Here is a 61,038-nt window from a genome sequence, read left to right as displayed (position 1 = left end):
TGTAGATTTGTGAAATTTCTAAAATGATCTATGGAAGGCAATATGCTTATGTCCCGTGGAGCATACACCCCCCCCCCCCCTTTTTTTTAGGTACTTGTCTTTCTACCCTGGACTAAATATTTTTAGCAACACATTAGCAGATTAGCACCTTGTAATTCTATCTAATGATTTACCCTTGAGCTTGAATTCTCTTGAAGGCAAATCTGTCTATATAATCTACCTAGTCTATGTGTGTATGTCACTCTGTACCGTAACTCAGAAAGCATCTGACCGCTCAGTCTCAAACTTGGCATGTGTGTCTCATCAATATGACCCCAAGGTGTGCAGTGCGTCAGAGGAGAACACACACATTCTCAGTACGCTTGGGAGACTTCCGAAGCATTGGCTTCCCTGATAGGCCAACCCAAACTGTCGGTTTAGAAGGAATTAAGACATCTTTATCAGATTCAAAGAAAAGTGGTAGAGGACAGAAGCTACAGAATGTGATGTAGGAGAGAGTAGGTCATCATAACATGTATGATGACCATGTACTGTATAGGGTCCCGACTTGGATCGTTCACATTGCATGGCCTGAGTAGGCCTACATATAACTAGTTATATTATAATAACTAGTTATATATAGGTCCAATATTGTACCCCAGGAGGTCTTTTATGTTGCCTCTGTGGAAACTGAGATCACTACAACACCATTCTGCCAAACCATCGTTGCTTTGAATAACAAATAGGCTATACGGTTTACTTTGACAAAGATGGGATAATTACCAGTTAATGAAAGCAAACAATTCATCTGGCTGAAAAGACGGAAAAAGAGAGAGAAAGAGATTTTGTAGAAAAATGGGATGGGATTTGATCTAGGGTCCATTAGAATGCATGGGGACTTAATGCACCACTCTGTGGTGAAAGTCAGGCTTCATTATGTCTGTGATTTACATTTAAAATTCAATTTCCGCTCTTTGAGGACAGCTTTCAATTCTTTCACAACTCTTGTTCCACTCATAAATAATTCCAAGTTTAGTTGCACAGACGGCAGTATAATGACATGCAAACAAGTCCATCTGATTAGAAGGGGAAAAAAACATGATGAGGAGCAGGGGAAAAGGCAATTTCACCCTGCCACCACACTACAGATGATTTGAGGGACTGATGAGTTTATTTTGCTCCGATCGATGGAGACGAATATAGCCTGAACCAATATGGCCTGCTGCGACTCAGGAAGACAACATCAGACTAACCAGAAATCCACTTCAAATGGTCAGCTCCAGCCCAGATGGCCATGGTCTGGAGCACGTGTTCCTCACAACATATTGAGTGGATGGCCTGTCCATGCACAGCCATTACATTAACAGCTATGGTCTAGGAAAAGTCAAATGTGCACACACTGCACGCACAAAACAAGCCTGCACAGATGTGCACATGCAAATATACAAAAGAACAGAACAGAGAGCATTGGATTAACATGCTCACAAACACTCCAGGCTACACGTTAAGAGCAGGAACTACTGTAATAGACAATAGATCAATATGCACATTGATCGACCATCACTCTGTGTCATATGAGACCAATTTCACCCCAGGCTCACGCTCAGGTTACGAGGTGAGGGACTTTCCCCCTTATAAACACATGGCCCTCTCAGCGCTCACACTGGTCGTTTAATACAGTCAGAAAAGCAGACTGGATTGGATGTTCAGGCCAGGTTTGCTTCGTGTTTGCACTTTACATTTGTGTCTGTCATAACGTTGCTTGTAAAGATATGTGCTATACAAATAAAGCTTATATATTATAATTGTTATTATTTAGAGACCTGTGCAATTCTATATTCAAATTGGCTTAAGGGAGGGCCGGCAGCCGGGCGGGCGAACCTCTGACGACACGCTCATGTCACCATGACTCAGCCATATAAGGATTTCCCAATGCAGCTACGCACAAATATGGAGTGTGTTGTCTGACCTCAACGTGTCGTCATTGCATCAGGCGCAAACAAATCAGTCAGCTCCATATATGGGCACAAAAGGGGGCATGCCCATATATGGGCATATACTGATGACATCAGGGATCTCCATATATGGGCATAAAAGGGACAAGGACTGACAGATACAGAGATCTCCATATAGACGAATCCACAGAGCCGCTGACTGTAGCTGCGGTGTCATGGTGCGGAGCGGCACCCGCTTGACACCGCAGTTATGATTGCCGTTCTGTGGATTCGTCTATATGGGCATACAGTATGAGTCGTAGGTGCGGCGTAGGTGTGAGGGCTGGGTAGCCCGAACTCGAAAAAACATTTCCATCATGTGTAAAGCTCTGGACTCAGGGCCCTGCTAACTATTATGAACAACACATGCAGGAACATCATGTGCCCTTCACATTACTAAAGGAACAGCTACCCAACCTCTCTGCCTTTCGTCACATCACCGCTGGGCCCTAGTTAAACTGGCCAGAGGCTTCACCATATGTTTATCCAATCATATTCCTTCACCACGACCACTTCCTCACGGTGCCCAGCTTGATTTTTTTCCATGGGGGTTTGGTGGTGAAAGCTCTTGGGGTGCAGAAGTGTCATGGAGTTAAGATGTCCTGCCTGGCTGATGGGCCAGCCACTGGGGTGGATCCTTCAACTGAATGCTGGGAATTTGCAATGGTAACCCTGTTATTATGGGCCTCTGGCTTGCTGGTTACAGCACTGGTGCTGTATTAGACATAGGCGAGGTATACGATGCGGTCTGACACGCACCTCATCCACCTCATCTTTGGCAGGGCTCACTCACTCAGCACGCTTTTTTCCGGCCCCGTCCTGGACCTCCCTTTCTACCACCGGCAGAGAGGATGGTTCTGCCACTTGACCAATTACAGGAAAAGATGAGCAGTTCAGGGCTCAGGGTTATGGACTGTGCCCTGCAAGCGTACCAACTGAGGTCTTTCACTGGGAGGAAGCTTAAAGACGAGCTCATACCGAAGGGAATGAGTCACCCACTCATGCACTATTGCAGTGGGCTGTCTATGGACAGAGGGGCTCTCTGAATCAGCCTAGCAGGCACACATGCATCTACGAACACACACATGCATCCACGCTCGTACACATATTGATAATAAATAAATGATTGCATGCAACAATCAAACATAACTAACAGTAATAGAAGGCACACACATGCTAACTAGGGCTGCAAATATATATATATATTTTTTACTATTATTATTAGAAGCGTGATTTCAACTAATCTGGGAACCCGTTCGTGAATTATTCTTTTTTTTGTGTAGAAACAGGAACTTGGTTTGGCTCCTCCCCTTTCTTAGTCCACTTCCGCCCGGGTTTCTCTGTGTTTATTCCTAACAACTACACTATATGTTGAATCTGTCGTGAGAGATCATATATCAACAAACCTAACTGATTTTTTATAATCGACTAAATCAATTAGTCTGATTAACCACTTAAGCCAGTCCTGTTTTATACTTTGTCGTACAAGCTCATGCTTGATTGAGTATTTTATTAAAATTGAAATCACTTGAGTAGGCACGTACTCACTCACCTAGGCACACACACAATATTATTTTTTTTTAAACCATGGTATATCATGCACAGTATACATCTGCTGCTATGCTCACACACCTTTATATCTTATCTCAGGTAATATGTGTAAATATGTAGATAATTTGTTTTCTTTTTCCCTTGCCCCCCCCTCCCCCTTCTTCCTCTTCCCTTTCTTTTTCTAGCAAATAACTATACAATAGAACTTGCACGAAAGCGAATTTCACCCACTTTTTTACTTCTGTAAATCTGCGATGTGACAATAAAACTGATTCTGGAATACATGCACATGTATGAATGTACACTACAGTATGCATGAATGATTTCTGTCAATCAGTCAGTCATTTCTAAAGTAATTTACTCATTCACCTTACAGGTATGTATGACTAACAGTAACCACTCAAGCACACGGGCCCTCATCTGCGTAGCGTCTGAGTCCGAGCCTCCACACCGGCCTTTAAGCCCAGTGACCCTGGGATCAGGCCTGCATGCCTTCCCCTTGAGCTCAGCCCAGATCAAGAGAATACCCAGCATTCTGGAGGCTTTGAGGTAGGGCACTCTGCTAAACATATCAGATGGTACCGGGGGTTGGATGGGAGGGAGTTTCATGACTTGGAACGCCTCTGTCTCAGCACACACAAAAAAAATCATTTTCCAATACAGTTTGAGCCCCCTCTGTGTTCTAGCTCTGTCTAAACTGGCCCACTGTGCCAGAAGGTTTCTGTGAGATTCTAATACTCTCTGAGGGAGAGTGGGGCTCAGACTGTGAAAGACTATAGTAGGCCTAGTCCTTTATGTTTGATCCCATTATGTTATACACTGTTGGCTGAAGGATCCGCTGGTATTTTGAGCTGCTTGCTCACGGCCGTGGTGAAAGACAGGGGGGTCTTTAAGTGATAATGCAGGCACCATTTTGGGGGTCCCAGAGGTACAGAATGATGAGGGCAGATGGAAGGAACAGTCGTTTCTGCCATGGGTCCCCACTTCCTCATTTCAAATCAAACCAGTCAACTGAGACCCATCAGGCAACTGATGCATAAAGACCCAAACAGCACCAAAACCCATAAAAGAAATGCAAGAACACCAGAAATAAGGGTAAGCTAGAAATCTGTTGAAATCCAATCTTTCTTGTTTCTATGTTTTTGGTCCTGTCCGTCTGTCCCCTGGACAGTATTTCGCCGCTGTTATTTTCTCTTTTTTTTGCAAGGCTTTTGGTCCCCCGGGCTGCAGACCCTAAAGCCGGATTGGCGGTGTGACTTATAGGTGAGGGCCAAACAAGATTTTCCACCATTTTGCATTTTCGCATTTTTGCAGATGAGACAAAACGCTCTTGGAAATTTTTATTCCATTCTGACGGAGGTTTTCCAGCCCCGGGTAAGCAACCCGGCCTGGTGGAGACCTGCGCTCAGAGGAGTGCACTTTTCTAATTAGAAATGTTTTACTTTCTTAAAAGATTAAAGCCCCATTATGTGATATGCAGTTCCTATCAATCTGGGAACCCATTCGGTAAAGAAAAATGAAAAAAAGATTACCCCCTTTGTTTTTACCTCTGGGGCACCACCTCCTTTTTGTTGTGTGTCAAAACAAGCCAGCTTTCCGCCTCCCCTTCAAATGCACCCAACACGCAACACACCACAGCAAGCAAAGTCAGTCAAACGGAATACTATCGGTTATATTGCACTGGATAATCCAGCATAGTGAGAAGAAAGGATATGAGCATATTATATACTGTAGATTGCTAATAGTATGTCACAATAAAACCTTCATACAGCATGCATTATTTTCAGGCATCGTGTCTATCATTACTATTGCATAATGCAGCTTCAAGGGAAGAGATAGAAAAAAACAACTGTGCCATTACAGTCATGGACTACAGGGCCGGTTGTAGAGAGGGGCAGGGGTGGGCTCAGCCCAACATTACAGAACAACAGCTCACGAAAGCAATCTGGGGGCAGGCAGTGGGTTGTAATCTTGAAGGGCGGGCTATTGTGGTTGCCCCCAACCAATCACAACAGTAGTAATACAGTAGAATCATTATATTATTTGTGCTATTTTTCCATTGGCTAAATGTAATGACAAGTTGTACACACTCACTGCCATCATCAATGGTCTTCACACATTCTCTCCAGGCCGAAGTCAGCCGTCCATCCCAGATCCTTCTTGGCCAGGCGAGGGTCAGCATAGGAGGCTGTGACGTCCCCATCTCAAATGTCTCCCAGGGGCTCTCCTTCCCTGAGGCCTTATATCAATAGCTTTGACCATCTGCAACACAGAATAGGCATTACATTACATTACATTACATTACATTACAGTCATTTAGCAGACGCTTTTATCCAAAGCGACTTACAATGTCGTGCATTCAACATAGGTAGGGAACAAAAATACTAATCACCAGAAGTCTTAAGTTAAGTGCATTCTCTTCTAAAGCAAGCAGCTAAGAGTATACTTAGCGCCAAGGTAAAAGTGCAAAATATCAGCTACCTACTTTCTTAAACAGATGAGACAAATAGGAAAGTCAAATGAGCAAGAGCTAAAACAAATAAGTGTATCGAATAAACAAGATCCAATACAACCATAAAACAAGAGTTTGTACAACTAGTTAACAACAAGTAGGCAAGGCGAAGAGGAAGGGTAGCGTTTCCTGAAGAGGTGGGTTTTCAGCCTGCGGCGAAAGATGGGCAGTGACTCTGCTGTCCTGACATCAGTGGGGAGTTCATTCCACCACTGTGGGGCCAGAACAGAAAACAGCCGTGACCGTGTAGATCGGCCAGAAGGACCACTGAGCGATGAGGCAACCAGTCGCCCCGTGGCGGTAGACCGAAGTGGTCGGGCAGGGGTGTAAGCATCGACCATAGCCCGGAGGTAAGAAGGAGCTGTTCCTTTCACTGCCCTATAGGCTAGCACCAGGGTTTTAAACTGGATGAGAGCCGCTACGGGGAACTTGGGGGCAGTTGAACACCAGACGAGCCGCAGCTTTCTGAACAAGCTCCAGAGGTCTGATGGCAGACGCCGGGGCACCAGCAAGGAGGGAGTTGCAGTAGTCCAGGCGGGAGATGACAAGAGCCTGGATGAGCGCCTGGGCTGCCTTCTCCGTGAGGAAGGGGCAAATCCTCCTGATGTTGTAGAGGAGGAATCTGCAGAACCGTGTCACTGATGCAATGTTTGCCGAGAACGACAGTTGGTCGTCCAGGGTCACACCCAGATTCCTCGCAGTCCGAGTTGACGTCACCACAGCATTATCAATGGTGATGGCCATGTCTCGGTGCGGACAGCCCTTCCCCGGGAGGTACATCAACTCTGTCTTGTCCAGGTTGAGCTTCAGGTGGTGCGTCGACATCTACTCCGAGATGTCAGCCAGACAAGCAGCAATGCGTGCCTCCACTTGTGTGTCAGTGGGCAATTCCTGTTCCTAAATTGTACACTGTGCAGGCGTGCACGGACAGTTGTCCTTTAACTTTTTGAGTCCTTTAACGTGTGTAATTTCTAACACATCACATCAATTGTGATGTAATCATTCCCAAATACATTGAGGTGCTTTCGTTTCCCAATGGCAACCTGGGCAACATTTGGCAGGAGGTTACTGGGGATACCGTGTGGGTCCTATCCTATTTGGCCTGAGACATGACCAACGGGGTTGAAATAGCATGGCATTCCAGTCCTCAGTCGGACAGTGCCCGAGTTATGCCCGGGACACACAATCTCACACAGGTTCCATGAATTACACAGGTTTCGTGAATTAATAGATAATATTATATAATATATAGATTCACTTAAATGTTATAATGGAAGTCAATGGCAGTCTGATTGGGCTGAAACCTTGCCTAAATATGGATATGGAGTCATACATCATACAAGACTGACATCATAGACTCGCCACATGAAGCCGGGGCTACACATGAATCCATGCCGTTATTAGACCCCATCTTGTTTCTTTTCCTCCATGCAGTTTGTCTACGTGAGTGCATAGTGTTGGTGAAGCCCTATAATTTTCAGCTATGCTGCAGCTGCACGGTGGCTGGCAGACTGGCACCACTCTGTGTCCCTGACGTCAGCTCTCTGGGTATGCTTTACAAAACCAGGGAACAATAGTGTTTACCCAACATTCTCTCATTTAACTCGACACAACACACAAACAGATCACACAGGAAAAGAAAAGTTACGTCAACAGGTAGTTGAGTGTTTCTTTAATGGGTTAGAAACAGCAAATCCGAAATGCATTCCCTCCGCTTCTCCTGTGAATGTTTGTGCAAGCTCTGGGCACTTTCCAGTGTGAGTTGTGTTATGCAATAAAGCTCATATGGCAACCTTATATGGAGGTAACTCAGTGGATGAGGTGCCTTTCTAGTTAGTACATGCCTGTTCAATGCTTCTTCTTAACAGAAAAAGAGGAACCTGGTAATGCCAAAGTCTGAGATCCTGGCATGCTGTTTTCTGCGAATGAAAGCAATATTGTTCAGGTACAGCAGTCTTTGTTTGGACCTTAAAATAAGGTTCCCTCCTCAGTAATAGGAGGGAAATCAGATTTCCAGATACAATATACCAGCGAGGATAACATTACTTTTCCTGTTGAGAAGTTTCCAAATTCTCCCTTTCAGTCTCATTTGTCTTCTCCAGATGAATGGTAGTTTTACATGGAGTTCTGCACTGTAAACATACATCATGTTATGGTCAGTGGTAGACTGAGCAGTCCGCTTTCTTACAGGATGGATGAGTTAGCTGCTCAAGCATGGTAAAGTACTTAGGGCATAGGTAATAAAACAGCATATATTATCTTCTGTTTACTCAAATAATACCACAATATAAGTGTATATAATCATATCCACAATGAATCGGCAAAACAATCTCTTTATTCATGACAATTATGTTTAAGTAATAATTAATGGAGTGACTATTTGAGTTTCCTGCGTATCCCCTCATTGTCTGAACAAAGCTTTTTGTCTCACCTGAGGTGAAAGCCTACACCTGCCACTGACTTCCTGTGTGATTAAACTGGCGAGGCATGAAACGAAAGCTGATCAGAGTTCCGCAAAGTGTAAAGGAAATTAAATCATTCTGTGTTTGTCACCACTATTACTCCTGCCGCGCACGTGTCTAAACAGCACTAAAACTCCATTGAAAAAGGGATGTGTGTTGTTTTGAAGCATACACAAGTGTAGTGTAGTCCTTGCCAAAGAACAGCTGGGTGGTAGTGTTATTGTGTGACTGAGGCGTGCTACAAATGGGTCGTTGAGTTCATACTGTATATGCGCAAGGGCAAAGGGTGGTCTTTGTCAGGTGACTGGGTGCAGCCATGGCTGATATGGTCACGCATGGAAGGGTGTTTTGGAAAATGAATGGGACAGAGCATGTGAAAAGAGAGACGGCGAGAGACTGGAAAATACAGGTCTATGCAGATGACATCAGGATACCTAAGGGCTGCAGATGCTTTGTTTAGTCTGACCGTTGCTGACCTCACAGATGAATCATTCATGGTTTTATGTGCGCATGTATTCAGATGAAAGCTTACAGCATCACTACATGTAAATATTTACATCAAGTCATGTATTATAGTCTATATGTGTTTATGGCTTTATGTATTACCCACATCACGTATACTGTACATACAATGCAGACAGGACATTTTATGTTTTTATTCTGAGGGGAATCTTACTCTCAGATCTTATCAGTGAGGATCAGAGAGCCACAGAGAGAAACACAACCTTGAGACTGAGAGAAGAGCAGGATGGCCTGAGGCTGGACTGATTGCAGTAGCACCTCACTGCACATTGACTACTGTCCAAGTTCAGTCTTTTTAGATGTCTAATAATACAGATATAATACTTAGCAGGGAACTCACACACAGGAAAACTGAAGATTGAAAGTTGCTTGTGTGATATACTGTATAAGGTCATTGTATAAAAAAATACAAAAACGTGCTAATTGTGGTGCAGCAAAGGTTTGATCGGCCAACCACTCTCTATGAAGCATTTTTAAATCAAACATTAGAAGGTTTTCTTTCTGTTCATGTTGCTGCATAAGCATACAATGCCTTTATACTAAATGTTGACAGATAACTTCAGAGGAGGCCAATATGCTGTTTAAAGTGCTGAAACTATTCTTATGTTGGAAGGTGGGGGGATAGAAGACCAGAACCTTCACAGGCCCCTGCTCACAACAGACCCTTGTACCCCATTACTTGGTGGTGGACAGTAACAAAGTGCAATTACTTACTGCAATTGTTGAGTACTGTACTGAAGTACATTATTTGAGTATTTGTACTTTACTTGACTATTTATTTTGTTTGTTTGTTTTGTTTGTTTTTTACTTATGACTTTATGTATTAACCACTTAAAGCAGCACTATGTAACTTTTTTTAATGAATAAAATGTTTTTTTTTCCTAATCTGTATGGTATACAGATAGCCTGGCTCCAGCCCGTGAATCGCTAGCCACGCCCATTAAAAAAATATGTTCAGGCGATTCTGGTCTGGTGACGCTCTCATAGGAGGTCTCAGCCTCGGTTGGAAATCTGTACGACGAATCGGGATAATCCAGTATGAACCAATCGCCAAAGAGTCTTTGAAAAAAAAAACTTTGGCCACGCCCCCATCTCAGCAATCGACTGCATTGAGAGGGCTTTCAGACTGAATAATGGAGTGAAACGAAATGAAAATTCAGGCTGAGTGTCAGGCTAGCATACAGATGCTCTTATACTGAAATATTTAGATTGTGTCAAAGGTCATGTCTCACCTACTGTAGACACAGGATCTGACATGAATTTTGACCTGATGGTCAAGATGTGAAGTTGTAGATAAGCTATTATCACTATTGTTTTTGAAGATTTTAGATTTTCTTTTAAGGAGGGATTTATACATTTCAAAACATCAATGCATTGATATTAAAAAGAAAATGTACTTTGTGCTTTTAAATAGCACAAACTCCAGTGCTTTTACTCTAGTACAAATTTGACTGAGCTACTCTGACTTGTAGTTGAGTAATATTTTACCATATATATATCTGTTGTATATTGTACTGCAGTATGTATACTTTGTCCACCACTGCTTGCCCCCAAGAGTGGTCTTTGTCTAGTGTTCAACTGTTATGGTATTTTGGCATCTATGTCACACCTTCCTGTAGGAGGCAGTCAGCCTTTAAGTAAACATGAGGGCTCTTATCTCAGTGGAGGTCTTTGCTTAGTAATACAAGAGCGGAAACCATAAATATCCGAAACACTTTGTTAAAGGTGCATTGAGTGTCAATGGTGTTAAAAACTCAGCCCACCATTTCGCAGGACCTTAATGCCTTTTGTAGCTTACATACCTGACCTCCCTTATTTTTGTTGAGCGATACCATACAAAAGGTGTAAACCATACAGCTTTATTATATGGCTTAATGTGTACCCATTCTAGATCTCTATCTAAGGCAAAGGGATCCTAGACACTGATAGGCTTGTCGGGACTTGATGATTTTGGCTGCTTACAGGAACATTGACTAAAAATGTGCCGGAATCTTTTCTGTTTCTGGGAATTTCACGGTTTTAGCTTGCTTTCATTACTGACATACCTTTGCTGACAATGCTTTAGATTTTGTCTGGCAAGTTTCAGTGACCCAAGCTCAGATGTGGGCATCTAAAATATCTAATATAATACAGGCTATACAGTATATGATATAAAGTTAAATAATAAAAATGCCATACTGTTCAATGTGATGCTTTATTTGTGTCAGAGTAATTGGGATGTTATTACATTCATCAAAGTACATTGGCATTAATAAAGAGATTATATTGCCTGTAAATTATAGTGCTACCAGCTATGATTAACTTGTTCATTTGACATTGATCAACACTGACATTTGAGGTAACGTTGCTTAGAAAAACCATGCCCTCAGGGGCCGTTTCCTAAATGAAAGATCAGATCCACTCACATGCAGGGACATGAATCAGACCATCCCCTCCGTGCCGTGATGAGTAAACCTGTACTATAATCTCAGGCCTTAGCAAAGCACTTATAGCCGTTAAGTAAGGTTTGGATACTATTCATTGGAAGTAGTTACAACCCTAGGCTGGACCTTTGGGCTGGTTTTGGACCCATAACATTGTTTTTTATGTTAACTTAAAAAAAAACACAGAAGTACTTCAAAATTATCTGCCAAGCACTGTCGCTGAATCCAAATTCCTTGTAGACCAAAATAAAACTGAAACAGTGTCATGGTAAGTAAATGATGTCAACTATTTTGAAATAATGACAACACTCAACACTGCAGAGATTCTGTATACTGTGGTTGGGAGTCAGCATAGGAGACAGATAAAAGACAGCTATGTGCTTGATCAAGACAAGTGGATCCTGGGGGCAGATTTTGTCAGGTGCAGGTGTGGGGACAGACTGTGGTCAACCACTGGTCTTTCAGGTGCACGTATTTTCATACAAAGCCAAAGAGAGATAAAGTCTGACTCGCTCCCACTGCAATAGCTTGTCCTACATCAAACAATGTTGTTCTTTAATCTGTGAACTACTGAGAGGGACTTCAACAGACACCTGCCTTTAGAAAGCCATCAAAAGGTGAGCTACTGGAACTCCTTGTTTGTACTGCATACAGTAAGGAGCCGTGCCAGCCCTGGTGACCTATGTATGACTTGTTACATTGTTTCCCACACAAACATAATATAATAATAATAGCAACAACAACAAAAAAATATTATTTACTCTCACCAGGTAAAATACTTTCTTTCAATCTAATATATTTAGTTTAATTTCCTGGATACAAATATCTAAGCTTTCAAAACAGAATGAAAACAGCTGTGAGAGGGATTGCATGCCTTGGCCTAATAGTAAGCAATAGTGTCTTGACTCATCTCACAGCCGGTTGGTTCCAGTTAATGTATTTACTCTGACAGGGATGTTAGCCAGATGAGGGGCTTCTGTTGATGATGAGTCACCTGTGTGAAGGCCATCTGCCCAGAGGCAAAATGAGGGACAAAGGAGAGAGAGAGTGAAGAGAGAGAATATGGCCAGCAGACCACAGCACCCGAACTATGAATAGGTTCAAGGGAGTGAAAACATTTTGGGCGATATCTCACCTTGCAGATTCAGTTACACTGAGAAGCAGAAAACACAATGGAGTCAATATGAGAGATCAAAAAGCTACAGATAATAGGTCCAAAATGCTGCAGGTCTATACAGACCCTCTGACTTTGCGAGCGAACACAATGCCAAGAAGAATCTGTCCGGGATACAGTGACTTCTCATGTTGCCACCCCAAAAAATCCCCGTTTCAGAATTCAGACAACTCATCGCATGAGAAAGGGAATTCACGCTACTTTGCAGCTTATTCTGAGTTAAAATGATAGATGAACAAAGTAATTAATTGGAATATATATGTTTTAAGTGTGTAATTGCTGTTCATTATACATCACAAAAAAAACTTTAAAAGAACATTCCATGGCCATATTAATGTTATAAAAGCTTTCATCTACTGTAACCTCCACTTCAACCTTTCCTTTTTGTAGACAGTTGAGTATGACCATGTCTGCAACAAAAGCCAAGCCAATGTCGCTATGGAAAACTACAGGCTGGGAAATGTTGGAATGTTGAAAATGGTGGAATGAGTCCACCTACTGGACAGTAGAGGGATATGTCAAATCCAGGAAACGAGTTTACTAAACATGAATAATTACTTCAAAGAGGAAATAAGTGACATTTTAATCTGTCAGTTGCCCTATTCAGCAGGGCTGATTAATTATGCTTCTGACCTATTTCTTTCATGACCTTAATTTAACATTCAGCCTGTGGTTCATTAAATCCAAAGGACACGGTCTGACAGCATTTGATATGTTAATAATGTGTTTATTTTGCACTTACTGTTTTTATCCCACATTTCATAAAACACATGAATTCCTTTGATGAAAATCAAAGGAATGATTACATTAGATTGGATTACGTCCCATACAATGATCTCACAAAGCCTGTATTTCATAGTTGTACTAAAATTGGCAGCCCGAAGGCTGCATGAACTACATTCTGTTGTTCTCAAATGCAGATTTCGTCATTTGAAGGTTAACAGAGGTACAGAGCACTCAAGATAGTTCAGATCCATTCAAAGGTGCAGCAGGCTGTGTGAAGAATATTTTTCGTCCCTGGCCTGACTATAATGTGTGTGTTCCATCATCTTCCCCACTTACACCATCCTTCATCCTTCTCACCTCATTTCCTTTCACCCTGCAGGATACTACCTCCATCTCATGAGGGACCAAAGAAAAACCTCTCTCATATTATAACAGTACAAATGCTTCACTAGCTTTTACTTGGGCCAAATACATCAAACTCTATTTTGCCGATGGCATAATGAAAAAAGGTTTAACACAAATCCTCTGAGATGCAACTTTGCAACAAAAAATAATTTAAAAGCCTTCGATTGGCCTCATAACAGATGGTAACTAGACCAGTGAATGTGGACATAATACCAGGATTCAATCAAAATGACAATGTTAAGACTTTAAATTTTACTCTATTCGAACCTTATATCAATATTTAGTATTTTTATTTAAAAAAACTTTTAATTTTGCATGAGCTCTGGTAGAAGTGTTGTTTTTTCTTTAAAAAGTAAATAAATACATAAACTGGAAAGGTGCACAGAGCGCACATTTCTGCCAGGCTGGGTAGCCTACCCATGGCTTTTTAAGTCGTAGGTTGCAGCTACGAGGAAGCTGTGGGGGAAATAGCATTTCTATAATATACAGTTCAGCTTTAGCATTTGGGGTGACCCCTAGTGAAGTGAAAGCGCTTTTAAAGGTGTAGTAGTAGCAAAAAGGGTTTGGAAGTTTTGAAGAAAATACAAAATGTCAGAAAGTCTACAGTATTTAGGCAAAAATGGGCATGGCCTATATGAGAAGTTGCATCATGATTGTTGCACAATATTGACTATACAATCTACACTTCAAGAGTTATAGGCCAAAACGTAAAGCAGGCTGGTATAGCACCATTATGAGGCTGATTTGAAACATTTGGGATTGAGTGGTTTACTTGGCCTACTGGCTGTTTACACCAAAGGTGTGATGCTGATTGGTCCAGCAATTTGCGGGATTATCTATGGACAGATGGACACACAGACAGAGACCCAGGGGCAAAACGATAATCTCTGTCCCCGCCGACCTGGTGGAGAAAATTAAGCATAATAGCAGAGCACCTGTCAGAGGACTATACAGAGTCAGACTCAAGCTGTGCTTATGTAGTGATTCTCTGCTGGAGTATTATTAACTTATATCTGGGCCAGTTCCAAAACTTGTTATCACAAAACAAAAAACAAAACAGAAAACAACCTTAGTGATCATCCCAAGGTAGGACATTGATGACAAGTAGTGATGAGTATGTAGTGCAGGTGGAGACTCCAATTGCATCTCTCCACCATGGAGAGAGACAGAGCTTCAAAGAATGCCAGCTGCAATACAAGCTGTTGGTGCACATGCTGTGTTCATTGAAGTAATATTTGGCATCAACAACAGGTGTATAAATAGAAAACACTGACGCTGTCTAAAACATTGTAAGCACGTTTTCACCTTTGCCTGAAAATAATGCTTGTTTGGTCAAGTCGTTCTCTATGAGCCCCTATTTATCTTTGGTATTATTTGCAACCTTTAGATCCATAGAAGGTTCTGAACACCCTGAAGATGTCAAATGTCAGATGTTTTCTCACTTTCATACCTTTGAACTGGGACATGGCTTAAAATACTACACCCCTTGGAGAATTGTTCTAGAACATTCAGAATTCACAAAACGACTCTCGCCCTTCTCAACCTTTGAAATAAAAAGAATCAGACAGAAGTTGAAACACAGGTTAAGTAGCCTAGTACTTCACACTACCCTAAATCTGTATTAGACAGTAGCCTACACAAGGGGGGGGGGGGGGGGGGGTCAAAGATCACAGGGGGGCATGTGGCTTTGTTTTGTTTGGAGGTAGTCCAAAATGATGTTGCACAAAATAATTATTTACTTTCATCCACTGTCTCTGTTCTCAATGTGATACAAGTCTATTATCCTGTAAACCCAACATCCAAACTCCATATAATTGTGAAGCACACTAATTACATCAAATTTCAACCTGGGATCCCTATTCTGGCATGTCAATATCATATTGTCAAAAATAGTGAACATTTTACCAAGATTTTAAATAATGGCTCTACAAGCACACGTGTTGTTTTTTCCCCTTTTTTGTCGATTGGTTGCATCCTGACACGTTGTGGTTTGCGTCGTCAATTTTCGCTATTTTCAAAAGTAGGCTGTGTGTGTGTGTGTGTGTGTGTGTGTGTGTGTGTGTGTGTGTGTGTGTGTGTGTGTGTGTGTGTGTGTGTGTGTGTGTGTGTGTGTGTGTGTGCGCGCGCGCGCGCGCGCGCGCGTGCGTAGGTGTGGGGGCTGACGGGTCGCCAAGGAAAAAAGGTTCGGAACCACGTGCTCTGGGCTAACTAAGCTAGACCAATGGGGCAGTATAACTTAATCGGTCACCTGTGGCTCGCTCCTAGTCCAAATATGACAGTAGTCTTACTAGTCTATTATATTCAAACCTGATAATCTTGGAGAAGTTGAGCAAAATCAGCAACATAATCCGAAGTGAATTCAAAATTATTGGTTGTCATTGGCCTTTGACTTTCCTCTGTGACCCAGACAGGCATTTAACAGAGCATGCATATTTCAAGCGTCAGGCGTTTTGGGGTGACGCGACCAGAGCGAATCAGCACCGTGGACAGCTCCTGCATCGATCCAACGTCACAGACAACGCCCTGATAGTAGGCTATAACCCACAATTATGAATGTAATTTCAACGGTTTTATGCTCACAAAATCTTGCTTGCCCAAACAGACATGTGCTGGTTAGTCATAATGCTATCATATCATAATGATACGGCAATCAGCTGGCATCTTGTAATGTATGCTGCTGCTTAACAATTTGCAGACAAGACATTTCCAAACGTATCGCCTGATCTTTTGTTTTCCACTCACGAGTGGCTTCAATATTCTGAGGATAAACTCATGGCTTTACTGCCTGTAACCTTCTTTTAAAAGAGGGCATCGGGCCCTTTAAGGGTTCTGAAGCGAGACTAGCCGATGTAGGACGAGTGTGTGCGCTGCTGCTCTCGCTGCCAGCCATCCTCCTCATCATCATGGCCTCCACAGAGCCGCGGCTGCGACCGAGAATGATCAGACCAGCCGCCGGTGTCTCTTCCCTCCTTCCCCGAGCGGAGACCGACGTCAAACCGAAGCAGAGGCACCGGTAAAGGAGGAGAGACGCGCCGGGGGTAGAGCCGCCTCATGCCACCCCGGTCTCCTCCATGTCTGCGTCTAATAAAGCCACGATACAGCCATTCGACAACGAGGGGTGCGAACCCGGGCGGCGGCGTTGAGCGGCGGCAGAAACATGAGGGATTATTCTGTTAATCTGTCGGTGCAGCAAGTGCTGAGCCTCTGGGTGCAAGGCAGGACGCTGCAACACTTCACAGGTATGCAGGATAATAAGCTGCTTCCGATGTCTACTGTTTGCAGCATTTCATGTGTTCAGATGTGTGCGGTTCACCCGGTCTTGCACACACAACTCATAATCTAGGCTACTAAACCACTACTAAGGACATAATGTAGGATATGGTCACCTTTGCAGGTCCCTTTCAGAAGAGGGAAAAAAACGGAATACACAATGCACAAGAAGCCTGTCAAATAGAACACAATATTGAAAGAATACATAACTCTTAAGACCAGGAAAGGACAGGCTCAGTCCGTTGAGGAGCATATAGCTACATTAGCCCCCCCAGTGGTGAATTGGTCTATGTGAGAGAGTAAAAATTCCACTCCACTGTCCATGCGTGTGGAGTCAGGGGATGGAATGAGTATCATAACAAAATGCGGCTAATTAATCTTTCTGCCGCGTGAATGCGCTTGGCTCAGAAGTAGCCTAAACGAAGTGCTGTCATCTCCGTTTCAGTCACGGCCATCGTTTCCCTTTGTCTTTCAGTGTAGTAATTGAGAGTAATTAGAGCCCTTTCCTATAAATCATATCATAGACATGCCTTCTGTCTAGTCAGGTCTAGACTCTAGAAATATTGATTTGGACGATAATATTAAGGTTCCACCACGACTTGATTGTGGTGTTTGTATTATGGGACCTACTATGTCTTTGGCTTAAGTTCCTGTAGGATATATCTATAATAGTAATTTATTATGTGCCAGTGTAGGTTTAATTGGCGTGTAGGCCTACCTACTGTAACAACCTTGCTTGTAAGGATTAATAACGCATTTAGTAATGTGTCACTGTCAATATATGTGATAGGGTAGGGTGCCTCCTCTAGAGTCCACACAGAGTTTTTTTTAATCATGGACATGACTCAACAAGATTGCTAACCACCATCCACACCTGGCTGTGTTACTTACAATCATTGCCACCACATGACAACTTCTAAATGGTTGGAAATGTTGCATGGTAAACTCACGGACTGAACATTTAAAACAGATGCACTGTCGAAAGGAACAACAGGAATCAGTTTGTCATAAAAACTAGAGATGAGCTTATTCCTCTCATGCTTGGAATTCCCTGCTATTGAACCAAGAAGACCAAAGTGAAGATGGGCATATATGGTCATGGCTGGTATACAGCAAAGAGCCTTTTCATGAGTCTGAGATGACATCCTCCTGAGCTGAGAAACACGGACGTTAAATGATGTTGATTCAGCAGGAAGCATATGTTTGCGGAAGCAGAGTTGCGGCAAGGAAGACCTCTGAAGAGTTGACATCCACATTTAGTGAAGGCCTCAACCTCATAGTTCACCAGTCAGGCGAAAGACTACCCAACAAGGTGTTCAGATGAGGTCAATCGAGGATATGAGAACTATCCTGACCTGAATAACATGACAACCTTCTTTTTCAGGACCCATATTGCTGAAATGAAGGGCTTTTCTTTCCTGTTTATGCATTTTTTGTCTCATTTCCTCAACGTTTCCTCAAGTTCTGAAAAAGTTTAGTTTTTCCCCGACAGTCTACAGATATGAGAACATTTCCTTACTTTCCTTCAAATCAGCCACTTGAGCCCTTTATATACAAAGTAGCCCATCTAGTGTACGCCTGTGGTTCAGTGAAAACTTCTTATCAGGGAATGGTAATATAATCTGTTCTTTTTTGTATAGCATGTCAACACAAGTGGGGGATTAGTACTGTAGATATTAATGCCGCCCTCTGACTGGTGTACGTGCCCACAGTGGGGAACTATCCTTGAGCTTTCCAGTTACAGGCACCTATCACCTCCCCACATCATCTTTACGGACAGCAATGACTTACCATCACACACACATACACATTTTTACACTGTCCTGTAAAATGCACCATAGGACATATGGTGTGGTCACGTGGTGTGGTTGAGATGGGGTTTGTGGGACATGTCCCCATGTGCCCCTACTGGTTCCCATGTAGAGGATTCTGTAAATCCGTCCGGGCTTAGTTGTGTGGCAGATGACCAGCCTGTTTCAACCCAGCACCTGTGTGGAATCTACTGGAGTCTGCTGGCAAGATGCCCACTCTCTCACTTCTATCTTTATACAGTATTTCACCTCTTGTCTCGTCTATACAATCTATTTCGTTCTAACCATCATGTGCCAGTCCATCGTTGTTTCTCTGTATCTGTTGTGAATTACGTTGACCTAAGAGCGTGATCCTAAGAGCTATGGTCATTCAGTTGAATTATACATTTGCAGAGACAACATACATGTGGCCAGAAGATATGGGTCATGACAGATAAGAGCCAAGCCAGACAAGGCAGTACAGGAACAGATTATATTCTGGGAATAAGGTTGTGTGATGAAGAGAAAGATACTGTACCTACTATGCAAGCACATTATCTACAGTGTAAGATAACACAATTTAAGGATGATCAAGTATCGTTATAAGATTATGTCAGAAGAATTGTACTTAAACAACCTGCACCTGTAGTCTCCTGATAAAGTAGCTCATTGTGTCACAAACATTCTAATATCCATATATTTATATCATACATATCATATACATATCCATCCATTATGCCTACGCAGATGAGAGTGAATCAATATACTATACTGAGGTGTGTCAAACCTCAAATATATTATAACAATACTACACCCATCTCTTTTTTTTATAACTTCTCTATCCGTCTTCTCTCTCTCGCTTGTAATTTTAGTATCCTTTTATTATTTATTATATCTACTAAATCATCCCATCTCCTGTCTGATCTCGGACATCTCTCTCCTCCCTGGCGAGATTAGTGATGGTGATAGGAAGATGGTGGTGGCAGATAAGATAAGGAGCTTCCATTGTGTCCCGTCTCAGTAGTTTGAGCTCACTCTGGGCTGCAGCCAATCAGGCGGAACAAAGAGACGTGTGTGTGTGTGTGTGTGTGTGTGTGTGTGTGTGTGTGTGTGTGTGTGTGTGTGTGTGTGTGTGTGTAAGAGTGTGTGTGTGTGTGTGTGTGTGTGTGTGTGTGTGTGTGTGTGTGTGTGTGTGTGTGTGTGTGTGTGTGTGTGTGTGTGTGTGTGTGTGTGTGTGTGTGTGTGTGTGTGTGTGTGTGTGTGTGTGTGTGTGAGAGACAGATGCTGCCACATCTCTCTCTGCCTCGCTTGACAGCTGATGGCTGGATCAATACTGGAGGTAGGCACTCACTGGATTATGGAACAAGTTTAAATGGCTATGCTAACACGCTCCCTCCCTGCTAGGCCTGTATTGAAATGTGCTTTGGAGAATAGGGCTTATTGATTTACAGTGATATAGCAGATGTTTCCATCATGCAACAAACCAAGTCAAGCATCATCAGTCTAATACCAGTACATGACATTCCACTGCTTTTGAACAGTTACTGTTCATCCAATTCAACCTCAAAACCTTGGTCCATGTCTTGAATAATGTTCTCATAGCCAGCTGGCATTTCCCTGCTGTGGCAGCATGAGTGGTGCCAAGCAGGGCCTCTCACTGACCATGACTCTTTATGCAAAGTCTGTCTGTAAGGGCCTGTGGCCCACACGAAGCAAGGAGGGAAAGAGAGGTGATGAGGATGAGGAAGAGGATGAGGAGGACAGAGAGAATGTGAATACACATTCTAAAACTGGTCCTGCCGAGCGAGCTCCACTTGGGCCTAGCCTAGTTTCTTTCTATAATTCTGTATGCTGGTAATTCTTTTACTCAGTAATCAATTGCTGAGAAAGCCATTTGAGAAAAAGAGGCGAGAAGATGGGCAGGCGGACAGCTGCACAGGCCCGTTTGATATGTGCTTTCAGAGATAATGGGTGCGTTTACTGGGACTGTCATTGCTTAATTTTTCTATTGAATTGTAAAAGTTCACCGTTTTAGTTTTTGGGTTAATCAAAAAAGGAGTGCAGGGCTGTGGTTAAAAGTACATTAATGTGTATCCTTTGACGTCAGATATTCCAATTCTGTTCTGTAGCTTGTCTGTTTTCCCTAGACTACAATCTCATTCTTTCTGAGCAGTTAAACACAGTTCCCCTTACCCTTGCTCTACTTCCCCTTTTCACAAGTGGTCAGTTAAAGTTGTTGCCATTTTGATTGAAATCCTCCTCGCTTCACTGATGACTGAGCACCATCTCTGCCTTCTTTTCTGAAACTGCTGTGTAGTTTCAAGAGGGTTTTATTTGTCACTCACTCATACAGGTACAAGCAGCGAAGTGTTTGTGTGGCATGTTCTGCAAGACTATGCCAACAACAATACAATATAAAAACATGATAATAATGATAATACTAGATTTAAGAAAAATAAGAAAAATGTAAAGAGAATAAAGATTTTTTTACAGGTAAAAAAAAAACACTTTAGCAGATAAAAAGTTAATTTGGCAGTACAGGTAAAAAATGCTATAGCAGCAATGGGAAATGTGTGGGTCTATCTATGTGTGTCTGCGTCAACTGAAGTTTGTAGAAAATAGCAATGTACGATATGCCGGTAGACCTGGTCCAAGCATGCTGGCGGTGGACGGCACAAATCATGGTTCTGGTTGATGCCAAAATTGCAGTGGGCTGCTGATTTGCAAACGACACATACCCACTGCACCTCTCCTACCACAACGGCACATGGCAAGTAGGGCTGGGCGAATAATCTGATTTTATTTTCAGCTACAATTTTGGATTCTGAATACGAAAACAAGAAAATCGACACTAAAATCCAATTCGGAATCGATGGTCTTAAATACATAAATACATATTATCTATGTATGCTATCTCCGCCAGGTCGAAATGACCAGAGACGGGAGATACAGAAAATCGTACTTAAAAGTGTCAGTCTCGTCCCCAAGAATATTCCAAGTCTCATTTCTGATCAACAACATTTCCATTTATTTCTTGCACATATTAAAATGCATTTGGCGGAATGCTGTGAAACATGTCGAGCACATTGATGCTCCCCAGAGGATGGACCCTACTGATTTTGGTGACCCCCATGGCTTTTCCTATAGTGCCACCCCTTAGACCAAATTGTGTCTAATTGAGCTGTGTCTAATTTGTCTGTGCTGTGTTGTTTTTTTTCCTCTCCTGTTCAGAGATGTGGTATTGGGTGTTTCTGTGGTGTCTCTTCTCCTCGCTCTTCGTCCACGGGGCCATGGGGCTGCTCATGTTGGTCATGCTACAGCGCCATAAGCGGGGCCGCCTCATCACCTTGGTGCTGGTCAGTGTGGGCTTCCTGGCCTCCCTCTCTGGAGGGGTCATCACCAGTAAGTACTGCCTCACCCTGTTTTTAGTCTTGACATCACAAGTGCTTAGAACCACACAACAAAAAAGGAAGATACACAATAAAATCCAATTTACAGTGACTTTACTGGAAGTGTAAAAATGGACCCTCAGGATTTTGCCGTGTATGAGTTATTACAGCGAGTGAGATTAAAGGAGTAGTTCACCCCAAAAATGACTTATTTTCTATCAATTACACACCCCATGAATTCAAGGCTTTATGGGCCGTGTAATTGATAGAAAATAAGTAATTTCCTGGGTGAGCTACTCCTTTAAGAGGGTGGTCTAATCATGATAGGCGTGAGGCGTGCAACGAATGGGCTGCAGGCGAAGTAGCATGTTTTGTGTGTGTGTTACACAACTATTTTTGGTATTTTGGGGATTTGCATTAGGGCTTCTCAATAATGGTATAAAACATGCTATGGCTGTAGCATAAATGTTTCATTGTTTATTATAACTATTACAATTAGGACACTTTTTCGCCTCAGGCAGCACCTTCCGATACTATGGGTCCTCAAAACGTAAATTCCATTGTTGGCACGTGTGCACAGTTGATCAGAAATTGGACATAGAATACAATATTCTTGGGTCCTCCCCAAGAGGTTGAGGTTGACACTTGGGCAATGTTGTTGCGCAGTTATTATAAGGAAATGCGTGTATTTAATTCAGTCTGACCAGAAGCAGGGATCAAACATATCCCCGCCGGTAATACAAATGAATGACCAGAGAGGGAGATATCAAAATCAGAGGCATGGATTCACCCCACAATCCCACCCCACCACCCCAGCATATCAAACCCTGCCTAAATCTACCCTTTTATGACCGACGACTAATCAGGCTATCGTGACACACTGACTTATGCTGCCTGTGTCTACACTGATTGTTAAGGTCTGAGGAAGAGCCTGGTGGCTCGAAATGTTACCGGCAACATCTGATCTGGCTGTACTAATGTATACCTCCATTTGCCTAATCCTTTCAATTCTTTCCATAAAAGGACCATACCGGTGGTGTGACATGTTTAGGTTATTGACTTACTGTATACTTGACATTACTGCCATTGTCAACCATTTTCCAAGGCATTTTTGAGGAAGCCATTGGACATCAGTATGGTATCAAAGTCAACTTGCAGAGACGTAATGCTTGATAAGCACTAAATAATACTAAATGTAATTGAGTGGTTATCTTCTGTCAAAATTACATATCGTTGTGCTTTAATGCTGAAAAGTCTGAAAAGTCAAGCCAAAAAAAAAAGGTCTATGTTTATATATGGAATGGTCCTTTAAGGTTGCCATTGTCCGTTGTTGCTGTACAGTGACAGTCGCTGTAACACAGTTTGGTGTGTGTAACAGACCTAAATCTATCTGACCACAGGACAGGAGCTCTCGAGGGCACAGCTGTATGAATGACTTTCAATCACAGAGCCGGTCCATGAATAGAAAGAGGCTTTATTATTAATGTGCCGCAAGAGGGAGAGAAGACTACTGACTGTCTGTACAGTATGTAAATATGATGTCCGACTGGCCCAAATGCACTGTGTGACAGATAGTGATGGAATAATTACTCAGATTTTTAAGTAGTAGTAATACCTACTTAAAAAATTTATCAAATAAAAGGCCTGTATTCAAAATGTTACTTGAGGGAAAGTGCAAAAGCATCGGCATCAAAATATACTTACAGTACAAAAAATAAAAAGTACTCACATGAAAATGTGTCAAGACTTTTTCGAAAATAGAATATCTGCAAGCTTCAACTCATTGTTGTGGAGTAAAAAGTACAACATTTGCCTCTGAGACGCAGGCTAGTGAAGTAGAAGTAAAAGTCTAAAATAATAAATACACAAGTAAATAAAAAATACGTAAGCACAGTACTTGAGTAAATGTACTTCGAATCGCTACTTTCCACCACATGGCAACAGTTCAGTAAGGCAACAGTGAGGTGAAGAAAAGGTTTGGTTGTGCTAGAAAGCTGACGCAACAATTTCATTTGTAATGAATTCTATCTCTGATAGATGGAAACAATTTCCATTTCTGATAACGGTATTTTTTATTTGCACATCAACATAATGCCTGAGAGTGGAAAGGTCATGGCTTCACTCAAATGGTTAGGGTTCAACCACTAAGAAGCTTTCTTGCTCAGCAATTTCTATGGCAATCCAGCCATTATATTCTGAGATATCTTGTGTGCAAGTGGAAATTTTGGCATAAGGGTGGCACTAAAGAAAAGGCCATGGGGTCACCAAAATCATTAGGGTTCATTGTAATTTGCACAATAAATTAAAGAATTCAGCCAGTAGTTTCTGAGATAGTCCTGACCCGTGATTTATTGTTCAACACTACACCGTTTCAAAGTGCAGACATTTCCTCCTGTGTGTAGGCTAGGCAAACACCAGCTGTCTTTCCATCAACGTGTAAATGTCATCTGCACATAATCATACACCATAATATCCGTTCTGCATGTGAAGCACTTTTTATTTGTAGGGTATATTTCACACAATAGAAACATACAATTATAGAGTGTAACTCATTGTTGCTTCATCTGTCGATGAGGTTTCTGTCTTTTGACTCTGAAATAAAGGAAAAGGCTTCTTGGGGGGGTTCTCTGGCTGTCCATTTCATGATGTTATCCAAATGGCATATTGTGTGTTAGGGCGTGACTAACACTTGGAGGAAGAGTGGCGAGTCAACACAGCGTGTGGGCAGACACTCAATCACACCCCCAACTGGCTGTGTGGAGCAGCAGATGAATACTTTAAATGGTGCTCCTTTTTAAATATTCACACGCAGAACACCATGGCTTTTGTGATGTAGAGACGGATAGGAAGCAGTTTTAGCCTCTTAGTGCATTTCATCTGTGGTCATGGCGATTAGTCTTGAGCGACAAGCAGTTGTGTGCGAATGCCGCTCTGTTTACTCAATGTGTGTTCATGCTCATGATGCAGCTCTTTTCGTCCTCAGGCGCGGCTGTGGCGGGGGTCTACCGCGTGGCGGGGAAGGACATGGCCCCCCTGCAGGCTCTGGTATTCGGCGTTGGACAGACTACCTTCTCCGTCATAATCTCCTTCTCGCGCGTCATGGCCACTATGTGAAGCAAGCACTCCACTTCAAGGGCACTGGAAGGACCCATACACTGGAGAGGTGAGCAGAGGTGGTGGATTAAGCCACGGATCAAGTCAGTGAGAGACTTATGGTTGCTCACTCGTATGAGCATCGAAAGGGCATGGCCTGATTTGCATGTGCAAAGAGAAGGTGGGAATGCTCTGGAAGTTGGGGCTCAATGCAGGAGAGAGAGAGACCCCTGGTGTCTCTGTTCTATCACTGCTACAATCATCAGCACTCCTCCAGTGCTGTTTAAAAGGGAACTCAGTGCAGGCCTCTCCTCTCCATGGGACGGCACAGCCCTTGCTGGACAAGAGGGCAAGATCCACAGCCACTCTGTAGCGATGCCACATCCCAGACTGAAAGCCATGTTTCAGGTGTCTCCAGAGTTCTCTCAGTGCTCTATCATTGTGCCAACAGCCCTGTCTGGGACATCCAGATGCCTTTGTGGTAATCTCCACTGACTCTTGAAGGCTTTCTGTTGCACTTGTGGGGGAAAATCTCTATTTCTTTCTCTTTTTTTGTACCAATTTAAGGGAAGCAAGAAGGATGACCTGTAATTATTTGCGATGATTTCATGGTACCATGTCACAATGCACTTTAGGTGCCGCTGTGAGAACAACATTTTGAGCAGAGAAGGTTCACAAGAGTGAACTAACAACAGTGTTCATCAGCAAAACCGCCTTTCAGTATTAACGTATCAACTAGATAGGTTTTCACACCTAAAATAACAGATTATCGAGGCCATTACTTTCTGTTCAGTGGTTTAACGACTTCTGCAGAGTTATACTCCAGTACTAACATACTCCAGAGATGTGGCTTTGAATTTGCACTCTTCTAAATGTTGGAAATCCCTTGCCCGAGAGGTCATATGACACCTCAGTTGAAAGTCACAAAGGATATCATATTACCAGCATCCCTGCAGCATTCTCAGTTTGTATTTTTGAAATACCGTTTCATTGCGTGCCAATTATGTGACAGGTGGGGTCTAAGACAGGGGGGAAAAATCCCATCATATTCAAAATACTGAGTGTATGTGCACTTGGTTGAATTTACCTTTTGCAGTCTATATCAGGGCTGGTCAGCATTAGATCAGCATTAACATAATCATATGCAGACTGAAGGAGAGGGATTGGTCTCAACTGAAGTGAAAAGGTTTGCTTGCATTGCTGCTTGAATTAAAATTGCTGTGATTTTCAGATAATTGATTTACTGTCTGTGAGTCCTAAATGCTAATTTGCACTTGGTCGCACAATCGCTCAACTGAAAAACGTATTTTTGAAAATCTGTTAATTGCGTTGAGCAATGCGGCCATGCAATGAAGTATAAATGAAGCATTAGAATCCATCGCTCCATGGCCCACCATAGTGTTAATAACATGGTCTGCAGTGCCATAAATTCCTCAAGCTTTTATATATATATATATATATATATATATATATATATATATATATATATATATATATATATATATATATATATATACATACATATATATATATATATAAATATATATATATATATATATATATATATATATATATATATATATATATATATATATATATATATATATATATATATACATACATACATATATATATATAAATATATATATATATATATATATATATATATATATATATATATATATATATATATATATATTAACTTTATAACTTTTATATATGTTGTACGACGATCTTCGCGCAAACTCAGAACTGCGACGTGTTGTGAGCTTGTAGATCAGCCATTTTCTTTATGACCAGTTTTGAAAAATGTCCCCTATAATGACATTATGAAAGGAGGTAAGGGATTTACTTTATTAATGCAACAACGTTTCGATCTCACAGGATCTTCATCAGGTCAGTATATAATGACCTATGATGACATTCCCAAAAGAGGGAAGCCAGGTTGAAAGTGGTTAAAGCCATAGTTCCCTGGAGAAGATCAAATACAATTTGCTGCTGTCACAGCCATTTTATGGCTCCTTAGTTTTTGCCAGACCAGTATTTATTTATTTTAACCCATGTTCCTTAAGTTTAACTTCGTCTATTGCACTGAAAATTATCTGCCTTCTTTTAGAACAGTGTGTGATACTGTTCCAGCGTGGCCCATATTAAGCCAGTATTACATAGATAGCATACCCAATAACCACAGTTGAAGTCGATTTCAAAAGAGATTAGAGATAGAATAACGTTTGGGGTTAGTTATGACAAATGCATTCTCCCAGTGAACCAATTGAAAGAAGGAGTTATCTAGGACTTATATTGCCCATGTACACAACAGTTTGTGTTACCTACTATAGGTTTGAACAATTTAAGAATTAGATTTACTTTTATGCCTACTACCTACTGCAGCAAATATGGCCAACAAGATAACAGCTTCCCTCCCTCCCTGGATCAATAAACTACAGGAGGATACTGTACTGCACCAGACCCACAATGGAGAGCTTTAGGTTGTAATGCCAAAGTATCTTTCACATACTAGCTTTAATTCCTGCATTATCTACAGATATTAGATTGTTATTATCAAGAACTAGTTCAATTAGTTTAGCCTTTTTTTACTTATGGCATAGGAATGGGCCAGACCAAAATGGCACAGCCATAAGAGTTGCTATGATTTGGGCGAATATCTGATATGAAATTTATCACCACATTTGTGTGGTAAGATTGCATCTATTCACCATCTTTTTGTTATGTAATTGACTCAACTCACCTTCAGTACCAACACGCCACAGAAGAGGGCAATATTGCTCATAAATAAGGTAGCAACAGTAATGTTGAAGACTTGAAAGATGACTGTGGATTTAACAGTGAAAATACAGTTTTGATATTGTCATTTGACATAGTTTCTATTCACTCTTCTCAGTGGTACTGTTGGCCTACTGCAATCTTTAACCCCCAAATTTAAAATAATAAACTTTACTATCAGGAAATAGTAAAACACTGAATTATCTGCACATACTACAGTACTAACCATACTACTCATGTGAATGTTTTTGGCTCAAGTTCAGGGACCAAATTGTGCGTTGTTGCAGATGACTCACCTGTCATTATAGCAATGAAAACTATGTGAAACTTTGTTTGAATTGCTGAATAGTTTGCTGAATATATGGTTCATAGGACATGTGATATTTGAGTGTTTCGTTGTATTTTGGTGTATGTCTGTGTGGTTGTGCATGTGAGTACTATAATATTGAATTATTTATTTTCTTTCATATGAGGTTGTCTGTTGCAGGCCCTTGGAAAGTGTTTTCTCATGTCTCGATCAGATAATGTCTAGTCTATGCTCTGTCGTATGATGGTGTCGTGAGTGCACCAAAAAATAACAGCTCACATCACGGTTGTGAGCTTGAACATTGGCTATTTTCGGAGTGTGACACCATAATATGACGAAGGATTAATCGGGCTTAAGGACCTAATTATAAGTGACATGGATGGCACTGTGTGTCCAAAGACGTCACAGACTGGTCCTGAGAACATGAGAAATGTCTTACAGTACGTAATGTATCAGAAACCATTTTTTATTTATTACAACAAAGTGTTTAGAATCGCCTTTTTGTCCATCAAAACATCAAGCATCAAGCTTGCTTACGTGGATGAGGTCAGTTGCACTTAACCTGTACGGCTATACTGTACAAAATCTTCATCAGAAGGATATATATCAAAATGAGATGTAGCTAATGGCAAAATTAACCTTACTGACAGTATTTTGATATTCACACAAATGTATTTCTCTACTACAGTATAGTGACCATGCATTAAAATATTAACGCCTATGCCACACGTGGTAATGTTATAAGATTGAGTGAGAATTGATTTTCTGCTTTAGACTAGGCAATTAAACCACCATCAAAATGGTGGGCAATATTGTGTGTCCCGCAATAACTAGAGACACCCTGGAACTGACGATCCTAGTAAAAGTCGGAATGTTAATTTAAGTCTGAAAATGTTTTAGACTTCCAGAATGAAATTAACACTCCGGATTTTTCTGTGAACCCCTTCCAGGACCTCAACATGCCACTCAATGATATGCCCAGTCCAATAACCATGTGTCATTTGGCTTATAAGTAATGCTACCCTTCAGATCAGTGTTATACAAATGCCACATAAAGTATGCACCATGGACACACATACTCTGTTACTGTACCCCCTTCCTGTGTTTGCATGTGTAATGCAGCTCAGAAAACGTGTGAATGGATTATGGACAATCCCAAACAAGAGACAATGTACAAAAACCCAAAGTGGCACTTGTAAATAATGTAAAATGTTCTTTTTTTATTTTTTTTACCAGCCAAACAGCTGATGTTTATAACTATTGGATATTTATGTACAAATTGTTCTCCTGTACATACTCAACAGTCAGGTGAAATACAAAATAAAAAATGTTTTGCAGAATAAAGTTTTTATGCCTTTTCTGTTCCCACATAATGTGTGTTGATGAGCAATCAACACACAGTCTCAATACTCTCTTCTATAGATCTTGCTATAAGAGCTGAAGAAAACTATGTCTGTGGGGACCGGGTGTCTGCCTGCATTCTCACAATCATCATCACTCTTTCACCGGAGCGGTCCGAAGGATCTCTGCTCATACGATCGTTTACATCTCGTATCTCATCTGCCATGCCAATGCGTGATCTGACTATTAATCTCCCTCTCCTTGGAGGCTTCCTCTGGCCTTTGATGCTGTTATTCTTAGTTTGTCCTTTGACTGCTACCTGTATGAAACCTAAGATGTGTAATAGTGTATTGTACGTTGTAGGATTTTTGCTGACGATTTGATCCAGAGCAACGTACAATCGGGTTAACAGGTAGGGATTCAGTTCCTTGTCAAAGGACACTGGAAGCCCGGGGCACTCAGGTGGTGCAGGGGTAAAGTTCCTGCCCACCACCTGGAGACTATGGGTTTGAATCCTCTACGGTGCGTCCAGCTTGCCTGGGGTGTTCCAACAAAGACAGTTGTCTATGTTTGCAGGAGGGAAGCCAGACGTGGAGGGCATTTTTTGTCGCTGCTCTAGTGACTCCTACAGGTTGGTCAATGGCGCTAGTCAGCAGGGTTGTTGGGGTATGAGGCATAAGGTGAAAGTGGTTACATTTGACTGAAATCACCACTACAAGTAGGCTACCAAATTATTACATTTCTGTCTCGCTGAATACCATCTACAGTCTCTGCACATAGAAATGCAGTTCAAAATCCTGAGTGTCAAATCAACTTGTGTAAAACCGATACATTTTTACACTCAGATTTAAATTGGCACTCAATATTTCACAGTGAAGGGCAGTGCCAGCTGCCTAGGCAGACATAGCCACTTTTGAGCCGGCTGCTCCAATGTCCCTGGGGTAGTCTTATGTCCATTGATAACTTTTCTCTTTGTTGCTCAGGCTGGTGTGGACGTGAAGATCACCCTGCTACATCCAAATATTGAAATGCAGAAGCCTGTCCTGGATATATCATTCCAGCTGGCATAGTAGTTGGACATTCAGACAGTATTTATAATGGTTGTGATTTGGTTGTGACTCATCAATGTTACATTCTGAGTTACATATGGATAAATTAATAATGATGAATAATTACTGTACACTGTAAGAGCTAAATTGACATTCCAAATTTTACAGTATAGGCTACATGGTACTTTACGGGTCAATTTTTATGCTCTTGGAGTAAAATTGACTTTGATTGAATTGGATTTTACAGTATACGCTGTGCTTCGCCATTGCCGTTACTGGAGCTGAGGGGCACAGAGACAGAACAAAAGACAATTCAGACCTGAGCACAATTGGTCATTCATGTAGTTGTTCTAACATTTCATTGCTATTCAGGGCAAGTGGTGTACCTTGCCTGTGTCTTGCAAGTACCCGATTACAGCCCCGTTTCTCAAGGCTATATAACATTTCCAAGCCTCATACAGTGCAGTCTACCGAGGGTCAAAGTTATCTGCACTGGGGGCCTATAACCTGGCTGGAATGTCGGGGTGTGACAATGGATTCATGCTGATGGAATTTAATCAGGGGAATAAAACAGGCAAAGGTCTAGTGTTGTTATCATGCTGTTTTGCTGTGTTTTTGTTATTTTATTCTTTAAAGCCAGAGCACGGCGTCCTCCGGACTATACTGCTAATTTCCATCAAGCGTCCATGCTGTTTTATAACTAGGAGAGTGGCTGAGCGGCGCTGATAAGGGGTCAGTGGCTGCTTTGCAGAGTACTGGGGACAGGAAGTGTTTCATAAGAAGCCAGAAGCTGGGCAGTGATATATATATACTGTAATCTGACGGGAATGTCTGACAAAAACAGGTCTGCATCTATGTGTGTATGTGTGTATGTGTGTGTGCGTGCGTGTGTGCGTGCGTGTTGTGTCGTGTTCATCATTCTACAGTTCACTTTACACTATAACTCATTTTGCCCAACGGCAGATCTGCTGAGGTGTTTTCCTGTTTTTGTCAGAATTTGCTCTGGAATTTGAAATGTCACAAATTGATTGTCTAAATGCCTTTTAATAGCACTCTGTTTTCACTAGGATGTATTCTAGCTTGAAATACACACCCTAACCCACATTTCTCTCAGCCACCTTTTTCAGATGATTTTCCAACAAACAAACTATGGATTACAGTGTGTGTGTGTGTGTGTGTGTGTGTGTGTGTGTGTGTGTGTGTGTGTGTGTGTGTGTGTGTGTGTGTGTGTGTGTGTGTGTGTGTGTGTGTGTGTGTGTGTGTGTGTGTGTGTGTGTGTGTGTGTGTGTGTGTGTGTGTGTGTGTGTGTGTGTGTGTGTGCGCGCGCGGGTCTGACTGTATTTTTGAAAAAGGCTGAAAATGGTCATGCACTTATTTTTATTTTTTTTACAGCAGCTCATTCATCCAATCTAAATGAATGGATCGTTGGCTCTCTGAATAGTAAAGTATTCACACTGCATATGCTCCTGCGTATATGGTTCACTTTACAGGCACTTCACTCCACTATAAATAAATTATTTTGCAAATCATTTAGAAAGTGGTTATTCAGCCGTCAGACGGCACTGGTAATGGAAATACTATTAAGCCATCAAGGATTCTGATTAAGGTCCTTGCCAGACCCTGGTCCCTGACCCTATCTTAACCTCAACAAACCTATGCTTATGCCGAACCTGAACCAGTTGTAAGTTACAGTATGACAACATGACTGCCCCCAACCAATCAAATGTCATAGATTGGTGCATTGGTCTCCCATGGCTGAATATCCACTGCCAACAATTTTAACCCAAGTAAAGTTGCCTGGTTTCCTAGAATAGGAATAAGGCCACCAAGCCACTCGTTGCTATTGTCTTATTGTTTCCTCTTCAGGAAATACTCAAGAGTTGAGCATGAGTGTAGACAAGGGGATTGCATGCTTGCTTTGAAAAAAACACCCCCTAAACAATGGCTGGAGTCAGACCAATTCCTTTGACCAGCCAGATCACTTCACATTATTGACCTTGCCTGTGTGCCTGGCGGCTCGACTCCCGTTGCTCATGATGTATATAAAAGTTCAGACAACACACAAACAGTCCATGAGGCTAGTCTCCAGTAGAGGCCGGACCTCCTGTCATCCCAGCGCCTGTTGTCTGGACACTTCAACGGTGGGCGGGACAGAGCTGTCCTCTCTGTTTACATTTTCCAGTATTTCAGACAGACCCTGCACACTCCTACTCTGGCTCTATACAACTATGCTGGCACAATGTAACCTTGGTATACACATAATAATGACATTGCACTAATCTGTAGCTTCTGGAGAACAGCAATTATTTTTGATTCTTTTGAAAAACATGCCGATACTTAAACATTATTACATTATTAATTTTAATAAGCAGGTAACCTATACAATTAAGTACATTTTGGATTTAAATCCCTCCAGTCATGAATATAGCGACATTTTACAATGGTGTCCCCTCTTATAAAAATTAGTTTTATTCACCAAGTATGTTCACATAAAAATAGACAAAAAGTTCAATGAGATGCGAAAATAGTCAAAGGGTAGCCTATACCTGTAAGAGCGAGTCCAGTTAGTGATAGCAGAATTAAGTATCATTCATAGTCGGACGTAAGGATACGTAACGAGCGCCGGCGCTCCTTGCGTTGTCGTTTTTTACTCCCCCTCCGTCACTTACGGCTCCCGTTTTTCCGTCCATTCAGTCGACATTCACCGTCATAGCTAGGCAGATAACAGGCGAAAAACAGGCGAATCGTTCACTTCCGGATAAAAGCGCCAAAATTGGTACACATACTCCTTGGGTAGTACTGTTTTGATAAAACCCGTTAGCCACCTGAAAATTCAAAATGGCGGCCATTTTTCAAGATGGCCACCATTGAATATACAGTAATATTACATTTCCCAACAAAATCACATAGATACAAGCACCAAAATTGGCAAACATACTCCTTGGGTATTGCTCTTTTGATAAAAAACAAAGATTTTAAGATGGTGGCCATTTTTCAAGATGGCCACCATTGAATATACAGTAATTCGCAGTAATTTCACAATAAAATGTCATAGATATGCACCAAAATTGGCACACACACTCTTTGGGTATTGCTCTCTTGATGAAACCTGTTACCCATGTAAAAATTCAAGATGGCAGCCATTTTTCAAGATGGCCACCTTTGTACAGTAGGCTATATACAGTCAAATCACATTTAGAAGTAAAATAGCTTAGAAGCAAGCACCAAAATTGGCTCATATACCATTCTTTTAATAACATTTTAGCAGCCACCTAAAAATTCAAGATGGCGGCCATTTTGCAAGGTGGCCGCCATTGAATATACAATAATAATGCATTTCTGAATAAAATCACCAAAATATGTCCTATTTGAGTAATCTTGGTGTCAAATCATACATTTTTCACTATGTAGAATCTGAATCTGGACCCATGGACTGACTCACTGGCTTCCTTGTACCATATATCAGCCCCGGAATCCTAATCTTCTGCTAAATTAGGGGATCATGCTATGTTATAAGTCTATTATGTGTAGCATTTTCTTGTACAAGTCAAAGAGGAAGGGTTGTGTTTTCAGCCTGCGGCGAAAGATGGGCAGTGACTCTGCTGTCCTGACATCAGTGGGAAGTTCATTCCACCACTGTGGGGCCAGAACAGAAAAAAAGTTGTGACCGTGTCGATCGACCAGAAGGACCCTTGAGTGACGAGGCAATCAGTCGCCCCGAGGTGGCAGACCGAAGTGGTCGGGCAGGGGTGTAGGCATCGACCATAGCCCGGAGGTAAGAAGGAGCTGTTCCTTTCACTGCCCTATAGGCTAGCACCAGGGTTTTAAACTGGATCCGAGCTGCTACGGGGAGCCAGTGTAGAGAACGGAGAAGGATAGTTGTGTGGGAGAACTTGGGGCGGTTGAACACCAGACGAGCTGCAGCTTTCTGAACAAGCTCCAGAGGTCTGATGGCAGATGCCGGAGCACCAGCCAGGAGGGAGTTGCAATAGTCCAGGCGGGAGATGACAAGAGCCTGGATGAGCACCTGGGCTGCCTTCTCCGTGAGGAAGGGGAAGGGGCGAATCCTCCTGATGTTGTAGAGGAGGAATCTGCAGGACCGTGTCACTGATGCGATGTTTGCCGAGAACGACAGTTGATCGTCCAGGGTCACACCCAGATTCTTCGCAGTCCGAGTTGACGTCACCACAGCATTATCAATGGTGATGGCCATGTCTCGGTGCGGACAGCCCTTCCGGGAGGAACATCAGCTCGGTCTTGTCCAGGTTGAGCTTCAGGTGGTGCGTCGACATCCACTCCGAGATGTCAGCCAGACAAGCAGCAATGCGTGCCTCCACTTGTGTGTCAGAGGGGGGGAATGAGAGGATCAGCTGGGTGTCATCGGCATAGCAGTGGTAGGAAAAGCCATGGGAGTGGATGACAGCACCAAGAGATGTAGTGTAGAGAGAGAAAAGAAGAGGACCCAGAACCGAGCCTTGGGGAACCCCAGTAGTGAGTCTGTGTGGTTCTGATACAGACCCTCTCAGCATCACCTGGTAGGAGCGACCCGTCAGGTAGAATGCAAACAGGGAGAGTGCAGAGCCTGAGACACCCATCCCCTTAAGGGTGGAGAGGAGGATCTGATGGTTCACTGTGTCGAACGCTGCAGACAGGTCCAGGAGTATCAGGACGGAGGAGAGAGAGTTCGCTCATGATGTATGACAGATCAAGCGCAGCTGAAGGTGTTGATGATGCAAGGTTGGACATGTTTGCTCGGAAGCAGAGACCATATGAAGCCATTCCTCCAACCCGATCAGCGCTGAAGGAGCATGTAAAGCGTGCTGCCTACCAGGCGGGCTGTATCTGGAGTCAGTCAACAATAAGTCAACCAGAAACAAAGGATCCTGCCAACTGGGGCTGGAAGAAGAATGGAGATCTGTGGCAGATATTTTGGACAGAGCTCCCACCCATTGCAGAGAGTTGCAAGCAGCTGACCAAGTGTGGATGCAAGTCGGAGTGCTGCGGTCGATGCAAATGCTACAGATTTGGTCTGACCTGCCTACTGTCTATAAAAAATAAATAATAATAATAATAATAAATAAAGAAAAGACAAAAAAAAAAACTGCCTCAACGGGATCATCACCTTATCGTGGTGGGGCAGTTTGCATGTCTCCATGACCCCTAGAACTATGACATTTTATTGTGAAATTACTGCGAATTACTGTATATTCAATGGTGGCCATCTTGAAAAATGGCCACCATCTTAAAATCTTTGTTTTTTATCAAAAGAGCAATACCCAAGGAGTATGTTTGCCAATTTTGGCGCTTGTATCTATGTGATTTTGTTGGGAAATGTAATATTACTGTATGTTCAATGGCGGCCATCTTGAAAAATGGCCGCCATCTTGAATTTTCAGGTGGCTAACAGGTTTTATCAAAACAGTACTACCCAAGGAGTATGTGTACCAATTTTGGCGCTTTTATCCGGAAGTGAACGATTATTCCCGGTATCTGCCTAGCTATCAGGCCGACGCACGTTCACTACGTTTTGCCTGTTGTACCACTGGGCTACAATGCTAGTTTCATAGCATTGTAACCTGTTGCCAGACTTTGTGAGAGAAATAAGTAACCAGGTCTATGAAAACAAGCCCAAAAGAATCGACTTGGCCACATATGAACAGTGGTGGAAAAAGTACTCAAATGTTTTACTTAAGTAAAAGTATCACTACTCCAATGCAGAAGTACTCTGTTACAAGTAAAAGTTTGGAATTAAAAATGTACTTGAGTAAAAGTACAAAAGTATTGGTATCAGAATGTACTTAAAGTATCAAAAGTAAAAGTACAAAAATGTTTGAAAATAGCAGATCTACAAGCTACGAGCTTGTAGATCGGCTATTTTCAAATAGCCTATGTATAAAATAGGGCTAAAGTGGTTAATGTATGTTTCATAAAATCATCATTTATATCTGAAAAGTAACTAGTAACTAAAGTTTTCAAATAATTGTAGTGGAGTAAAAGTACAATATTTGCCTCTGAGATGTAGTGGTGGTGGTTTACTAGTAAAAGTAAAAGTATTGGAAATTGGAAATACTCAAGTAAAGTACAATTACCTCAACATTTACTTAAGTACAGTACTTAAGTAAATGTACTTATTTACTTTACACCACTGCATATGAAAATAGCAGATCTACAATATATATTAGAGAATCACTGGTTTAAATAATAATTGGCCCAAATAAGCAACTACACTTTAGAAACAAGCCCAAATAAAACCGCAACCACCAATAAAAAATTGCTTGTTTGTTTACAAGCAACTATACAGAAAAATAAGCCCAAAGTCGCTTATAATAAGCAGACATGGCAACATTGGGTACGTGCAATCTCTCTCTCCTGAGCGACCATGCATGTGTCCGTAAAGAACGGACGGAATCCCTCACCGCCTGACGCACCATCTAGGGACTTTGAACGGGCCTTTAGAGGTGTATCGCTGTGAAGAGACTCCAGTGATTATAAGCCATTTATGCATACATAAAAGAATATTTAGCAATATTACTGTACCATTATACCAGTGTTTCCCGAAGAGTGGGTCAGGACCCATTAGTGGGTCACGGACACATTTTTATGGGTCGCGAGTGAATTCCCGCTTTTTAGAAAAACATTTCAAAAGATAAAAATAAATGAATAGAAATTAAAACAAATTAAAAAAATGTTCAAAGTAACTTTAAATACTAAACAATACAAGGAATTCCTTAAATAAATACAAACTTAAGAAGTGGTGAAAATAGTACATCTACATTTTCACTAGTTTGGGTCTCAAGGATACATCTAATTTCTCTTTTGGGTCTTGAGCTAAAAAAGTTTGGGAACCACTGCATTATACTACACAGATTGGCAATAGTGTTGTACAGTTTATACTACACAGATTATTGTATAAATATTACAGAACTGCACTTAATAGGTGCCAGAGTGTATACTAGCAGAGTGTATACTCGCAAAGACAGCACTGATACCAACAGTAGAGTACAGTATTACCCTATTAATAGACAATCTAAATAATAGCCTCATTCATGACCTCCATTGTTTTTGGCTTCTCTTTGACATGCCCCTGCATCTATTTATTGGCGTGAACAATGTGTGATCCTCGCCCCTGCTGGGTCTTCCCTTTGGAGAGTCTTTCCTTTACTCTTGATAACGATGTGTGTAGGGACCATTGTCTACAACAACATTAGTCGCATGCGAGGACACTGTCTGTGACCAGTGACTGCCAACACCCTTGGTCCTGGCTCCATGTCTGACACCACCTTGGATGAGCACAGAGCACTATTAACCTGATTTACAGCATACTTCCTCATACGACAGTGTTGTGCGCAGAAAATAGCCTATCTACAAGCTCACAACGTGTCACAGATGCAAATGTCTAAATGTGGGTAATCACGTTATATTATTATATTTGCATTGTAAAAACCTGACAAGTACTGACTTGAGTACAAGTTGTTGATACGTATCACAAAAAGCTACAGCATATATACACTGTATACACACATATATACGTAAAGTATATACCGTGTGTGTGTGTGTGTGTGTGTGTGTGTGTGTGTGTGTGTGTGTGTGTGTGTGTGTGTGTGTGTGTGTGTGTGTGTGTGTGTCACCACCACAAACAATGGATGTATAGACCAATTAAAATTTGACCACATTTTAAGACCTATATGAACATTACATTCCAAGGTTTGCAACGTCAGTTGTGTTTAATTCTAATTTAAAATCATTATTTAGACTCGATCTTCCTTGATTTTGTTTGATTGCTTCACTGCCAATGTTTTACTCTCATTATTCTGGTTGTTTCAGCACTTGAAATAGTTTGTAAGTGGTTGTTTTGTTTTATAAGGTTTTCTGTTTATTTTCTATAAAGCACTTTGTAAACTGTCTGTGCAATTTAAGTTTTAAATAATAATAATAATTTTCACCAAATTGTGGCAGGTACTATTTATTTTGGTGAGTTTTTCAAGTGTTATAACAGCAACTTCCACAAGGGAGCAGCATTGCATTTCTCATTGACTGTTGCCTCTCTAAAAATCCTGCTGCACTACCCAATGGACTCCCCTCTGTGACTCATCTCCAGTGCCAGGGGGACTGATGAGAGTCAAAGCATCCCATCATTCACTCCACTCCATAGCCGGTCCAAGCAGAGATCATCTGGTGTAAATTGGGGCATTAGAGTTATATTCACCTGTGGACCTAGTGGGATGATGGATGGCCTCCATCCCTGTACTCTCTCAAAAGCAGCGACACACACACACACACACACACACACACACACACACACACACAGGTCTATTAAACCTGCAATCCGTAGTACGTTGTATGCCCCCCCCAAAGCAGCGACACGCACACGCACGCGCACACACACACACACACACACACACACACACACACACACACACACACACACACACACACACACACACACACACACACACACACACACACACACACACACACACACACACACACACACACACACACACACACACACACACACACACACACACACACACACACACACAGGATTCCGACCCGACACCAGGGTTTCATTTTCTCATTTTAGGGAATCCACCTCAAAACACTGTACTGTAGATGTGCTAATTGAATAACATGTATAGGTCCTTAGAGGGCCCTATAAAGAAAAAGAAAATGATTTGCCAGCTAGAACAGCTTGGATCTAATATTGCTTATTTACAGGACACTTGTCAGATGCTAAACATGATTAACTCAGTAGGATGTGGACAACAGTCCAGGGATCCTCATAACTGTCTCATTGTCCCAGATAGCAGATGAAGCCCCAACAACATCAAGCGTCAAGGTGAGCAGAGCTTTGAATTGCCATTGTTAAGAAATGGGGCTAGTTGACATATGGCGATACAAATGGTCAAACCACCAAGACGTCATGTTCTATTCAAACAGACACTCATCCTATTTGTAGTAACATATTATTTACACCTGAAAGTAGAAGCACATCCTCAGTACTGGTTGAATGGGATTTGGGATGAAAATTCAACAGCAAAAGCTGGAGGTTAAATACATCTCTACTATTCGACATTTGTCGAATAAAGATCCAGTAATTCTCTAGGACTGTGCAAAGGCTTACTTATGGGAATATATTATTATAGCCTTTTATAGTGCTAAAAAGATTGAAAAAGAGTCTAAGCAAAGAGAATTAGAAAACTAAATAAAGACTCTCTAACAGCAGCATAAATATTCACACTCTGCTGAAGTACTGAAGTGACTCAGAAAAACACGTATAGAGCCTTGGATTCCTTACTCTCAGAAAAAGTGGAGGGTTACTTGCACCAGTTGTTCCCAACTTTTTTCCTTGGAGCCATTTCCTTTTGTATCGATTAATGACTATTAATAACCCCAAAATGCAAGTTTTTGTGCAACATGTTTACAATTTTGGACTACCTCCAACTGGACAACGCCTCTTGAGGCCCGGAACCCAGGTTGGGAAACACTGGCTTACACCATTTCAAAGATATTATGAACATGATAGCAAAAAAAAAAAAAAAAAAAAACGTCTTCTTTCGGCAAATTTTCATCATAGAGCGGATCATCTGTTTCCATCTGGTTCTCTTTTCTGCTAATACCTCGGTCTCACCGAATCCATAAACCTCCTCTTTAGCCTTACTCTTCTCCTCTTTCCTGGCAGCTCCCTCTTTAGCATCCTTCTCCCAGTTGTACCTAGCCTCGTTCCCAGCCTTACTCATCTGCGAAGAGAAAAGCCTGGTCACGACCTAAAGCAGAGTGTCTATAGGGGCGGAACTTCTGTTGTACGTATTTCCCCCGGAAACTATATATTTTGACCAATCACAACACTTGTTTCATTCACGGAGGAACTAAACAGATTTGTAAAGCGTCAACGTCATTTCCTTGGGCGGTACTTCCGGCATATTCCGGTACTTCCGTTTAGACACTCAACCGGCTAGGTCTTGCCCAGTGTGAGTTTTACCCCTCATCCTTCCTCCGCACATATCCAAACCATCTCAACCTTGCCCCTCTTGCTTTATCCCCAAACCTTCTAACCTGGGCTGATCCCTAATGTAGTCATTTCTGATCTTGTAAAGCCTTGTCGCTCCTAATGAGAATCGTAGCAGCCCTTTTGGACCAGTTTAAACTGACAAAATTACCTGAAAATGCAAAAAATTAGTCAGACTTTCCTATAAGTAATCTTTGGCCTCAAAAATAACAAAACTCCTGGCCCTGATGGCTATGGTAATGAGTTCTATAAGGCATTCAAAGAGCTCATATCTCCTCTTTCACTACAAGCATATAATTGCGTACTAGAAATAGGCATCCATCTTGGAGAGAGACCACATACAGTAGCTGTCATACATAAAATGAAGTTTTATTCATTAAACCACTTAAAGCCATTATCCTTCATTCTATACTTGATCCACTCCTTTTTACCCCCTCTACAAATGTCTTGCGAAAACAGTTAATCTACCAGCTTACAATGCATCGCAACGCGATGCGCTGTAAGCTTGTCGATCGCCTATTTTTGCAGAATGTTCGACTGTTATGACATGCCCATAATTGGGACAGCTAGGGTTCATGACAGTTAATATAAGTTATGGATTGCAGTTTAAAGACATGCTGGTTGGTGTGCGAGTGGAATGGCATTGAGTGCACAAACGCATAAGGCACCATACAGCATATCTGCTTAGTATCATTTATGCTCTGTTCTCTCCGACTTACAATATTAATATTTTTTTCCCGGTTGGGCTAAAAGGTATTTGCATCTTGATAAGCATCTCTATTAGACAGAACCCCTGTCCTGGTGAATCAAGGGGACACCCCAATTACACAGTGTGATAAGACCCAGCACAGATAACATCACACTGAGCAAGGTGTCAGATGCCTTTTCGACAGTAGACTAAAGACTTCCTACTTAATCCACTTCAGTGTTCAGTTATGTAACACAGTGGTTCTCAAAGTGGGGTCCGGGGACCCCCAGGGGGTTCCAGATGGTCCCCAGCAAAATGTGTTAATATAGCATCAAAATCAATTTAACCACTTTAAACCTATGTACAGGCTATTTGAAAATAGCAGATTTACAAGCTCACAACGCTTTGCAACGCTTGTAGGTCTGCCATTCAATAAATCTTGAAAATAGCAGAAATAAATGTGAGCAATTTGACATATTTTAGAACGTTTTAACAACACAAATCTTGTATGGGGGTCACTTGCTCAAAATAGTTTCTTAATGTGGGTCCGCGGCCAAATAAATATGAATTTGGGGTCCTTGACTTGGAAAAGTTTGAGAAACACTTATGTAACTATTCAGTGAATGAGATAGATGTTTTGCAGTGCTGAACCAAAGTTGTGCAATAATCATGCTTCACCTGCATCAATAATGGATTCCCCACCATGAAAAAAAGTTCCTCAAAGTGACTGTTCCTCAAAGTGACTGTTGGACAGTTATGTAATTCTATGGTGGTATGAAAAACAAAAAAAACACAGCCAACATGACATTCCTCAAGGTGGTGGGCCTTTGGCTGTTACAATGGAAACACCCCTATCAGATCCCCCCCAGATCATTCTGCTAAGCCCACCCCCCTGTCCTATCCTGCCTGACCCTGAGCCCTGACATTTTGATTGAGCACACTGGGGTCTTTGGTAACAAGCTACCACTGCGACGCCACAGCTGATTTGAGCTGCGTTTAACCATCCTATGACTTTCACACAAAGGGGATGGCATTTTCATAGCAAATATGACTCTCAGTCCACTAGCTGGGATGGTGACCTTTGCACCCGTGCTTGATGAGAAGTAAATGCCAATTGGTATTGTTGCACTGAACTGGAGTGTGAAGGGAGCAACTACTGACAGATGTGAGCTGAGCGAGCAGGTTACTAATGGATGAGATCGTTTCAGGCAGGTATAGTGTTATGCAACACAAACATACTGCTAAAAACAACAACATAATGCTGATTGGTGCTGACTGCAGTCTCTTCAAACAGTGGTAGTGTTGTAAAGCTGATGACTTTGTCCAAATTCTTGTTAGAAGCCATGAACATGCAGATAGCTGGGCATTTGATTGATGGCACACAAGAGTGAGCTACATAATTAATGTCCTCATTCAAGGCATCCCTCTAGGATGCTTCTGGGGCCCAGCAGGGGTTCTATATGAGGTTCCTAGAAAGGTCCTCACAGAGTTGAAGGCTAATTGACCATGTGTCATAATCTTTCAACATCCATCCTAACCGAACATATTCTGTTGTCAAGTCAATATAGAGATAGCATCTCACTCAGCTAAAGATAGAAATGGCATGGAAACAGTAAGGTACAGTTGGGAAATATCTAAACTAATATTCCCTGTTTTGTTTTGTTTTTCTTCTTAGAAATAGGGTGGGTGGATGGGTTGGAGAGGGGAGGGGGTTCAAAACAAAGCAAAGAGAATGAGTCACCGTTCCCTCAATCCCAGTCTGGATATAAATACACACACATACTGTATACACACATAGACACACGCGCGCACACACACACACACATACGTTTCCCTACGCATGGCTGACATTACATAAGCTGGAGCGTGGGAGGTGTGATGTGAGGCATGTATAATTCATCAATGTGGGATTGAATTGAGAAGCAGCAACATCCACCAGTAAAGCTTAATTTATACTTTGTTGAACGGTGGTGTCGCTCACCGAGAGTCAGTTATTTTCGGTGAGCGACACCATCGTATAATAAATAAAGCATACTGTAGATTACTGTAGGCTTTAGACAGCACTAAATAAACCGGCAACCCCCCCACCTCCAACCCCCAGATATGTCACTAATGTTTTGGTTATATTTAGATGGATTGCAGCATACAGTGCTCTCATGTTAGTGTTGTTTTATATCAGCCAAGTTGAGCCAACTCCTGGCAGGCAAAGCATACCTTTCACTGACAGATGTTCCACTGGCATTATATTGAACAGTAAAACATTTATCGATTATATTATAGTGCTAGAGATCAGGTTCGCCATGGTTATTGGGCAGAGGTGGGAAGCATAATTGAAATATGTGGCTCAACTAGGAGTAACTGTTATTTTTTTTATTTTTTTTTTGAGTGTTTGCCTAGGAAACCACACAGGAAAATAAGAGCTCACTAAAAAGTACTTGGTTGACATTTGAAAAAGAAATATTGGTAACACTTTCTATGAAGCCCATGTCTAAAGCCCATGTCATTATTGGTATAAACATACCAATAATGCATTATAATTTTCTCATAATACTGTATAATTATAAACTTAAATAAATACATATTCAATATTCAACACATACTATAATGACATAAGGTCAAGTATCATACAACTTCAGTAATGGCTGGACATTTGTTGCAAGGATCATAGTATATCATAATTCTCATACTGTAGTTGTAATGTATTATAATAACTGTTATAATGCATTATAGTGTAATTCTACTTAAAGTCACTTTAAGTGGTCATTGGGTGCTTTAACCACTTAAAGTTTAAGGGTTTAAGTCTTAAACCCTATATTCTTAGTTCACCGGTTCAGTGCTCCATACTGGTCCTTTTTCCCCTGATTACCAAATATGTTCTGCAATAATAGCAGATAATAGGTCGGAGTTGGCTTATTGTTCGTATCGGCCGAGAGCACGGGTGTCTATCCTCTATTCAATGCGCTAGACCCCTGGGAGATGGATTGCTGACGAGTGCAACACCTACCATAAGCTCCCAGTTACCATTAGTTACCCAAGCCATGCTCATACGCTGAGTTGGCAGTGCCCGGGATCAAACCCAGAACATTGTGGTCCAAAGGCAAGTGCTCTGACACAAATAGCAAATTTACAAGCTCTCAACACGTCGCAACGTGTTATGAGCTTGTAGATCGGATATTTTGTTGGCCCCAGTATAGGGATATGGTTAATGTGATTATTATTAAATAGTTTTTATAGATTTTTCTTGGTTTCAACAACAACAATACATACACCACACGACTGCATGTAACCACACAGTACATTAACAATACACTAAACAAAATTAGACAGTAATACAAAACCAAAAATTGAAAGATTTAAATAGAAAATAAAATCACGTCATTCTCATAGAGATTGTCACTTGCCATACAGAAATGGTTAATGTGATTAAGTCAAGTAAAACATATTATAAAGAAATCTATGCCAAGAACACAAAACGTTTCTCCCTACACCTCAAGGAAGGTAATTACTTTACTTAATGCACCCAATGACCACTTATAGTGACTTATAATCAAACTATAATTCATTATAACAGTGATTGTAATGTAGTATCAAATAATATGGGAATTATAGACCCTGGCCAAAATGAAAAGCCAGTGAGTGACCAACAATTATGATACTTAATCTTATACAGTAAGTCATTATAAAAGGCTTTATATTGTGGTATAACTGTGATTATTGTTATAGCATTTAAAGTACTTATCAGGTATTATGGTATTATGAGGTATTATCATCAGGTATCATTGTATTATCAGGTATGATGAGGTATTATTGTATTATGAGGTATTATCATCAGGTATCATTGTTTTACGAGGTATTACTATGAGGTATTATTGTATTATGAGGTAATATTATGAGGTATTATGATGAGGTAATATAAGGTATTATTGTAATATGAGGTATTATCATCAGGTATTATTGTATTATGAGGTATTATTATGATATATTATCATCATCAGGTATTATCAGGACGCGTACAATCTCCCGAAAACACAGAATCGGTGCCTCCCCTCAGACCCGAGTTCGGACAGATATAGATATACAAGTTTATTCGGTTCTCGGAAACCGTTGGTCCTGCCATTCGGCACTGCACACCATGGGGTCATATGAGACACACACTGACACACCCCAAATTTCAGACCGTTTGGTCAGACATTTTCAGAGATTCCCCGAATCTGACTCACAGACTGACACACAGAGATTGTATTAATTATAGAATGATGATGATAGTGTTCAGATCAGATAATGATGCATTATAAGTATGTTTATAATGCATTATAGACGATTGTGCATATTCCAAAATGTAGCCTCTAAATTTAATTGTTGAATCTGAGTTTTACTATTTGTCCAAATCCATCAAGATTAATAATGTAGTGAAGTCCAAAGTGCACCTAGGATTGTCCACAGGTAACAAAATGGACCTGAGATGGTCCATTTGGTTACATTTGTACACTCAGAGTTATAACTGAGGATTTTAATGTGCACCACCTGGCTTCCTGGGGCCACAGAAGAAAACTTTGGATATGTCCGCTGAGCTCACTATTTCAACACCCATAACACAAAGACATTTTCCCACCCACATTCAGGACAGCAAATACTGCAATACCACACTGACAAGTAAACTTTCCAGTGTGGTATTGGAGTTAATTTTTAGGATGTCCTATACTGTATGTGAAACAAACAAACCGCATGTTGAATATTTCAGTCTGCCCTTCTTTTTTTTATGTACCACAGCTGCCATGTTTATCTTTTCTTTTTCTTTGTACAGTAATTCATTATTCATCATTTGGGCCGATGGTCTCTGTAGAGACATAACGCTATGAGTGCAATATATTGTAGATGTTTATTTTATTTGATGGACACCACAGTAGCATTAGATTTGTTAACATGTATGTATGCACAGAGACCAGATGCACTGTATTCAGTGTTTGTAGCTACATGCTAATTTACAGCACCTGTCCAAAGGAGACTTTTAAAAAGTTTAAATAGAAAAAATAAATACACAAATGTATTTGTGTATCTATGGCTGCATTACTCTAGGTGTGAGAACAGTGTTGTTTCTCATTTAGCCATGACGTAATACCTCTATTAAAAACATTCAAATTGTGTTGCATTTTCAAATCAGTTCCATCGTTTTTCTCCTTTAAGAGATAAACTGATTATCCATGAGGTTTCCTTTTTCTCCTGCTTATTGCAATGTGACAGTTAGTTACCATTTATTGAGGCCTGTGTGTTGACTATTGGTGTGCTTGGTGTCTGGTAACAATTTCATTAAGCGGGGAAGGAGCATGACCATGTAGGCATTTAAAAATAAACCTTAAGTTGGAATAGCTTATGAAGCTTTCAAGGCTAATTGTGCCCCCCCCAGATTGACAATGGTACCACCTCATTGGGTTTGTTGTCTATCATTATCTCAACCAGGCCATGTTTTCGTCCCTGTGGGTGTGTGTGCGTGTGAGCGTGTGTGTGCGTGCGTGTTCGTGTCACTTATTTGAATTAATATTTTATTATATCATGAACGTAATATCCAATCAACTACAAATTGAACTTGCCTCTATATAGTGCAACTCCATAAGCACTTTCACTTCTGCCCATAGGGGGTGCCACAAATGTGTTAAGTTGCACTTTATGTTGTAGAAATCCCCCCCCCCCCCCCGCCCCCAACACTCTGACCACAACCCGGACTTATACAGTCCTGGCTAGACAACCAAGCACTCTACTTTTCTAGTTTTTATTGTCTGGTTGTATAGTGATATGATGTGTTTAGGCGATTGTAAGGATTATGAGCTAGTGAGGCAGTATGAGAGGTGTAAGAACATCATGGCATGCTTGTAGAGCTTGGCAATGGAATGGCAGATACTGACTCTGAAGCAGTTGAGATTTGATTTTACTTTTTAGCAGATACTCATACTCACTGATTACCTCCTTATTTTGTCCCATGAATCTTTAATTTCCGTAATGCCTACCCGAATTGTATTAGTTATATTGTATTAACATACTCTACCATATAGATTGGAAAAAATACATATTATTAATAAAAAATAAATGACATACTGTAGTGCCGCTTTAATTACAAACTAGTTATAACAGAGTTTTAGTTATTTTCCATCTCTGTTATTGGTCTACTATAGTCTACTATAGCACTTGCAGCCCTTGGGAATATTAATTCTGAACTGAGCCTTTTTCACATTTTGTCCACAGAGGGCGCAAACATTCAGCTTTACAGTACTGGAACCTGACATTAATACTTGCATTTACTGTCTCTGTAAATGCAAAGTTTAACACTTTTAGTTTAGCATCCAAAATAAAGTCCATTCATATGAAGCAATGTATTAATTTGTTTGTTTTTAGCAGAGAGGACACGGTTGCATGATGTCAGAGTTTCTAGGATTTGCATCAGGCCTGCCAACAGGAAGAACAGAAAACACATGAAAGCTGGAATCTCTGCCAGTTGTGCTGGGTGGGTGATGTAAATGTAAAACAGCAGCAAGGGAGCGCCTGAAAAATATTCAGACTACAACGTTTAAAAATCATAGAGTACGTAGTTCACAGCTATTCTCAGCTGTGAGTGATTCATCATCAGAGATGCATATTGACAAACAGGGATATTGGAGAAGAAGCACAAAAGGAATGTGTCATTGAAAAGCTTGCATTCTCTAAATAAATGTAAAAAAAACAATCTGTCCTCAAATAACATAGATTTACAATACATGATGTGTGGGTTAGATACAGGTATAGAATACAGGTTCTCTCATGTGTAATCTATCGTGTGTGTGTGTGTGTGTGTGTGTGTGTGTGTGTGTGTGTGTGTGTGTGTGTGTGTGTGTGTGTGTGTGTGTGTGTGTGTGTGTGTGTGTGTGTGTGTGTGTGTGTGTGTGTGTGTGTGTGTGTGTGTGTATCCAAACATCCTTTTGTCAATATCTATTTACAGCACTGACCATGTCCCCGTGCTCCAGAACCAACTGATGAAAACAATCAACAAAAAGCATCTAGACGGACACCTAGTCTGTCATTCCCTGATAGGATCTTTTCTTCTGATAAGCCATGCACCATAACAGGTGGCGTATGCCATTTCAAATCCTGGTCTCATTGCTTGGTCATAATTTGGTTTGGTCTGTTTTTTTAATCGCTCACGACATTTGCATGAAAAAGCATGGAAAATCCTACTGTGTGAGTGCTACATACAGTACTTACACAATACTAAATAATATGATAGAAACGGTGAATAGATGTGAATAAAAGGAAAAAGCTGATGTCTCCCGTCCCACTCAACCATGACCAAAGTACATGGTGACACTAGTGGATAGTAGCACTATACTACCTCCAAGCTCACATGAGAACTCTATCCATGATCAATAAAGTGCATGTTACTCACAATGACCTATAGTCCCTCTTGGTCTCTCTTGCTTTACATGCATACTGCTTTTATGCTCCCTGGGGTCCCACACGCACAGGGACAGTGGAGCTACATGAGGGTTATTAAGTGCAGTGTGCAGCCCATAAATAAACTGATGTATAATCCACTAGGGAAACCGCATCCGGCAGCACCACCCCTCCCCGTGGATGCAGCTTTTTCCCCCCCAAGCAAGCCAAGTGCTTCCTCTCCCAACAACGAGAGGTGTCTAAATTGGAAGAGCAGTCCTCTGACCAGCACCTCCCCATTCCAAATCATTTTCCCCCAGACTAAGAGATGGGTCTAAAAGAAGGGACAACAGCATTCGATGGCATGATTGTTTCCCTATGTTCTACCCCCAGATGATTTCCAAGAAAACGCAATGCAGACATTCGGGCCATGTCCAGCTGTCAATGATTTTGACTATGCCCTGATTCTCCCTCATATAGAAAAAGCTGATCAGAGCACAGAAAAGTAGAGTGAGCAGATTATAGCATTGGCCTCTGCTCACTATCATTAAAGTTTATTTACAAACACATCACCATACCGTATCTACAGCATCTGGAGAGGCATTATATGCTAATGAATTTAGTTTTCCCTACCCTAGTTGAACGGCTTGGCCTTGCACAAGTGCCGAAGCAAGTCCCCCCCCCCTCCCCCGGTTATGTCACTGGAAACGCTGACACAATGTTGATCTTCTCCTGAAAGGCACAACTTTAGCATTCACCCCTCCCCTGGGTGAGGTCCTCTCTCTCATCCCACATCCTCCTCAGCAATGTTGTCACAGTAACCTGGCCTTGCTGGTCTGCAGTTGGGAGGATGACTGCTGCTGAATGGAAATGCAGCATGCTGCATGACTGTTATCACGTCGGTGGCAATGGTTGCTAACTTGCACACAGGAGAGCAAAATCCTAGAGAAGTAGAGCACTTCCCCCAAAAAAACGCTGGCCATGCTTAAATGAGACACTTGGAGGGGGGGGGGGCGGGGACGTTTTTCATCCTCCTTAAATCCCCCCCCCCCCCCCCCCCCCCCGAATATGTGGGTCATACAGGGACAGTGAAAAGAGGGGGATTTATTTTTCCTAAAGGCTAATTTGGTGGAGCACTGGGAGTAGGACTGAGCCATTAGGGTCGGACGGGGCACAGAAATAAGGGTTTACCACAGTGATGCTGTTCTGAGAAATGCTGTGCTTAAAGCTGGCTCTGAGTGAAGTGATTTTGTCACTAGGGATTAGCATTGAGGCGAAATACTTTTTGTTTAACATCATAGACTGGTCGATGTCTTTCCATTTCTGCTGCACTGATTAAAAATCTGCCTCAGACCAACAAATAGGTATACCCTTTACAGGGACTTTTGTTCCAAAATATGATAGAGCACATGAAGATGAATAAAAAGGGAATGTCCGCACACGATGGGCTGCTCGCCTGTCTTATTTATAATTTTAACCAAACAACGTTTCGCCCATGCAGGGCTTCATCAGGTTTTTGCACATGAAGATGCCATCAAATGTTCCATCTACAGTATAAGAACCAGCCGTCAACCCGACCACACACACACACACACACACACACACACACACACACACACGCACACACACACACACATTCCATGACTTTTATTAAGAAGAATTTCTGAGTTTTGCCTGAAAGCTTTATGACGGTTATTTTGATTTGTGTGTGCCAGACTGCTCTTCAAAGACCTTGAGAATCCATAATGGTATTTACCCGTGTGTGATGCCACTCTTTACGTAATGCAAAGCATACCACACACATACACACAGGCACTCGTGTACAGTATATGTACACATACTGCATAAGAAATTGATTGGGTCGCATGAGTATAGACGTGTTATGACATAACCAATAATCAAATAAAAACACAATTTCCAAATTGTGCATACGTTTTTAATTTCGATTGCTCCTTCTAGGCTATTGTATCCTGTTAGAATTTTGCAATGACATACAGCCAGACTATCACATCAAGGGTATAATAAACTAGTGCAGACATCAATATTATTTTTCTCTGAAAGCATAGCTGATTGCCCTCTTTGAACCAAGATATAGGCAAATATTGTCCAGGAAAATAAATGCTTTTAATTGATTATTCCATTGACTGATGGACCAGCAAACAAGGTTTGATTATTGAAATGGAGGAAGCTTCTATTTATGCCTAGATAAACAGATGGTTCGATGGACAGTCACATGGTGTCTAAGTGGAGCTCTGAGACAGCGTTGAGAGCTATGAGAGCACTTGCTGCAGTATCCTGGAACACAAAGAGACAGCTCTTCTGTGGGAATGCCTGGTGTTGTTATTGTACGGCTCAGGATGTCAGGAGAGCCTCCCTGACCTTGAATTCAACTAGTGGAGAGGGATTACTCACACAAAGTAATGAAAACTGACTCACACTATTACCATGCAGCTATTGACAGCATGTCCACGGTGTCACACAGTAAAATCCTCAGTGCTAATTTAATTCTGACCGTAAGGGTCTATTTGGTATGTACATTCACAGAGTTACAAATGGATAAATTAATGAGGATTTTACTGCGCATCACATTTTTATAGTCAAGGTTCAAGGTTTCTTTATTGTTACATCTTGTGTATGGGTACATACAAGTACAGTCATTTTGTTATGTGCTCCTTGAAAATGCACAGCAAGATATACAGCACATGCTGGTGCTGGATGGTTTCAGCTGCACATGGCAAAATGGAGCAAATATTCAATGTGCTTATCAACAACTCTGGAGAGAACTATTGAAGTTGAAGCATTCAACAGAGTGGCAGAATAATGGTCGACGGCAGCCCATCCACTCCCAAAAAGGAAGGGATTTAGCAGAGAAAAAAGGGTTTGAACAGCTAGGCTTGCGGACAGACTTATGGGCTGTCCATATCCACAACTATAACGCTGACAGTGGCGAACAATATCACTGGAATCCCTTTCAGAGTGATTTGAGGAACATTGGAACCCCTGACAGCCAATCAAAATCCCTCCGAATTTATAGAACTTTATCATTATTTAGTGTGGATGCTCAAGTCTTCGTTATAGTTTTTGTTACAACTTAGATTGGCTATTTTTGAAAGAATTTGTAAAGCATTTTGAATTTTATTTTTTATAGAGCTTGTGGTTAAAGGTATAGAACTGTATGAACTATATAAACAGCAGCAAGAGGAAGAACAGGCAGAAAGCTATTCCAGAACTTTGGATGACCAGGCTTGTGAGGCTACCCTGACCTGAGGGGCTTTAATGACCAAACCGTCACAAGCTAGGAAGCTTAGGAAGGTGGAAAGGGAATATGAACAAAACTCATACCTTCTTTGCAGCAGGAAGAGAAAACCGATGTTGAGCAGAGATAACACAATGGACCAGGCTTCTGAATACACCCCTCTCCTCCTCCATACATGGTGCTGAAGGAGGTTCCTAAATCAGGTTCATAAGTCAGTCAACTTCTCCCATCACAAGGATGTGCAGTCTGCAGGTGAAATTCATCCAGATCTGCAGAGGGAACAAGATGAGTCTTTATCCATACAACCTCTGTTCGAAGTGTCCACTTTTAGTACAGGCTGTTCATTAGGCACCTTATTTTGCAGTTCAACAGGAAGGTAGATTAATTTGCCTCATGCTTTCCTCAATCCATGCACTTTCTTCCTCAGCAGTGATCTCTGTCATTTTTAGGAACATCACAGCTTTGAGGCCATGGTCCATCATTCACCCAGCCAGACAGCAGCCTGGCCTCTTCCTCTCACCCGATCATCACCCAAAGTCACTGCCCTTTCAGTATCAACTAATGTGAAACAAGCCTCTCTGACACCATACCAGCAATAGGCACTTCCTCAACAACCGTTGAGCTAAGTTAACAGAGCTTATGGCTGAATCTACCTATGGCATGCCCAAATCTTGTTTGATTTACTTTGAATCTAAAAAGTAAAAAGCATTCTCAATGCCCCTGCAGTTAAGGCTAGAGATGTTGAAGATTTTGAGGAATTCTCACTGTCTATCAGTGCTCTGATTGGCTTACTGCAGTTTAAAGCCCTTGCCAGGTGCATCGCAAAAACGAGCAGTTGTTAAAGAAGGGTGATGCAAAAGTGGTTACTACGTATTTCACACATGCACAGAAGAATATGTTTCCCCATCCAGAAACCAATGGATAATTGAGAACAAGCAATGCTGTAAATGCTGCAGAACACATGCTCCTGAAGCCTGTTCTCTCCAGAAACCCTGTACTGTACAGTATGTAAGGATATGTCTATTAAAACTATTTTACATGAAACCATACTGGAGAGCACTTGCAAATACATGTATGCTTTACGTGCTATGTCGACACCAGCGACCTTGAAGATTATAAGGTTGTATAGATTGTGGTCAGCTCCCCGATTTAATCTGGTGATTCAAACACACCCTGGACCAGATGGTTGGGTCAGAACAGCATGTCAAAACCCCAACTTACCTCTGAGTCAGACAAGTTGTGTAGCTGGTTCCATTGCCTGATGTCTCTATGTACAGTATAAAGGACATGAATGTAGTTTCAAAAGGGGGTGAAGCAATGTTGAAAGTCTCCCATGACTCTGTTGAGCTCTGGGAGTAGCAATGTGGACACACCTGTGCTGCTTGCAGTCAACTAGAAGCGGGTGAACTCAATCTGCCCTTGATCAGTGCTCCTATAACAAGGAGGAGAAACCATTACTCTGTTAGCTCTGCCACCAACCAGTTCTGTGTCCCCTTATTCTTATTGTGTCTAAAATCCCACCACTTGATGAAACTAAATGGGAAGTTCAGGGGATTTCTTTTTTTTAATCTGCTACCTCGCTTTCCATAATTCCAGTACCTCATGTCCGATATTCGATGTCCCTTGGCCCCAACCCTCTCCAATTAGGTTATAGCTGTAACAAGTAAGGAATGGGGGTGGAGGGTAGCGAAGGAGTTGGAGCGTTGCTGGGGCAACAGCCTCAGTTATGTAACATCATAATATCATAATGTGTACAGTACACCACCCCCTCATCCCCCTTCTCCTTTAAGTGCTATAGCGAATGTATGGCAATAGACAGCTCAAACATGTAGCTAAAATCCATACATGGCAGGCATTTACATTTTAAAAAGCAATGCAAATCAATGCAAACCCCTGTTGCATTGATTATATAAAAAAAGACCCTACAAAGACTGCAGTGGACAGTATAGCTGTATAATTTACAATAAAAGGAACATTTTAACAGCCACGTGTGTCAACGCTGATTGACAACATAGTCGGTTAGGAAGACTAATGTCTATTTGCTCTTTGGTTCTGGGTTCTATAATGGCATTTAAATAGAACACCGTCTACCGTGATATGTGGTAGTCCTTATCTCCACAGACAGCCAGCGGTGCCAAACCCATTGGATTTATACGGCATGTTTAAGACCAGTTCCTTTCACAACTAGAGCAATAGGAAACGTATGTGGGAAAAGGGATGAAAGGACATTAACCTATAAATACTTCAATAACATTAATCCTTAACCAAGCGCTCGACTATGAGCCAAGAGAAATAGGACATGGAGACATTCCCCTTGTGAATGCTGTCTTTCTTTGGAAGTTTGTGTTCAATGAATATCTATTTTTGATGTCAGGGAAAACAAAGAAAGCAAAACATGAGAGCCCCATGAACATAGGCCACAGAAGGCAGACAACCAGAAGTGCCTTCCCGTCGACGAAGTCACATAAGAGCCTATTGTTCAGCAGGACAGCTCTGGAGGGCAGCTGTGATTATTTTCTGAAACCACTCCAGGATATTAATAGCCCCGCTGCCATTCACTGCCATTGCTGTGGAGGCAGCAGAGGAAGTCCCCCTCATCATTCTGACCAAATCAAGATTATATCGCTGCACTAGACAAAAGTTTAACTGACATGGCTAGGATTCAGGAATGAAATGGAACTCTGAATAGAACTGTCCTGTGGTCAGGAGAATCCATCCACTGCGTCTCAAATCTAGACCCATGAGAAGCTTTGGTCCACATAAACACTCAATGTGCCTCTCTCCCTGAGATTATGTTTTACACAGTAAAATCCTGTGTGTCAATTTATTAACTTTAATTTTACACTGTCAGTGAAATTAACGCTCTGCGATTTTACTGCTACTGTATATTATCTCTTTGTCCTCTCATAGACACTATAACTAATTTTACAAGCATAAAATAAATGTTCCAACCTCACATTTTTAAGTCATGCAGTAAACTTATTTCTCCATTTCCCCCTCTTTTATTGGGTGATTAAGAACCAACATTTGCCAGTGTAGACAGCGGTGAATACACATTTAAGTAAAATTACACTATATTATGTTAATGATAATAGACTTCTTATTGTATTAGATAGTCAGATGAACTCCTCGTTATTTTCCTGATTATGTCATTTTTTTTTTACAAGCCCAATGTCACTGGCAGTCTATGCATATTATCCATGGGGGGGGAATCCTTAAAATGAATAGAGTCATGAGCATAAGCTCGGCATCATCACCAAAATTATGACTAAAGCCTGATTTATATTTTGTTGTACGACAGATTCTAAAATAAGCACAAAAAAACATTTAATTCCCATTCTATGGGAAACATTCTTTTTCTCTTATTCAATTGTGCCATTTTAAAGTTGTTGCAGTTGAAACAGGTGAGTCATAAAGTCCCACTCTGCAGTCTGCAGGAAGCCTGTGACATGAAGGTGGGTGGCTGTCACAAAATCACTTATTAATATGTAGATCTGCCTCACTGCAGCAAACTTTTCTCTGGATGTCAGTGTGCTTTTTTCTTACAGTTTGCTGCAAACGCAGTCATTAATGTAACGTGAACATTTATAAAAAAGTTCAGTCTTCTGTTCAGTTCAGTATTCATGCCTACGATAGTCTGTAAATTAGGTGGAAATTTTCAGTTTGGATATATCTCTGTACATTTTTTCCCCTTATTCGGTTTCTGGCTGACAGCTTTTTCGTTTAATACAACCTGCCAGGAGGGTAGCAAAGTGATGCTATTGTTTTTATCTGATCATCTCAGCATGTCACCTGCTCACATACAGTATACTTTGTGCTTCTATTGCAGTGTATTAATTTCTAGTAGGAAAAGTGCCATTTATGTCCACATCTGTCCAGGAGCTATTCTATTTACAGTAGGCCTATAGGCTATGCAACAACAATATATGCTCCTTTTTTAGGTGATGTGTCATAGCTACATCCATTCGTCATCGTGGTCATAAGTCAAAGAATGATCGCCGACAGAGGATACAAATAATACCACCATGACGTGCCTATATAGGCCTACTAGATGAGCAACAGTAGCTCTTCACCATGGTGCATGGATTTTTTACTTTACTGAGTACTTTCAATTTTCAGAACTTTTACTTCTACTCCACTACATCTCAGAGGTAAATATTGTACTTTTTACTCCACTACAATTGTTTGAAAACTTTAGTTAACGAGTAGTTACTTTGTAGATTTTGATTATTATTACAAAACATAGAGTAACCACTTCAGCCCATATACATTTCGACCATTTGAAATAGCAGATCTAGGCATTGTGAGCTTGTCGATCTGCTATTTTCAAAAGATTTGTATACATTTGAAAACGTGTGAAAGGGGACGTTCTGTATAATGAGTACTTTCTACTTTTGGTACTTCAAGTACATTTTGATACCGATACTTTTGCACTTTTACTCAAGTACAATTTGAAATCCATACTTTTACTTGTAACAAGCATATTTCTACATTGCAGTATTGATACTTTTACTTAAGTAAAAATGAGAGTATACTTTTTCCACCACTGGCTACATGGGAAAGCCCGGGCCAGTCGTAGTGGTGGTGGAGGGGCTCAACAACGTGACCCTGACAACAAGGAACCACCGGGCGCTGGGGAAAACCGTCAGTGCTCAACTATGTAGCAAACGGGGACATCGCCAAGGGGGTTCGCGACGGACGACACCAATCGAAGGCACTCGCTCTCGGACGAACGCGACTCGGAATAAACCGTGAGCCACGCGGCGAGGTGGCTTTCAACGCACATAAATCACCACGGCGATAAATGCACGGCTGCGATCGTCTAATTACACGTCATTTTGGGCAGGAGCGTATGCGCGAGTCGAGCGCCTCCCTCCCGTACGCTCCCTCCCCTAGAGTTGACATCCTGTGGTCGGGAGGCGGAGACGGGACCCCCGTTGACGTCAGTGGGCCTGTCTGTTTCCTGCAATAGAAAGTGAGCGAGAAGGTGAAGAGAGAGAATACATACAGACCTTCTTTGCCCCCCCCTCTCCCTCCCCTTTATTTATCGTTATGGTGCGTTATACCACAAATCCCTGACAGTAACTTAAAGACTGCACTTTAATGTGAGTATGAATCAATTCAGTTTTAGGACATTTTGTAGAGGCGTTATACTTTCGGAGCTGCATTGATCATGTTCAGTCGGTCAGTGTGTGCATTCACAGGGCTGCTCGTGTTTGGCTGCTGCTGCTGTGTGTGTGTGTGTGTGTGTGTGTGTGTGTGTGTGTGTGTGTGTGTGTGTGTGTGTGTGTGTGTGTGTGTGTGTGTGTGTGTGTGTGTCGGGTTGTTGGTCCTTAATATCAATGTCCTCACTGTTTTCTGTCCTTAATATCAACGTCCTCACTGTTTTCTGTGGAATGGTTTGTTTGGTGGTGATCTGCGCATTGTGGCAGTGGCATGTTTCAGTCGTATTTAAAAAAAATGCAGATAAGCTGGCCGACGCTGTTACAGTCTGCTGGTCTCTCATAGTGCCAGCATAGTAGCATCGCTGTTTTGGTGGAGACTTGTCGTGCAGCATACGGTGTGTGTGTGTGTGTGTGTGGCAACTGGCAACTTAACCTCTCCTGCTCACTACGCAAGTATGCAACGTGTAACTGTCTCTCTCTCTCTCTCGCTCTTTATACCGTAGGTAAACCATTTCCCGTTCGCCTTGTTCATGTTGACAATGCCATCCCTCATTTTTAATGGAAGCTATGTATATGTAACGGATGAACACATAGATAATAACACTGCAGATTGTGTTGGATGATTAGGGGAAGCAAGCAGCGTCCCATAAGAGCGCTGCGTGTTGCAGAGACACAACCGAGGGGTTTTCCCTGACTCCTCCCTCACTTACAGGGCGTTCATCAGCGTTGCCATGTCTGCTTATTATAAGCGACTTTGGTCTTCTTTTTCTGTAAAGTTGTCTGTAAAAAAATGGTGGTTGCGGTGTTTTGGGCTTGTTTCTGAACGTGCACTTGCTTATTCAGGCTTTCTTCCAATTTGTTATTATTATTTAAACCGTTGGTTCTCAAATATTATCATGAAAATGTTTTGTGCCAGGGAGTATTTGTGTTGTTAGAATGTTTAAAAAACATTCAAAATATTCCACATTTTATGCAAATAAAATAGCAGATCTACAAGTACAAGCTCATGGATCGGCTATTTTCAAATAACCGACGCATTCATGTTGCTTCTTTTGGGGTTGTTTTCCTAAACGTGGTTGCTTGTTTCTCTCACACAATTTGGCAACACTGGTGTTCATGTGTTGCAACAGGCATAGCATATGCTATTCCCACGCATTGTTTTTGCTGACTGTATTTTCCATTCAATGAATGACCAACAGGATCCAAATCAATTATGTGCATTTTGATATATATATTTATATATTTTCTGTATTATGCCCATGCCCAGTCCATGCCCACTCTCACCCAAAACATGGAGATAATCACCATTGTGCGGAGGCTATTGCCACATTTTTACGTGAAAAGGCTACATTGTGATGGGCGTGTGATTATCATAACACAAACACGTGATTGTGCCACTGACAGCTTTCTTAACGCAGTGCGCGCGATCAGACTTGGTTTTATATAAGGCTTTGATTCCGGTGGAGAGAGAGAGAGAAAGGGAGAGAGAGGTGAGGTCTGGAATTCTCATCATGTGTGAATGAATGACTCAGATCACCTCACCTGCAAATGCACGCATTCCATTCTAACAGGTTTAGGACATGATGGCGTTTCAGTGCAGTGTTTATGCGTACAATTCATTGTAGTGCATCCTTGTTCCTTGTACTATTTGTATCGACCATGCAGCATCAGGGTGTTTCCTCATATTTTTTATGCTCTCTTTCCCTCTCTCTCTCTCTCATCTCTCTCAGAAACACACACACACACACACACACACACACACACACACACACACACACACACACACACACACACACACACACACACACACACACACACACACACTCTGTCACACTGTCACCAGACAAAAATGTGCATGCTTATTCTTTCCATTTCATCTGTGCTGCTGTCAGACCTAGTTAATATTTCCATCATTGCATATGTGTTTACGTGAGAGCGTCTATGTGACTTTTTGGTGTTTCTCTAGGCTATGTGGTGCATGCTGCTAGGTACATTCTGCCGAATTGAGATGCCCGGGGAGATGATGTCATTGCTGTAGTGCCACATGTACCAGTGTGTGTGGTGAAAAATCACCATCCAGTTGTAGTAACTGTTATGTAATACTGGTGAGACAAACAAAGACTGATGCTGAAGCGCCACGCTTGTCGCATGTGCACGATGGGTCATGGTCTTATAAACTATACATGAAAGAATATAGCCTAGATGTGTGGAAACAGATATTGCATTAAGTATAATTTAATATAATTTTATGGCTAGATGATGCTTGTATTCATGCTGTGCCTGTCCGTTCAATGGGAGGTGAGCTTATATTCTGTAGGTGATTATGTATATCAGGGAGCCCACAGAAGCATGTGCAGTGCAGCGGATTTGAAAGGTTGAGGTTTTGGTAACATTTAACTTGAACATCCCCCTTTTACCCAGTGTTTCTTTAACCAAGCCAGAATTTGCATGAAGCCTGTATTAAACCCCCGACCATTCCAGCGTAAAAAGGGCATCAGAAACAATACAGAGAGTAAAAACAGTTCCCCTGTCAGAATGAGTTCAATCTGCCCTTTTGATGTTTGCATAGCCCTTATGCAGCGGCCTGTGAGAGTTAACTTATACAATTAGATTAGCCTGATAGCAACCTATCTGCTGGCTTCCCAAGTAGCCTGGAGCATTCAATACCCGAGCGCAAACAGAACATTATTGTTTGCGCCTTTCGTCATCCAAGCTGCCGTTGTTCGTCAAAGAGAAGGGCAGGCGACCCATATCAGACACTGACTTGTCAATCAGACGTTGACCAAAAACAACAGCCCTCTCGCTTCTTGGTTTTTGCAGAGATCAGCATGTGAGATAAATGCTGCAACACAGCTTATATTGGTACGAAGAGAACATACTCACGCCTCCGCCCACTATCTACTGGTCTCTCCACCTGACAGGCCCAGAAGGGGGTCTGCCTGGACTGAAATTCTCAAACTCAATCAGCACTCTCCCTGCCAAGTGAGAGTGGTGGGTGTTGCGTTGTTAGCTTGAAATTCAGTTATTTGTTACGAGTGACACTGTCATACGATGGAGCATAAATTAAGCTCAAGCGGGAATTCTGCAAGGCCCACTTAGTGTTCATTGATCTCTGCTGTTTTATGCTTTAGCCAGCCGATGACTGTGAGTGTCTGTGTGTGTTTGTTCCATAGATGTACCCACAGTGTGTCTCTAACTGTGTGGAGCGGAAGTCAGTTCCTCTCAAGATCCAAGGACTTTAGAACCTACTTTACTCAAGATGTACCTGTGAGCGAAAGTAAACATGCCACGCACCAAGCAGAACAACCCAAGAAATTTAAAAGGTAAGTTGCAATTCTATAAATGTATTTATTTTTTTAAATAACTTTTTCAAATCAATATGATATCATTCCAAAGAAAGATATCCATGATTTGGAGAGAAAAAAAAAGTATCCTTCCTCTTCCAAAGTGTCTGGGTTCAAAATGATCTTTTACTTTTAAAGGTGCAAGTTATAGTAATACTGTTGCTGACAACATTTCTGTCTTTGTGTATACAGTCAACAATGTATTAGAAATATTATCTCAAGGATATCAGGTAGCATTCTTTCCAAATGAATATATTGCTATTTTGGAGGGAAACTCTTCATAATGTATTCTATTTGGTTGCAGGATTTGTAGTGTTGCACATGAGTATAACAGGAGTTACTGATCTGGCTTCCACCACCAAGTAGGACACTAAGACATACAGCGTAATTACTTCCTTATTACACAG

General features: G+C 41.5%; 2 protein-coding genes across 2 annotated transcripts in view; both read left to right on the top strand.

The window, feature by feature from the left end:
- The first annotated feature begins 16,687 nt into the window (after nt 1–16,687).
- On the top strand, nt 16,688–26,681 carry tmem170b (transmembrane protein 170B). The gene is given in 4 exon segments (XM_084080827.1): nt 16,688–16,901; nt 16,903–16,987; nt 22,040–22,210; nt 25,181–26,681. Coding segments are annotated over 4 exon segments (489 nt in total). The 5' UTR covers nt 16,688–16,799; the 3' UTR covers nt 25,312–26,681.
- A 30,420-nt stretch (nt 26,682–57,101) lies between these two features.
- Nucleotides 57,102–61,038, top strand: part of hivep1 (HIVEP zinc finger 1) — a 48,664-nt gene continuing 44,727 nt past the window's right edge. The window contains exons 1-2 of the mRNA XM_084079666.1: nt 57,102–57,227; nt 60,461–60,610. Of these exons, the coding sequence (XP_083935792.1) occupies nt 60,571–60,610 (40 nt within the window). The 5' untranslated portion in view covers nt 57,102–57,227; nt 60,461–60,570. The remainder of the gene's footprint in view (nt 57,228–60,460; nt 60,611–61,038) is intronic.

Source organism: Gymnoscopelus microlampas (assembly GCF_963454915.1).
Source record: "Gymnoscopelus microlampas genome assembly, chromosome: 15".
Classification (NCBI taxonomy): domain Eukaryota; kingdom Metazoa; phylum Chordata; class Actinopteri; order Myctophiformes; family Myctophidae; genus Gymnoscopelus; species Gymnoscopelus microlampas.
This window is presented reverse-complemented; position numbering and strand designations above follow the sequence as displayed.